This window comes from Sipha flava, unplaced genomic scaffold (assembly GCF_003268045.1).
Source record: "Sipha flava isolate LNK unplaced genomic scaffold, YSA_version1 107_pilon_pilon, whole genome shotgun sequence".
NCBI lineage: Eukaryota > Metazoa > Arthropoda > Insecta > Hemiptera > Aphididae > Sipha > Sipha flava.
Genome location: NW_020271724.1, coordinates 1,628,589 through 1,700,677, shown reverse-complemented (window position 1 = coordinate 1,700,677; position 72,089 = coordinate 1,628,589). Strand labels below are relative to the sequence as shown.

Below are 72,089 nucleotides of genomic sequence, written 5' to 3'. Positions count from 1 at the left end.
CAAGATATTTGTGTTATTTTTTAATTTCCAGTTTATTATTGTATACGAGTTTTAAAATTGGTTGTAGAATTGAGTCTATACTTGTATTGATTTGTACTTTTTTATGATTTAGCTAATTCATAATAAACAATATTTGTATTTGAACTTAATTGTTGGTGTATAATATTATGTTAAAAATAATAATTTTTAATCAATATTATATTTTAAGGCTTATTTATTTATATTTTAGTGCATATAAATTACCTAGATTACACATGAAATATGATTTTGTATTACGATTGTAATTATATACTATTATTTTGTTGTTGTAGGATTACCTGATGAAGATGCCGATTCCTCAGGACTAGAAAATCGTTCACTTTGAATATTAAATTAAGAAATATGGTAAAATAATTGCTATGTACATGAAATTTTTACTTATGTTTATAGTACTAAATGAAAAAAAATTAAGGTAAAGGACTTGCTAACAATTTTCTACTGAATTTCTTGTCCTTAATTTTTATACTGTTGCTATGTTGTTATTATTATTTATAGTATTTCTTATAACTATTTTTTAGTATTGTGAGAAAAACTTAAATGTGTATGTGTAAATTTTAAAAGATGTAACTATGTGTTATTTTTTATGAATTCATTTTTTTACCATAAAAACAGTATTATTTATGTTTTGATTTAATTGTGAAGTAAGAAGAATTTTATATTTTAAAATTAGCTGCCAAGCTAAATTCTTATATTGGTTAAACGTGAATGAATTAACAAGTAAAACAAAATACATCTTTTAGAATATTTATTATTGCTATTACAATTTTGTTATTAGCAACTATAAACACATGTTACTGGAAAATCTCAAGCTCTGGTAGTAGATATTTTAGTAAATATTAATTTACAAATATTGTGAAGGCCTTAAGATATATGTATAAAATTTACTGTAGTCTGAGTATTATATTTTAAATTTTTTGCTACTTCAGCATATAAAAAACAAAAAAAAAAATGAACTTTTTAAACTTCTTTAATTATCAGTTGTTTTTTAAATTTGTTCTCATGTTGAAAAATATATTGGTTCCTCTGTTCAAGTTTTAGAATTATCTGAAATTAAGTGATGTAACATTCCTAATTTTAATAAAGTAATAAAATAGTTCATTACGGATTTAAAAAAATAATTATTATTGTTATTGTAAAAAATTTTCTTTTTCAAGTTTTTTGAAGCATCAAAAATTACATTTCCTTTTCTTAAACATTATGCTTTTCACTAAATTTCTATGTCAATGGAAAACTTAAAAAAAAATTATATGTCACACCTAAGAAATGCTTGTATACTTAGTTCAAAAACTTGCTCAAAGCAGTTAAATCTTGTCAATATTCTAATCCAGCGGTTCTGAACTTTTTTATTTCTGCTCATCAAAAAATACATACTTTATTTTATATCTACAGGGAGAGATTTCCTTTGCCATCTATGCATTTTCTATTATCTGTTGAGTGACTACTCCTAAACTATTTGTATATTTTAAAAATCATAATTTTGCTTTATAACAACATTTATTGTACCATTTGAATTCAATAATGGTTTTATTTATTTTATGGAATTTTTTAAATGTTAACTTATTTTCCAAAGAATGTGATATTATTGATATCAAAAATTAATTTTTAATTTGTTTTATTGTTCTACATTTTTTTTCATATACACTGGCCAAATGAACAAAAAATAAAATAAAATTTATACAGGCCCATAGATCCATTATCAATTATAGTAATTCAGTAATAACAAATTTGTATTAAACTCAATTTGTTTATAATGTTTCTTTTGACTGTACTTAAATGGAATATATAAATTATAAGTGATATTTAAGTCTGTTAATATTTATTAACCTAATTGAATTCCATTAAAACATAATTATAATATATATGAGTTATGAAAAATATATAATGTATAATAAAGATTGCTGAAAGATAATCAAGTCTTATGTCTAATATTATTTAACTTTAACATTTTTTTTTTTTTTTATATATATATATATATAAATATATAATGATGAAACTAGTGTATTAACATAATACATTTAAATATTTATGTATTTTAACAACAAAGAAAGTAATTCAAATAAAAAGCATAATAATATTTTTAGTCTAAATACAATTTTCATAAAGTTTGAAGTGAATTAGAGCAAGGGTTTTGTACAGGTTCTACAAGATCTGGATGATGTTTTTTAATATGTCTCTGTAAGAATGTATTGATGACAAATCTGTCATCACATATTTCACATTTATAAGGTCTATCTCCTGTATGCCATCTAGTATGTATGCGCAAAGAAGTTTTTTGAGTGAATCCTTTTGAACATAAGTCACATTTGAATGGTCGTTCACCAGTGTGTATTCTCTTGTGTTCAACTAAATACTTGCTAACTGTAAACGCTTTGCCACACATTTCACATACATGGTTTTTCTCACCAGTGTGTATGCGTACATGGAGTTTTAGATGGTGGGCTGAACTCAGTAGTTTGTTACAATATGAACACTCATATTTAAGACCCAAATGTGATTGTATGTGTCGCCGATAACTGCCTATGCGTCTGAATGCTTTACCACAAGTTTCACACTGATAGCTAACCGACTCTGAAGAAGTTGTGTGCACTTTCATATGGCTGTACAAATTGGTTTTGGATGTGCACAGTTTACTACAACGATCACATTGGTAAGGTTCGGCTCCATGGTTTTTAATTTCATGAGTGGCTAACTCGTCTTTATTAAAAAAGCCAGCTTGGCATGTGTCACAAAACACACTATACACTTTTTTATGTCTGTTTTCATGATATTGCATTCGGCTTTTATATGGAGTACGATAGTCACATGTATCACACGAATAGGTAACACTAGGATGTTCTTCTTTTTTGTGTTTTTGGCGTGCACACATAGTATCAAAAGTCTTATCACAACAATTGCATTTATATGCCGTATGTGGATGGGCATAATTTTTATGCTCTTTTAATGCATGTTTCGTGTTAAAAGATTCTTCACATTTAGTGCACTTGAAAAGTTTCATTCTAATTTTACGGATTTTAGTCCTATCTGGCTTTTGATCAATTTCAATTGTGCTATTTAAAACAAAAATTCAAAATAGTTGATAAGTGAAGAATTAAAAAATTAGAAAGTTCTCAACATGAAAATTATATATAAATACTATACAAAATAGACTTAAACTTACGAATCTAATTTAACTGAGTCTTTTGTTTCAATTTCAGATTGATTGCCTTCAGACCAACTTTCAGGTTCATTATATTCGGATTTGTATTCCGTATTTTGCTCATCATAATTAATAGTGACTACTGGTTCAAAACTACTGGAAGCCTGTCGATAAAAATGTATTCATTATTGTAATAAATATATAAAATTATTTTAAATGATATAGCATATTAATAATAAGACAACTTTAACTATTAAACAACAGAACATATCAAAAATATTACTGTCTCTAGTCAACCCTCAAATTATTGAATTGAAAAAATGTAAAACTTAAAGTCTATTGAAAATATAATTTATTAATTGTGTTTAAATTAATGTTCAAACTAGATGTTAGTAAATAAGTAAATAATTAATGAAGATAAGCAAAATGAGATATTTACACAATTACTGTTTAAGTAATTAATGATTTTAACTAAATTATAAGTTTAAATCAAACTAGAGCCAAATAAAGTTAAAGAAAATTTCTTATTATTGTGATAATTGATTAATCAAAATAAATGGATATGGTATTGGTTTGTCAAAGTTGTTCTTGTGAACTGTGCAATAATGTAATAATAATTTTAAGTCATAGACATTGTTGTTGCTGTGTATGGAATGGGAGAATATTATTGTCTTCATATTGTGGAGGTGTAACACGAACACTTAAGATCTTGAAAAATACCTTTTATGATATAACAGTACCAAGACATGTAACGCATATTAGCCATAAATCATTTAGTACAGTCACTTACCATGTTCTGCGGTGCGTCCACCAACTGATCCAGTTGTTTCTGGCATTCGAGCGCGTTGAGGTAGTACGTGTGAAATTCGTTGACGGTGTCCCTGCACTTGACGCACACGTGTTTGGGCAGCTGGTCGTCGCGCGATATGCGGACCTGCAGGCATTGCGCGATTTTGTCGACCAGTTCATCGAATACGTCGATGGGCCAGTCGGCCACGGCCAGGCAGAGTCGGCATACTTTCGTCAGTTCCATGTCGTGGTTGTCGTTGTCGGTCACGATGACATTGACCGTCGCCGCCGCCTTTGACACTACCAGTGATCACAGTCAACAGGGAGGGATCGTTGTGCCCGGAGGAGGACGCAACGTTGTCAGCAGCTGCAGCGGTCGTGGTCGTCGCCAGTCGAGCCGGCCCATACGCATCTCGAACCGCAGCGGTACGCGTATTTTTACCCCGTCGTGTTGTTTACAGGACGACGGCGGCCGACCGTCCAATTGCACTGATAAGAGCATCTCACCGCCTGATAACGAAGCTCACCGTTCCGCTCACTGGACCGCCGGTCACCGCCATACCATACTACGTGCACAGATCGAGCCATCAGTCACAGATGTACAGGGTTTTTTCCTCCATGATCGACCATCCATGATGTACCGAACGGAAAACATCTCGTACCGCAGTATAGATTAAACTATTACATTTTATACTGGTTTACCGGTACAACGGAGTCACACTTTGTTAGACATTCATAGGAGGTCGACAGTTCTTATAACTGATTTACCTTTGTGATGACATTAAAAAAATCTATTAATTTTTAATGTTTCTAAATTTATATTTTTGAAGGTTACTAACACACCACTCACTATCAATTAATTTGAGCGTCAGAACTCATGGTTGGAAAAACGCTTTCATCCTCTAAACTGTTGCCGGATTTACATACAGGGCCGTGGAAAGAAATCAAGGGCCCCAGGGACAAAATAATCCAGGCACTTCTCACACGAGGTATTAAACTTGACACTGACATCCAGTGTCAACTTTTAAAATTTGTATACCAAAGATAATGTAATTGCAGTCATGGTTATTCCACAGAATAAATGAAAATAATTATTTACAGCCTATGGGTCTTTCGTTATTTGTTTACGTTTTAGATCAATATTGTCAATTCATGCGCCGAACGTCATTCGTTCCATACGTTAATATTTCACTCATTCTTAAATGTTCTGTAATTTATCGACCTAGCTATCAAATGTCACAAACTTTATATCGTTGTACGCGTAAAAAAATTTCCAATAGTACTTGACCCATATCAGAGTGGGTAAACGCCAAATATTCTTATTGACTCAAAAAAACGGGTAAATATAATTATATATTATACACTATAATTAAATATAAAGTAGGTACTGTCGTACCGATAAAAGTCACCGGACGCCCCGACCATAGGTCGGCGGTCGTTAGTCATTATGTTCGTCGTTGCGTCGCATCGCGGCGTCTTATCTTCTAATTAGCATAATGAGTTCGCCCAAATCAAATATGAATTTTATCGAGAAAACAAAACAACCAACAAATATACCTTCTACTCGTAATCGAAATAACACTCTATCAATTCGAACGCAAAGTACATCAAGCGATGTTTTCGATTCGTCTTTAAACACGGACGAAAATAATGTCAAAACACAAAAATCAAAAACGCACTCTCTCTTCACCTAAAGCCGATGAACATGAATCAAAAAAAAATAAACCAATGTTCGTAACTGCAAATAGATACAGCCCTTTAGCCACAAATGATAACGTAGAGAATATCAGCACGCTCTCACCACCAATAAATAATACTGATGACATCAATGATGCTCAAACTCCTAAAATCAAACTACCACCTCCGATATTCGTCCGAGATTTGCTTGATTTTGCAGACTTTCGCAACACATTAATTGAATTAATAGGCTCGGAAAACTTTACATTTAAATCATCCACCAACGTCATAAAAATCCTAACAGCAAACCCTGATTCGTACCGAAAAATAATACACCTCTTAAAAGAGAAAGATGCGCAATACCATACATATCAACCACATGAGGAAAAATCGTTCCGCATAGTTATACGTAACCTACATCCTTCAACTCCTATTGAAGATATTGGAACTGCCATAGAAGATATGGGTTTCTCAGTTCGTCAAGTTGTCAACGTCCTTCAAAAAATAACAAAAATTAAACTGTCCATGTTCTTCGTTGATTTAGTTCCAGCAGTAATCAATACAGAATTATTTCACGTCACTTCATTGCTTCACACAAAAGTCAAAATTGAAGAGCCTCATAAACGCAAAGACATTATTCAATGCTTGAACTGCCAAGACTACGGCCACTCAAGAAAACACTGTTCATATTCTCCAAGATGTGTTCGTTGTGGTGACAACCACCCCTCTACTTCCTGTACTAAATCCACCACCACGCCCGCCAAATGTGCCCTGTGTAAGAGTGACCATCCGGCCAACTACAAAGGTTGTAAAATATACAAAGATTTTCAACAACTCCGGAAACCTGCCACAAATAATCATGGTAACTATCAAAATAATAAAAATGTTGTAAATAATATAAATATTACTAAAAATACTAATTGTGAAGCCACCCAACAGCCAACTGTCAATGATTATACACCTCCAAAACGTTCTCTGACCTACGCACAGGCTACTCATAATAATAACTCTGATCCAACTTCTAATAATCAAATTAACGATAACACGCTTTCAAACTTTCTTAATGAATTTAAAGCACTAATCAATCCTTTACTTTCTCTCCTCACTACAGTTCTCGACCGTCTTCTTGCACAAAATGTCAAGTAACTCAAATAATTCATTCACTTCCCAATCATTGGTTATTCTCATGTGGAACGCTAATGGTTTAACAAATCACAGAAACGAACTTATAATGACGCTAAATGATAAAAGAATAGACATAGCACTAATCTCAGAAACACATTTCACAACTAACACCAATTTTTCAATACCAGGTTACAAAATAATTAATTCATGCCACCCGGACAACACCTCACACGCTGGTGCCGCGATTCTCATTAAATCTTCACTTCTATTTACTCCCTGTTCAAATATACAGGAAAACTTTTTACAAGCTGCCATTTTAACAATAAAATTAAATCACACTCCAATCACTATTGCAGCAACTTACTGCTCACCCAAACACAAAATTACGCCACTACAATATGAACATTTTTTTAATTCTTTAGGTCACTATTTTGTAGTCTGCGGCGACCTAAATGCCAAAAAGCAATCCTGGGGCTGCCACACTTCTAACCCTAAAGGACGTACTTTATTCCAAATAGTTAATCAAAAAAAATATTCCATACTAGCTCCCCCTGACCCAACTTACTGGCCAACGTCTATAAATAAACGCCCAGATATCTTAGATATATTTGTAGTTAATATCCCTACTAGATTACAAAACGTCATAAATAATTGCTTAGATCTATGCTCAGACCATACTTCGGTTGTTCTTTCTCTGGATGCACAACCTTCTCCCCGGCCCCGTCAAGCTTGCCTTACGGATGGTATTACGGACTGGATTAAATTCCGCGAAATAATTGACCAAAACATCGACCTAAAAACTAGTCTTAAATGCCCAAATGAACTAGAAAACGCTGTTCAACATTTTACGAGTATAATTCAAACAGCTGCTTGGAGTTCTACTATTAAAAAACTGGGGAATGCCCAAAACTCCCCCCCAGTTCCTACTCATATCCGTGAACTAATCGCTAAAAAACGACGTGCCAGATCTATCTGGCAACGTACCCGTCTCCCATCTGATAAAAATGCGTTCAACAATCTTGCTTCCTTACTCAAACGTACTTTAAAACAATTAAGAAATGAGAATTTCGATTCTTGGGTTTCTTCGCTTACGTCGCAAAATGGTTCTCTCTGGAGGGCAACTCGAAACTGTTTGAAACAAAAACCCACAAATTCCCCCCTAAAAAGTCAAGATAATACTTGGTGCAAAACTGTTGCTGAAAAATCTGAACGTTTCCGCTCCCATTTGATTGAAGTCTTCCAACCTCACCACGACATTGTTAATAATACATTTGAAAATTATATTGCGAACTCCCTCACAACAGCATTTCCACTTTATCGTGCACCTAAACCTGTTTCGCCTGGTGAAATTCAATATTACCTCAAACTATTCCGCCTCAAAAAATCTCCCGGTCTGGACTTGATTACCGCAGAAGTAGCTCTACAGTTACCGAAAAAAGCTATAATACACCTTGCGCATATATTAAACGCTATCATAAGACTTTCCCATTTTCCGCTTCAATGGAAAACCTCAGTCATCATCTTAATTCTAAAGCCAGGCAAACCCCCCGATACTCCGTCCTCATATCGACCCATAAGTCTCCTACCACTCTTCGGTAAAATTTGTGAAAAATTAGTTTTAAAACGTATTTCTCCTTTCTTAAATGATGTATCAGTTATACCACAGACCCAATTCGGTTTTCGTGAACGTCACTCAACCATTCACCAAATACACAGACTGACTGACTCCATATCTAATTCCCTAGAAAAAAAAGAATACTGTTCAGCAGCCCTATTTGATGTATCCCAAGCGTTTGATAAAGTGTGGCATCCTGGTCTCTTGTACAAATTAAAAAAAATTTGACCTCTACCCTACTACCTATTTTATAAATCTTATCTTGAAGACCGTTACTTTGTGACCAAAATTGGATCAGAAATGTCATCCTTGGCTCGAATTTCCGCCGGGGTCCCCCAAGGAGCCGTCTCATCCCCCACTCTTTACAATCTGTATTCAGCTGATCAACCGACAACCCCTTACACCTCAGTTGCAGATTTTGCCGACGACAAAATTATTTACTCCTCACACAAAGACCCAACAATTGCTGGCATGAATCTACAAAACCACCTAAACCTTATGTCTTCCTGGTATGACAAATGGAAAATAAAAATAAATCATGAAAAATCTACTCATCTAACCTTTACATTGAATCGTGGAACCGTACCACCTATAAACCTAAATAACCTAATCATTCCAAAATCCTCTAGCGCCCGTTATCTGGGCCTATTTCTAGATCAACGATTAACCTGGGCAGACCACATAAAAAAGAAAAAAATCCTCCTGAACTCTAGAAGGAAATCACTACAATTCTTACTCGGAAAACACTCTAAACTTAATATAAAAACAAAATTACTCTTATATAAAACTCTATTAATGCCCATTTGGACGTACGGTATTCAACTATGGGGCGTAGCCAAAAAATCAAACACAAATAAAATTCAAACCTTTCAATCTACAACCCTCCGTATAATCACGAATGCCCCTTTTTATGTTTCTAATCACACCCTTCATACAGACTTAAATATTAATACAATAGAAGAAACTGCCAAAATTCTTTATAAACGTTTCCGCTCCCGACTGATGAACCACTCCAATCCACTTATTTCCGCTCTAGGTTCCGACACCATTCCTGGTAATCCTCCTCGTCGATTGAATAGAAAGTGGTGCAGAGACTTAAATACCAATTAAAAAAATATATATAGGTAAAAAATTAACCTAATCATATTAGAAAGTGTCGCCATTGGGTGGCTGCTTCTATCACGTACCAATGTCAAGCTATAGTATATATTCCGCATGCATACTTATTGTAATAACTAATTTACAGATTGTACACCTTATAATAAAAGTTAAAAAAAAAAAAAAGTTCAATATTGTAGTATTCACTTTATTGTAGAATTGTTATAACTATACTGCATACGCTATAATTATTTGGGTAGGCTATTTGCACGATTCATGTTGGTGATCCATAAATAGCTCGACACCGTGTTCAAGATGTAGTAAACTTGATCAGGCTCCGGGCTTTTTTTGAAGCCCTGACCCCTGGGCTACAGCTCCAGCTGCTTCCCCTCTCGTCGGGCCTGTTTACGTATAAGCTACACAAGTTATAACTTAGAGCCCCTATTGTCTTGGAGGCCTTTAAAAAAAAATGTCCAAATGTGCATTTGTCATTATCCATATAATAAATATAATCGTTATACCACTATGGGGCGTCTGTCCAATACCCAAAGAAAAAAAATGATTCACACAAAATAAATCAACATGGAGAATTATTTCGTGTATTGAATATTATTATTATGAGGTAGTAACTTGGAAATTTATATTATGTTTCACTTAGGAGCGTACCCAGGATCTTTTATGGTGGGGGGGGGGGTCCAAAATTTTTATTTTATCTGTTCTTTAATTATAATTATAGTTTAACTCAATACCAAAAAATGACTGTTAATATACTATAGTTTGGTTTATACATTATAGATATATTATATAATCTATAAACTTTGTATATTGAAGACAATGGGAAATTAAAATACACTATATACTATTTAACCGTTGAGTATGTAGAAATTTCAATGGGACGGTCTGGACCCGAACACCCCCCTGGGTACACTCTTGGTTTCATTATATTGTTATAGATGTGTTAAGTGATAATGTGTATCAGAACCTTATAGTTATACATTTATTTTCGTAGTGTTCATCAATGATTGTTTTCATTTGATTCGTTTTTATCCTCCTTAAGACTCCTTATTTCCCAAGGCTGGACATTAACGAGTTAAAAAGTTAAAGTTAATTTAATTTAAACTGTTTAACTTAACTAGTTACTTTTGAATTTTTGTTAACTTAACTATTAACTTATTAAATTTATTTCTTAATTAACGTGAAATTAACGAATTAACATTTCATTTTAAGAAATAAGTTAATTTATTTTGTTTTTAATTTTTTTATATTTCACCATTTCAGTCTATTTAGTTTTTATGTAAAAAATATTTACCGTAAATTATTGAAAATAAAATATTTTATATTTTTCCAATCACTCTGTACTCTAAAGGAACACCCTATATACATATATCAGAAAATATTTTCTAATAAAAGGTTTTATGTTATAAATTAATAAAGTATATCTATATGAATAAATGTATGTGTTAAAATATTATCCAACTATTACAACTTATTATATTTTCATTTCTTATATAATTTTAAGTTAGTTTGTATATAATGGGTATAAACATTGATTTTGGATACTATCCATAATCAATGGTATAAACTATAAATATATAATTATTAAATTATATAAATTTAAGCTACTAAACTGATTTTAATATATTAGTATATTACTAAGTATTAATTACTTAAATAATTAAGTATCTATTTAATAAAATATTTTGTGATTATTAAACAATCAGCAATACTAACAATACTCTATTACATACGCACACACACATAAATAATATGAATTCATTATTTTCAGCCTTTATTGTATTAATTATTATTTATAACTTATTACTTATAAAGTTATAAGATAAGTCACTATTGTTCTTTTTTTAAAAATGAAAACTTCAATGAAATACAATACACTATATGGAAATACTGTATTTTTATAAAGTATAATTAATACTACAGTTAGTATAAACAAGTTATAAAAAGCTTAAAAAAATGTGTATTAACTTTTAACTTAACTGATTTAACCTATAAAAAAATTAACTTTTAATTTTTAATTTTTTGTTATTGGTGCAAATTAACTTAATTTAACTGAGTTAAAAAAAATCATTAACTTGCCCAACCTTGCTATTTCCGTCTATGCATATATCTGCACTTATAAAGGGCCCCATATTTCAAATAGCTTAAGGTTTTATTAAGTCTAAATCCGGCCCTGGTTGTACACTACATGTAGCTAGTTGATATTGTGTTAATATTGTGGGAATACCTTGTATCGTAAAACAATAGTGGAGTAATGTACCGGTCAACTTATGCATTTCTATTGTTTGGTAAAATATTGAAAACATTTATTACTTTTCCAACGAATAAATTGTGTTTTTATTTAATTTTTTAATATTTAGTATTTAGATCTGTGCTGAAAAAAAAAACCAGAAAGTGTCATCGATGGGTGTCTTCTTTCATCAAATGTTTCCATGTTAAGAAATTGTAACTCTTATCAAATATACGAGTACTTATTGTGTTTAGTCTGATACAAATTGTGTATTGCGTGTTAAAAAAAAAAAAAAACGATCTGTGCGGCAACCGTTGGTGATGGATGCATGTTATTTAGCTCGTATCTCGTTTACATATTGAAAACAAAGTAATAAAATGTAATGTATTAAATTTATTTTATTTTATAATTAAAATATTACTACTTAAACCAGGGACTGGTACCTTTTGGTTTTTTCGGTTATGGTTCCGGTTCCGGTACTCAATTTTTTTATTTAAAGGTTCAGGTTCTGGTTCTGGTTTTTGAAAAATTCAAAATAAGGCCGTGTTCTCACCAAAAGCAACTGATGACGGCAACGCAATCGCGACATGTATTATTATTAAATTGACGTGTTCTCACAGGTCGCAACAGGACTGAAAAACAACTCAATTGTTTGAAAACTATTCTTGAGCAACTCGACATGTCAGTCTCTTTATCTAGTTGCTAGTGTGAATAGTTCGATTTTGTGAATATTTTCAATTATTTGATTATTACCTACTTTGTTTGGTTTATAATCAATTTATTCAATGTCATATTTTGTTAATAATTTATTTAAAATGACATTTTCTAGTAAGTAAAATGTTGTCAAAAAATCAAAAACGTTTAATTAATTAATTAATACCTCAAATACATAAATGCTACAACCATATCCTCATCGGATGAAGACATTTTGATAACTGAATATGCATTGAAGTTTCATATTAAATTTTTTGATGAGAACAACTGGGCAACTCAACTACAACTAAACTCGAATCTCAATCGCGTTGCCGTCATCAGTTGCTTTTGGTGAGAACACGGCCTAAGGGTTAGGGTTAGGGTTCTGGTTTAATAGGGTTCCAAAAGTTATTTTTTAAAAAAAAATGTTTATAGTATGACGTGTTTAATTTTTTGATAGGTACCTATGTATAAAATAGTTGTACATGTGTTTCCAATCAGCAATATCGATAATACCATCATTGTCTAACCATTATTGTCTACGAATTAGGTAGGTATACAAAATATATACAATAACCATTCACAAGTCAATGCAAATAATCCTTAAATTGTCAAGGTATTATATAATATACCATAATTATAAACAGAGTAGGTAGTACGGTACAAAAATACCAATTCATTTATGAATGAATAAATGTATACCTGAAAATAATATATACATTCCTATACACAAATAATAATGTTTATTGTTTATGCCCTAAACTCTGAGCAATAGATATGGCATATAATATTTATGAAAATACATGTAATTCGAATAACATTCATTAACTCTATTGCTATATCGCAATCAATGCTGGCTTAAGTTAAAAGCAAGCAATGAAAGACACATAAGTCGAGGCATCATTTTCAAAATCGTGATTCATACATTAATTTTACTAATATCAATAAATAAGAAAACAATTTTTCAAAATGTATCATTTAAAACCACTTGTATAATATAAGAACTCAATCACGTCATATTCACAAGAAATATAAATACAACAATAATTCAATAAACAGAAATACTATTATTAGATTCAGAGCCGTTTTCATAATACCACGTATTACCACGAAGCTTTACATCACCACCAGTATGGCCATACGTCGATCGATGCTTATCAATGGGTATTCCCTACTTTTATTGTAATATATTATAAAAGTAAGAATTAAACTAAAAATTCAATATTTTAAGAATAAATGAAATGGATAGTTTTTATGAAACCCGATATTTTTCATTTTAAGTATAGGTTCCGGTTCGATTCCGGTTATTTCAAAATTTAAAAATTCGGTTCCGATAACTTACAACATTAAAATTAATATGTGCTGCTTTAGATTTCCTTACATGATTCATTATTTATATATATATTATCTTTAGCCTATTTATATCGGTCCAGTTACGTAATTAGACGGCGGTGGTGGGAAAGAGTTGTAAATATAAAAAAAAATATTACATTTCTGTGGTATGATGGCAAAAGCTGATATGTCATTTTTTGTTGTTTTTGGATTATCATATAAATAGTTGATAAATATCATGTTTCAAATGGTAGCAAAGTATGATATGTCTTTTATGTGTTAAGGTTATTTATTACAATTATAAAAAAATTAATGCATTTCATACCAAATTTTATTTTTTATTCTATTCTAAACCTTTAAACTCGTTTTTCCGAATGTTTAAAAAATCTACATATCAGCTTCTGCCATCAGAATTACCATAGATTTATACATTTATATTTTTAAAGAAGTAGACTTTATATTAAAAAATTTAAACGAATTGGTACATCATAAATAAACCTGTATACTATACAGTGTATAGTGTACCGATAACAATTAATTCCTAATAATACACTAATCGTCCGAGAGAAACTTTAACGTAGTTTACACGATGCTAGTTTACTAACGACTAGTGAAACACCATACTATCTTACTATCTCACTAGTAAATAGTAAAATAATTATTTCATATACATGATATTCAAATACTAGTAGTTACTAGTAGTATAAGTACCACTAGTACCAGTAGTCAGTACCACATATAGCCTCATGATTGGTCATCGTGAAGTACCAAGAAATTGGAAAATATCATCATTGTTCCACTTCGCTTTAAAATGACTCATTATGAATTTGTTAATAATAATATATTTAAAAAGAAAATTAACAGAAACAATAAATAATTAAAAATTATTATAATATCTGAATAATAACTGAATAATGAATATTCGGTATCGTTTTTAATGTTTTCACACACACTGTCGGGGAAATACAAGCTACTAGTACAAAATAAACAACTAGTGCCCTATTACGTGGTACTATTTTTACTCGTATCAGATAAAAAAGCGCGCTAGTTTGCTAGTAAAGTTTATATATTTCAACTTAACTCGCAAACTAGTTTGCTATTAAAATAGTTTGCTAGTTTACTAGCACACTTAACTAGAAAATGCTATTTTACTATCATATAGTGAACTAGCTTACTAGTTGCTAGTAAATCAGCATCGTGTAAACTACGCTTTAATGTCTATTATAAAATAAGGCCAAAATGAAAACCTGTAAAATTAATTATATTTAGTACTTGTTCGAGATGTGCTTAAAACTTGAAAGTATATTTAGTATACCCGTGAATTTTCAAAATAATTTTGAAAGTATACGACGTCTTATAGGCCATTGAGGCTTTTTACGCTTTAACCAAGTCTCTCCATACCAGTGTCGCATTTAGACATTTTGCGCCCCGGCGCAAATAAAAAAATTAGCGTCCCTCTAAGGGGTCTACCCACGGAAAATATAGGAGATAGATCCTCATGAACTTTTAAGTATTTTAAAATCAATGCTATTTTTGTGTAGTAGGCATGCCGCACGCGATAACATAATACGCCGTATTATTATAAATAACTTATATTTATTGATATTATCACAACAAATTTGGGAACTAATATTAGGTATAATTTAATATTCTGAACCGCTGATAGCTATATTCCAAACAGTATAATACATTAACATTAATTTATGATATTGTTTTTAAAAACAAAAAAATAATAATAATTTCAAAATAATTTTAATAGTTCAATAATTCACAAGTGAGCAAATTTCCGACCACAAAATGTTGGGGCCTTCAAAAAACTGACGCCCGGAGCAGTTGTAGCCAGTGCCCCTCCCCTAAATGCGGCGCTGCTCCATACATTCTGATCTATCGCATCCTCTAATTGCCTTGATTCATCGGTATGTAAAATATTTTTCTTCACTCTGTGATAATTATTCCTTTTTATAGTACTAGATAGATCGACAATGGATTAGATAACCATGCGTTATTTAAACACAACAAAGGTAGAACTCGTCGTTAAATCGCTGGGAGTCAAATTTTCGAAGTCGGCTCTCTACAGGATAATCCCCTTTCTCTTAAGCACGTCATTGATTGCAGTATTTATATTGTATAATTAATGGTACCTATTATATTTACTGAAAACACTGATCAGTGACCTTATTGAACACTGCAGTTTGTAGTTATACTCGTTTTTACGTGGGAAACTGAACATTTATTTCAAAATATTTCTGTTTACCCATTTTAAATTGTATAACGTAATTTTGGGAGAATATATTTATAATTTCGTGCTTGTCAGTGTTTTATTAAATATTGTTATTACATTGGTTAGCTATGTACAATATGAGTATAATAAAGTGTGTATAACATTTAAAATAAGTACATTGAATAAACATGGACAACTAAATTTGATGTAAGAACCATCAACCAAAGATTTCGAAACAAAAATAATTCTTTAGTGGAATATAATATTATGAAGCAATAATTCACTAAAAAATTATTTATATAATTGATGATCGCATTACTGCGGAAGTAGCCAGATCCCTTCCAACTAGAGCTATCGTTCATATCACTCACATATTTAATGCTTCACTTAGACTTTCTTATTTTCCTCTACTTTGGAAATTCTCCACTATAATCTTGTTCCCTAAACCAAATAAACCGCCGGACATTCCATCGTCACATCGACCAATTAGCCTTCTCCCATTTTTCGCTAAAATACTTGAACGATTAATTCTGAAACGTATTATACCTATCATTACTCAAAAGAATATCCTTCCAAATACTCAATTCGGCTTTCGGGCGTCTCACTCAACCACACACCAAGTGCACAGAGTCGTAGATGCTATTTCGTATTCCCTGGAAAAAAAACTTTATTGCAACTGTGTGTTCCTAGACATCGCACAAGCCTTCGATAGGGTGTGGCACGATGGCCTTTTATATAAACTTAAGAAATTCCTTCCACCCACTTACTATTTACTTATCAAATCCTATCTAACGGATCGATTTTTTCAAGTTCGCCACGGTTCCGCTCTATCTGATCTAGCTTCTATAAATGCTGGTGTGCCTCAAGGTGGAATCCTATCTCCAATTCTCTATAACATCTTTGCATCTGATCAACCTATTACCCCCAACACATCTGTAGCTGACTTTGCTGATGACAAAGCACTAATATCCATTAACAAAAATCCAATCTTAGCGTCAATAAATCTTCAAACTCACCTTAATGCTATGGAAAAATGGTTTACAAAATGGCGGTTTAAAGTTAACCAGAATAAATCCGTCCACACAACCTTTACCCTAAGACATACTCCTTGTCCTGGTGTTGTCCTATATGGAATTCCAATTCCCTACTCTCCAAAAATCAAATACCTCGGCCTTACGTTAGACCAAAGATTAACGTGGGCTCATCATATCAGAACCAAAAGATTAGCATTGAATCATCGTCTTCGATTACTTAAACCATTATTATCCAATGATAATCACACCTCTCTTAGAACTAAACTGTTTATATATAAAACACTATTGAAACCACTTTGGACCTACGGCCTTCAGCTTTGGGGCAATGCGAAAAAGACAAATATTTTGAAAATCCAAACCTTTCAAAATATCGTGCTTAGAAAACTAACGAATGCTCCACCTTATGTGTCAAATCATACACTACACACCGACTTGAAACTTAATAAAATAAATGATGAAGCTAAAATCTTTTACAAAAGATTCTATTACCGTCTAAATAATCACCCTAATCAATTAATAAAAAACTTGGCCACTCCCACAATACCTGGAAATCCTCCGAGACGTCTGAAGCGTAAGTGGTCTAGAGATCTCTTAAATTAAATAAATTATATATTATATATTAAATTAAATTAAAAATAATTAAAAAAAAAAAAAAAAAAATAAATAAATAAAAATAAATAATTATCAAGTTAGTAGATAGTGCTATCAATGGGTGGCTTCTTTCAATAAAACCTCATGATATGTTAACCTTTATCATATTTTCTTATTGTGTCTAGTATGGATACAGATTGTTAATTACTTTTGAATATTAAAAATAAATATAAAATATAATTGATGGTTGTTTTTTTAATTTAAAATATAATATATAGTAAACGGAAAACCCAAGCAGTAGTAAAATAATCAGAATCTAATACATAATCATATTAACAATTAAATTGAAATATTTATTGAAACCATATATTTAGGTACATCGACATTATCTTAAAAAATTTTGTATACCCCTATGAATGAGTTTTTACCAACAACATTGCAAACTATGATAATTCATATATGTTTATATGTCATTATTAGCATAATCATATGTACACACAATTATGCGAGCATTGTAATAATATGTTAATTGAAGTCATTGTATGAACAATCACATAATTGATAAACTTTTCATAGTAGGGTTGCCATACTTCTTGGTTAGGCCGGGAGAGTACCGATTTTGAGTATGGTGTCCTGGTATCCTGATAATGTATGTAATGGGACAACCAATTATTTCGGAATAAGACTTCAATAATGTACTTATGTTTGTATTTTATTAAAATCCAAGTTGAAAAACATAATACTGTTATGATAAAATAAAAAGTTGAATAATTCACTGACGAAATTGTGTAATTCGATTTGTATCAACGAAAAGCTTTTTTTTTGTATAATTTAAATGTTTGATAACTATTTCAAAGAACAAAGTGAAAAATGGCATTATATATCAATTGAAGATCGTTGATTAGGTTAGCTTAAAATATTATAATGTGTGTTGTAATAATTGTATAATCAAAAAAATCAATAAAAGTTATGTCAATAGGGAAACGAAAAAAAAAAGTCCCTGTATTTACTAAATAAAATATGATAACCCTATTATATAGTACCTATTTTATAAATGAATAAATATAATTAAATATATTAGTAAGTATATTAGTAGGTAATCAATGGCATAAGGTACCTAATTTATATTTGTGCTCGGTATTTACACAAATTATGACAAATTAAATATTTTTTTGGGTTATTGTTTTTTGTACTTAACTTATATTGTTTTGTAATACTTTTGACAAATTATATTTTTTATTATTTTCGTAAGTATGAAAAAGTAAAGAATTATATTTTACAAAGAAAAAGTTTGTGCATGAACAAATATTGTTGTAATATTTTGACTTCTTAGTAAATTATAAGACTGCACTTATTGTATTATTCTATCAGCTGTACACGATAAGTTATCATATTCTTTAACTTTTAATTTGTTTTTGGATTTCGTTGGCCTGTTCATCTGAAAATTATTGGAAAAAAAAATATAATTTTAAAATTAAATTTTTCAACTTTTTTTTTATAACACGATTGTGGATAAATGATAAATAATAAATTGTATTAAAATTGTAAAATGTTGAGGTAAGATAAATTTATATGATTTTAATAATTATTTAAAGAAGCTTTTAATTTTTTAAGATTTTTAACAGGTATTTAAAATTCGTAAATACTTAAAAATACTTTATTTTAAGACTAATTACAATATAAATAATTTATAATCATATAACCTATAAATAAATATAAAAATAATTAATATTATTTGTAGAAACCAAGTGTAAATCGTGGTTTAATTATGTTAAATCATTATTCGGTAGTACTTTATATCTTATATTATGCTATAATTATTAATAAAATTATGTCTTAATCAACTGATAGATTTATTGATATTGATAATATTCAAAATATGCTTATTGTAAATTATAAATACATAAATTATAAGAGGTAATATGAAAATAACCTTTAATTAAGTACATCATTCTGATAAATATTTTTTTTAGATATAAAATAATTTGTACATTAAGTTAGTAAGTTAAATATATATATATATTCAATAAATGGTAAATGTTGTATTAACAAAACAGTGTTCAATAGAAGTTATTGATGATCAGCCCAAGTGACATGTCTTGGTTGAAAGTCAGAGTTTAAAGTCACGCGATCGTTAATGGATTTCTGATTTGAACGTCGAAAAAATGACCAACAACCCATTACAATCATTGTCTGCATAGTGAGTAGAACTATAACGATTGCTAATCCAGTCGGCCAAGTGATGCACCATTCATTGTTACGAATCACTGTATAAAAAAAATTAGAGCTTTAAAACAGTACATTTAATTTATTCAATACCAGTTAAAAGTAATTAGATACTAAAACCTAATAAATATATTGAATATCATTTGAAGTCCGAAATATTTAAAATACTATAATATAAATAATAAAAAAATGTGAAAAGTTCAAAATACTAAAATATTGGAAATTTTATTACTGACTTTACTATAGCCAGATGCTAAAATCATACATATATATGACTATAAAAAAAAGTTATTAGAACTACTGAATACACTAGAATCATTCGTAATATCATATTTATTGCATTTTAAATTTAAAACTGATTTTTTGTCATATATAGTAAAAACTTAATGTATAATTATAAATAAACTTAACAAATACTGCCTTTCCGAGTTATGTATTAAGCGGAATCTAGATTTCTATTAAATTCATATAATGGAGTAAAAATGTTCACTCATGGACTGTTAAACAGAAGAGAGAAAATATGTCCAACGACCGATGATTAAGTTTATGCCCATGTATCGAATTTCTTGAGAAATTTTCTACACATTTCTATTAATATAATTGTTAAAGCGTAAAAATTAAATTAAGAATTAATACATGATAAAAATAATATAATTAGAGTGCTTTAGCTTCATGTTAGCTAAATTAAAATTAAAATTTGAATCAAACCTGGAATTTCTAATCTTCTTGATGACCTTTCATTATTATTATTATTACTACTGCTAAGTTGACTTTGACTAGCTATAATTTCTTCTTGTTCTTCGAGGGACCGTACTACAATTGCTAGCTGTAATGGAACTTCCTTTGTATTGGTTTTTGTTGGGGGTACATCGCGTTTTCTTCGACCATAAGACACTTGTCCGTTTCCGCAATCACTCTGTACAAAAAAGTAAAAAAAAAATATTAAGAAATTTGAAAGTGAAATATAAGTTCAGTGTAGAATATTGACTAATTGTACTTACTAGTTTACACGCCTGGTCACAAAACATCATCATGAGACTAAACCGAAGTACAGGTGACGAGGGAAAGCGGAATGCTCTGAATCGGGCAACCATTGAGTTCGGTGGTGATAATCTCAAAACTGGGAATGTTGATGGTTCTGGAGGACATCCTCTCCAGTCTAAAAGCAATAAGGAGTCGAGACCATCTCCAGAACTAGCAACTAAGTGACCCGCTCTCAAATGCGTTGCATCTAAAATAGTTTAATTGTGAAAACATTACCTAGTATATAATATAAAGTTCATAGCTCTCAGTTTCTCACTGTAAGGTTGGTTTACGTCAATCCGAAGTTCTAGTTCATCGCCAAGTTTTACTTCCGATACCTGTTTTATGTTTCGTCCCACTTCCAAAATTCGCATCTTGGCCACTTGATTTGCCGAACCAACTAAGCCATTTGGGTCATATCCACCATCGTTATATATTGTGTTGTGAATGCTAAAGTAAATATTCACTTAAAGTTTAAAAATTTACAACGCATTGGTCTATCGATTGTTTTTAAATCTCATCATAACTACATACCTTGGTTCTGCAACACCGAACGTGGCATCCAATGTGATGTTTTGTGGCTTAGATCCTAAGAATGAATTTTTAGGACTAGAACCAACAGCACATGACACTTTTGTAACTCTATCGCCAACAGTTTGTATTATTGGATGGTGTTGAACTACGACAACTGCCGTGGCTAATTTTCTGTTGGTGTTAGCTGATTTAGCCACCACTACGTCACAATAGTTGCGTTGCATATGATTTTCTACGATTGGTAGAGTTATTGTGGTGATATCAGTATGACGACCATTAACACCACATTCTTCTGGTCTTCCTAATACAAATATTCGACCTTTGAAACCTGGGGATCTCAATGACACCAGCATAGAGTCATCGCTACACGAAACGCTTACTGAAATTCAATTTTTGTACACAAGTATTATAATAAATTTATTTGCTTTGAAAAATTAAAAACACTACAGGCAGTAAATAGTTTAATGCCACGACTGTTATTCTTAGACAAATGGAAAAATTGAAAACAGTTATATATTTAAATTGTATATTAATGTAATATTATAAGGATTGTCAACGCTCATAACTTAAGCCAATAGAAAAAATTAATTTCGAGCATAAAAGTTAATGTCTTACAGTCAATGCAAGTAATTCTTTCCATATAAGTGGAACAAAGTGATGGAATTAATGGACCAGCTGTGCTTGTATCATCTCCGTGTAGAAGACAAAGAGTTCCTCCAAACCCATCTGTAGGACATTTAAAAGTATAGCCTCTACAACTAAAATATTGTTCAGTTTCACATCTTTCTTTGCACTACATAACACAATATATTAAACGACCATTAGCCATTTTTATTGATGAACCTATATAATTTAAAAACTTCTCACTTGTTCAATATTAATGTTTTCTACTTGTAAATCCACTTGTTGTAATGTTCTATCGTAAACAGGTTCATGCCAGCATGAATTTATTTGATTTGCAACTAGAAATATAAATATAATGAAATATAATAACCATTAAATGTTTCAAATTATATTTTAAAACCTGGTAACGTAGTAGCACATTCGTTTTCCAAGTACTCCACTTGATTCTGACTTGGATTGAATGCTGTAGGTTTACTTCTGCGAGTTTCAGAATTTAAGGAACACATCTTAGTTTTTCGATAGTAATTGGCCGATTTACAATTGTTTTGGTCAATACATAATTGGGCACATCGCCATTTATCGCCGATATTAGGTAAGACGGAAAATTGATAGCCAGTGATTTCATAGTCCATAGAGACCTCAATCGGCCATGCTCTTCGACTACAAGATTCTGGAACTAAGATAAACGTTTTGTACTTGTTAATATTGACGTGCAGTATAGCTTTATAAAGTCTAGATGAAGATACGGACCTCGAAGACAAGCTTTTCTAAAGAAGTTCACATTGGGTGTATCGACTATATTATCAGTGGAGCTTCCCATATTAGGAACACGATAACATGACGTTGATGTGTAGTCAATTACAAAGCCAACACAATCTACCGATTTTCTACATCTATAATTAAAAAGCATTTGCTTATTGTAAAATAAATAAAAAAGAAAAAAAAATCGTATAACCTGTTGTAACATTCAGCTGTAATTGCAACTCCAGGAGTACTAGCATATAATAAAATTGGCTGTACTACAGATCTTGGAGCCGCATTACCATATTTAACGTAAGTTACAGGGACGCCATCAGGACAATCTTGGCCTAAAATATGTAGAATAAATGTTCATTTAATATCATTAAAGCAACACTATCAAACGATTATAATTATTTATTAGAATAAATTATTGTTGTATTTGTTCAGTAAGATTTTTTTATTTAAATCTAGAAATTAAATTAGAGTAATATGATTTGAGTAAATTTAAATTTAAAACTGTTTTCAAAAGAAGTCTAAGTAGTATAATTAATGCATTTTCGATATAAATATAATATATTTTGATAATTTATTAATTTGTTAGGTGACTTTGAATCTAAAAGATTGTGGTAGTCATATACACATTTATATTTTAATATAAAAGTTACATTTGTCAATCAAAGCGATAAAAACACAGAATTTTAGATATTAAATTAATACAAAAAAAAAAATATTAGCTAAAATGATAGAAATGGATGTAGTCAATGTTATACGAACATTTTTTTTTCAAAAACGCATATTATATAAAATTAAAAAGCGTTAAATAATTTCGTACTAAAGTTTTTAAAGAAATAATACTTATAATAATACCTTAATATTTCGTTTACTTTTGGTTAATATCCGTGATATACGTATTAGGTATATTATTATGTATACTACTAAGGTTAATAGAGTAATTTATTAATTATAGTACTTTATTTTTGAAGATAAAAATAATTTCTGCATAAGAATTAAATCAGTCCAAACAGAATTATAAAGTTTGACGCTGGAACTCAAAAAGTATTTATAAATATACTTGACATTTTCTTAAAATTTGTATTTCTTAAATTATTTTTTTATAAAATTATATGTTAAAACTGCAAGGTTAATATTTATCTACTTTATAATTTTCATAATAGATTCAAGGTTTACTGAAACGAAAACAACATCAATAGCTAGATAATTTCCTCATCATATCCCCAATGAGTATGTTACTGTGTATTTAGGTATCGCTAGATAAAAAATAATAATCATGCATTACCAACGAAAATGATCCGCGTTGATCTTGATCGTAGATTAAAATATATATTATTTAAATTATTACATTTTAGTTTTTATTATTTATTTATTAACTTTATAAAATGACAGATTTTATTACAAGACAAGAAATGGCTGATTCATATGCTTTGTTTTAATATAAAATTAATATTCATATTATACTACGATGAGGTTGCTTAATATTTATGTGACTACGAATTATATGAGTAGTATATATGACATAATCGTAAAATTGTATAAATAATTTCAACAACAATCGAGTTGTACAAACTATTAAATATACCATGAAAATATAATGTATAAAACGTAGGTAGCAATCGAAGCTGAGTACATGGGTGTGATCCAGAAGTTCGTCTGTGTTAAGATAATAGGCACTGTAACACTAATTTAATAACGAGACAACATCAAAAACTTATTATCAATACCAAAACTGCCAAGACATGTAAATTTAAAAAAAGTTTAGCTTGAAGAATAATATTACATTACTTTTTTTAAAGTAAAATTTTTACAATTAATTAAATTCCATTTTGTTGAAGTTGAAAAAAATACTGAAAGTAAATCGAATGCATGTATGACTTAACAATGTATTTTTTTAGCGTATGGTATACCTAAATACTTTGGAGGTCATCCTAATTGAGTATTATTTTCACGTTGTATATTGTATAATATAGGTGGTTTCAAGTCAAAACAATGAGTCTATGTATTATAAAATACCGTGTGTCATGATCAATTATATTTTATAAATGATAAGCTCCCGCTGATCGTGGCTCTTTATATTCAGATTGGAAATTAAACGAATTGATTCTTTAATGATTTGTTTGTACAGCATATTAATTATGTACGAGTATTTGTATAGTTGTTGTTTATAGTTTCAATAGTAAGTGCATTTATTTTGCTAGTATTAATATTTTATTAATATTTATGCAATTAATGGAATAGGTAATCGAATCGTATTTATATATTAAGATTTTAGATTAAGCTCTAAGAATATAGTATAAAATATTAGTTATTAATTAGTAATAAGTTTGCTTATGTTCACAGAATCAAAGAAACTTTATGAAATTGTGAGTGAAATAAGTTAAAATTCCTGAGAAACTTTATATTAATAAAGTTTTCGAGTTTTTTCATGTGACATAAATATAAAAATAATGTATTATCAGTAGAATTAATAACTAAAATTAACAGGAAATAAAAAAAAATCTCATATCAAAATTTAAATAAAATAATTTAAAAATCTATGTTCTAGTAAATCTGGTCATTAATAGTAATCGTGATGTTACCTACTAAATTTTATGTTTTACATAAACATAACGTGTGAACACTGAATATGTATTACTTATTACTAGTTATAAGTACAACGACATTTATACATTTACTTAGTACTATTGGTAAAATGCATTCGTGTCAAACTATAATATTTATTCATATACATTTATTTTTTTAAAAATACCTATGTTTAATTTATAACTATTAGAAAAAATGAATGTATACAACACACAGATTACTGAAACATTATCATCTAAATTAGAATTATATATATATATATATATGGTATATTAGTTTATTAAATAAATAATATGAAGTCAAAGATTGTCGTAGTGAGATATATAAAATGTCACATAAATCATGAAAACAAATAGAAAGAGTAAATATTTTTAATGACTTTTTTGAAGTTCATAAAGAAAAAGAAAACATCATGAATTTACATCATTCATAATAATATCATCATGGCTTGATAATAAATGTAGGTATGTGCTGGTAATGACTGTTACTACCTACTATCAAATGGACAATAATTTTGGGCTATCGAACGATTGAGAACACTTAAAATTAACAAAGAACAAACCGCTGACCCAAAAAAAACTCAAAATACGATACGATTGAGAACAATTTATGTGCAACGTTGTCATAGTTCGCTAGATCATTTATTTGGTTTTTGAAAAATTCAGTATACATACAATAAATATTCTTGAAAAAAAGTCATAAACTAATAATTATAATCATATACAAATAAGCGCCTAATAATACGTTATATATAATATGAATAAAAAATTAATATCTCCACGAGAAATCAATATATTTAAACGCAGTTTTTTTCACAATACTTAGTATGGAAATTCTGATTGAATGGCATAAAATTCAAAAATTCAAAAAAAATTTTTTATGCATTTAAGAATTTTTAATTTTTAAGATAGCCATTTTCTTGAGCATATTTTTTAAAACAGTTTAAAAAAAAAAAAAAAAAAAATTAAAATCGAATAAAAATTGACCAAGTTAGAGCAAGTTATGTTTTTGAATAATTATAACAAAAAAATGAATTGTTTCACATTTCAATAATCCAGTGTTTTGGCCACCTAGGTCACCCGACTTAACACCAATGGATTTCTTTTGTATGGGGTTATTTGAAAAATCTTGTGTACCCGTCGTGTTCATTACCTGATCTCCGTGACAAAATTGAATAAAATATTTAAAATATTTTACCTGAGACATTAGAAAATGTTAAAAACGCTTGGGTCCAAAAACTTCAACTCTATGTTACAAATAATGGAGCTCACTTCGAATATTTATAAAAAAAAAATGTAATGTATTATTTTCGTTTTTATGTAATAAAATCATTTTTTTTTCTATTAACAATCAAGTTTAAAAGTATTATATGAATTTTAATTTTAATATTTTCTAAAAGTTCCACTAATAATTTGATATTTACAAATTGCCATAAAAAATCAGCGTTTTAATCGAGATTGATTAAATCAAGCAAATCGTGATTTTTTAGGTAACAACTATTATTATAATTATTCAAAAACATAACTTGCTCTAACTTGGTCAATTTTTATTCAATTTAAATTTTTTTTTTGAACTGTTTTAAAAAATATGCTCAAGAAAATGGCTATCTTAAAAATTGAAAATTTTTTAATGCATAAAAATTTTTTTTTGAATTTTTGAATTTTATGCCATTCAATCAGAATTTCTATACTAAGTATTGTAAAAAAACCGCGTTTAAATAAATTGATTTTCCGTGGAGATATCAAGAGTGATACGGGACTTATGGAATATACTGTATGTATAAAAAAATTGTAAAATATGTGGTACTTATAAAATTATGAAATACACATGTATAAAAATGAAATAATTATAAAAAATTAATATAAAAATTATAAAATATGTAGAACTTATAAAAATATCTAATACGAATAGACGAATAGTTTGTGCGACGACTGCAAAGCCTAACCGTTATTTTCTCGTATATGGTATCTAAGTTACTATTAATATCCAGCTAATCCGTTAAAATTCCGATAAATATCAACAGATTATTGTACTCATATTATCGATCGATTGCATTTGGTAACGTTGAAAAAAAAAAAAACTCAAGCGTTCTCAATCGTGTTACCCAAAATAACGTTCTTAATTGTATTTTACCGTAATTTTGAACGTTTAAATTTTCTAGAGTCACTATTATAAAAGTTATGTTCATTTATAAGATACAAACACGGAAAGAATATTGAAAAAATTTTATTTGTTAATTAATTAATTAATAAATGTTATTTATTTTTATTATCAAGTTAATATTTATAGTTTATAATAGAAAATAATACCTTTTTTATTTTGGTACTTTTGCCTTTTCTTCTATAGTTCTTATAATATACATTTTTAGCTTTAAATCTATTTTAATAATACAATAAATTAGATTTAATCTAATTTACATTAGATTAAAATCTACATATCTTCACACAGCACTTTTATTAGCATAATTATATAATTTTTAAACCATCATAGAGATGTATGAATTCGAAAAAGAAAAAATTGTTTTTACCTAACAATAATATTAAAAATTTCAAAGTTAGTATCGTGAAAAATTGGTGTAGATAGAGAATATGCATGGAAATTATTACTGAAACGTAATTGAAGTCAAGTCGACCGCAATGGAAGTAGACGGTTCTATTTAGGGTTACCATATTTTACTTGGCAAAAACTAAGACAAATTTTTTTTTTCATTTTTTTCCTGTTGACATAACTTTTATTGATTTTTTTATTATACAATTATTACGATACACATTATAATATTTTAAGCTAATCTAACCAACGTTCTTCGAGTGATATATTATACCATTATACCATTCTTCACTTTTATCTTTGAAAAAGTTATCAAGCGTTTTAAATTATTCAAAAAAATTGTTTTCGTCGATACAAATCGAATTAGACGATTTCGTTAGTGAATCATTCAACTTTTTATTTTATCATAACAATATTATTATGTTTTTTTCAATTTGGAGTTTAATAAAATACAAACATAGGTACATTATTAAAGTCTATTGGCTCTCCCTTACATACATCCTATTACATACCAGAACACCATTCTCAAAATGGGTACTCCTCGGCCCAACTGGGACGTATAGCAGTTCTAGTACTATTAGATTTTGTATGGAAGTCTTATGTACTCGAAATTAAACTTAGAAGACTATATTAAAAGACGATTTGGAGACAACCTAATAAACGGGTTGATATATAAAAAAAAAAACATCCTTCTTTGGATCTAAGATTTAACGGCAAACCCTTGCGATATCGTGACGGTGAATGGGTACCAAATATTAGGGGAATTGTTCTCCCGGTCGGGGTTGTGACGTTTTGGTGCAACTCTGGTATATCCTGTGGCTGTAGACGAACGGAACCAGGAGCCGCGCAGCTGCCGTTTCTCCGACCAATTATCCTGGAACTTATCATGCACGTGATTTTCTCCTGCTCCGTCCCCTGCGTTTGGTTTAATCATTGGACTTGGAAAGTCGTAAGATCGGAGACTCGATCTTAGTCGAAGTAATATTAATGTTAAGCCGCGGGTCGAAAAACAGATTAACTAAATAACTTAACTATAACCATGACTAACGATGTGGGTAGACGACCGCAACCTTACGCAAACATGTAATTTTCGGCGGCCCCGAGTCCCTGCTTGAATAGCGTTTCGCAGGTGCCCGTGCGGAACTTTCGGCGAACACTCGTACTTACCGTGGGCCGATCGCCGGAGGACGGCCAACGCGGCCGCGACCAAGTGGAACGCGATCAGCGGCGTCCCGGGGGTTTTCATTGCGGCGCGCGACTGTCCGCGGTGGTCGTCCAGTGGCCGTCAGCGACCGTCACTGGCTTCCGCTGGTGCTGCTGCTGCTGCGATAAAGCGCACGGCGAAATAGCAACGACGGATCGGCGCGTGACCGTGGTGCTCGGCAACAGTAACGACGGCCCGACGTGCGTGGTCGATGTGGACGGTGTTGCGCGCGTGTCGTGGATCGTTTGAGCGTATCACGCGCGCGTCGATCGACGATCGTTCCAAGTTCGAGCCCGCGGTGAGCGCGCGCGCCGGTGATGACAGCGACCGCGTGTCCCCCCACGTACAGTGCCAGTGCGACCTTGCGCGAGGTGGTCGCCGTCGGTTTTGACGTCACCGCCCGATACACCCGATGTGCATTGTTGTCGTTACAGCGTCTAATTGTCGTTCATCACGAGTCGGATAGGATTTTTGTTTTCGCTGTTCCGCAGCGGGTAGGGCCGTCGCCGCGGCTGCAGTAAGCGATCTTGAAAATCATCAATCGACAAACGGCGCCGCGTGAAGCCGACCACCGCGGTCCCCGCTCCTCCGGTCGTTTCCTCGTCGGTGTTGTGCCGATGACGCACGCTCTAGTAGGGTCCGGTACACGCTTTGGTCGCCGGCCTTTCGTCCCGGACGTCCCGAAAAGCGCGTAAACGTCCCGAGAGCCCAGCAAAACCCAACTGACACCGTCGCCGTCGACGTCCGAAGACTTTGCGGTCACGACCGTAGTCCGTCACGTCCGTTCGTTTGGCTTATCGTCCGAATATCCGAGCACGTAGTTACAAAACAGCACCACTCGTTTCCCGAGGTCAGGCGGCTGATTTGTTCTCACACGATTCGCCTCTCGTGGACCGTCAAATATATTATCATTATTATTACCTGGCCTCCGGATTAAATAGTCATTTTATCGTCAACGAATCAGCGCTCATGCCGACGACCGTGCGGAGCAAAAAAGTAGTGCCGGTAATTAATTCGTAAACAAAAATGTTAACACGTCTTATTGAGCGGGGGCGTACACAGGGTAGTCGTTCCCTCCCTATGGATTTTATTTTTCTTCAAATGTTTGTTATTTGTTATTGATATCATTCTGGGAAAATACATAAAAGTACACTGTAAGATCGTGTATAAAAGTTTTCTCCTCCACTATAAAAGGGTCTAAGGACGCCACTGGTCGCGGGAGGAAGCCTGTATTCAAACAATGACAGTATAAACAGTTTTACCATAAATTATGTCCTTCGACGTGTAACTAAATTGGCCTGATTGATATACAACCTGTAGGGGATAAAAATATTACGGACCGAAAATCCAACGTTGTCGTTAAAGATATTAATGGCAGATAAATATTATAATCGACTTGTAGGAGTACGGCCACAGTTTTTGTTGTTTGCAAAATAACGTAAATACATGTGCCAGATATGTCGTCGGTTTTCTGTTAACATTTTAATGTGTTCTTACTTTTATACACTTTTTTTTATTACTATATCTTTTTCCGAGTGGAGTAAGGTCTTACTCGTAAAATTTATTAATTGCAAAATATTTATTTCTTCTTCTTTCTTTCTGCGTGATTTATTTGCTTCCAAATTTCCAAATAATTTTTAAAATATTTGTTTATGGCGATTAAAAAGTAAGGAGTACACAAACAGCATCTTAAATAATAGAGAATTTATTAAATAATTTATAAATAATAGACTATTTTATTTTAGTTTTTTTTAATGGTACATAATATTAAAAATATTATTTAATTATTTTAATGCACTTTTATTTTATTTTTAACTTTTTCTTGTCCGATGTATAGTTTAAAAAAAGTTTCTTTTTGTAAACTTCTATTTTTTATGTTAAAATAAATAAGAATTTATGTTTTAATTTGTTACTTATGTACATTTTACAATTTACAAGATAAATAATTTTATGAACTTATTAAACCAAAGTTTAATGTTACTTAGGTAACTCAAATAATAACTATTAAATATTTTACCTTCATACATTTAATAATCTTCATATATTTATATTTTAATATATCATACAAAGTTACATCAGTTTTTGGAATTATATACCCCAATGTTTGGGCCGCTATTTCAGCGGGAAATTTTAAATCTTCGAAACTGTTACCAGTTCATATAAACCGAAGAGTAATTATCAGACGTTCTGTAAGAGATATGGAATGGCAAAAAATATTTCTAACAAACCGAAAAATTAAGGGATGTTTCATTACTGTAGGAAAGTTGACAGTTTTGAACAGAAAGCTACAAATCGAGTCGTTATATTTCAAGGAGGCGGGATAATTTGGCAGATCAGGAATGATAGTGTATACGTAGAATATGTTTAGTACTGACAGTTAAAATCTGCCGATCATATTGGTGGAATGAGAATGTCATCCCAAATCTGACAGTTAAATTTTTCGTGTATGGAATATTAATATCGTATAAACTTAACAGAGGTCGGAAAGCAATTTCTATTGGAGTCCGAAAAATAAAAATAATAAATAAACGAGGTTTGGAGAAAATATTATATTTTATTATAGTTATTTACTATATTTATAACTAAAATATATTTAAGAATAAATTACACTATCAATTAATAGGTAGTCTTAATACGAGTTCGATAAATCAAATAAAATATTATTATTATTATTATTTTTATTTTTTAATAAATAATGAAAATAATTTAATAACTTAATAATTAATAGTAAGGTTATATTATGTTGACGGTCCGTAGTTATCTGTCGATTCGGATTTGGACCGTGGTCACCAGTTGCAGAATCGTTGATAAATCGTATTGCTTATACTTCGATGATCAAGTAACACAAAATTATTCGTTTTTAATATTATTTCAGTAAATCATTATTTTTAAATGAGATTTTTGTTGAGCTTACAAACCACGGTAATGTATTGCACGTGTAATGGAACGCAACTATTGGTGTGAGCATTTACTTTAATTTGATTTGGTAATATCAAGTGAACTTTTTTTTTCATAGGGTATTGTCTGAATGTCAAAAGATTAAGTAAAAAAAAATTGAAAAACTGATGAGTTAAAAACAATTAAAATCCAAAAAAATCTAAAAATATTCACGGAAATGTAAAAGTTTTAAAATATGTATACATTTTAAAAGCGTAATTCGATACGCAGAGTTATTAGTTGCTGGTCATGAACTGCACACAAAAACAAATAAATGAAACTATACATTTTTGTGACTAATAAATAAAAATATGCAAATGCACGGAATTATCTGTGCTATAGCCATCACCATCATTAGCAGTGTCTCAGCAGATCAATCGGTTAAACAACGTAAAAGCGAAAACCATCGGTTTAGGTGTTTAACGGGACGAACATACGAATACGACGGTGATGAACCAACATCGTAACAAATAAGGAATGCTGGCGATAACCCGAACGAAAAACTTGTTCAATATCTCGTCTTTCGCCTATCGGAAACGTAATGATGCAAATGGTCAACATTCGACTCCACCGATGCTACACTATCAATCGTACACCGCGTTCAAGTCGAAAACCCGTGCGCGGTAGGAGCATGCGGCGTATCGCTCTCGCTCGGCACACGAACGAGCGGACGCAGTAGCGGCTCGTAGTTAACGTACTGGGGAGACTTAAATTATTTAACATATATTCCATACAACAACGAACAAGAAAAACCCTTTTATTGGAAAATTAATCGTACTTAATACTTTATTTAATATTTAGTTAATATTTTTAACTTTTAGTTTAATTGTACATTTGTTCATAAACTAATTCGATTCTGGAATTTTTTTTAACTGCGAACAACGGCCCGATGGTACGGAAATAATTGTCGTGAACCCAATTTCAATAACGTCTACAATACGCGGATTATTCTCGCCGTCCAACAAGCCAGACCATTACGTGTTACGATTGAACCTGTCGGACATCAGTTTCAACGGAACGGCGACCGTCGTCGAAATGACTAAAATATTGTTTCCATCGAAATAACCGTTTATAGGTCTTATGTTTTGTGGCTTTAAATTTATAATGACAAATATAGAAAACGCTAACACAAATTTTCAATAAAAATAAAAATATTTCTACACATTTTCAAATAGTATTTAGTAGCTGTTTTTTTTAAGGGGAGACGCAGTCTCAAAGTCTCCCCCGACGAGCAGACGCGTCGGATAAAGCGCGGGCACGACGTGAGATGCGCGCCGGAGACGCGGTTATTCCCAACGTTATGCGTGTACTGCGGACGCAGTAACTAACAATGGAGCACGCCCCCCCCCACCCCCGGTACATGTACGTGCACCGCGACACGGCGCACGCGATGCACAGTGCACACATACGCCACGTAACGACTACACAATGCCTTATTTAAATATTACACTTTTTGTTTTAGAACTACACGCGCATGCGCGCGCGAACACGTCGTGATGGATACGTTGTGTACGCGTCGAACGTTCAAAGGAGGACGTACGTGTGCTTTACAAATGTATTACACGAAAGTGAAACCGTCCTGGGGCATTATGCATGCCGTATTCACACGGAGACATAACGTTTAAAACGGCCGGTTACGCAAGATCGTTAACCTTCGGTATGTTTTTTTTATTATCCGTTTATTTGTTTTGTTTTTGTTTTTTTTTAACAAACGAGAGAAAATCGACTGCCTAATCAACCCGTGCTTTTACGACGGCTACGCACGGCACCCGGCATACCCGCGCACCGTCGCCACCACCGCCGCCGAGGCTGTGCGCAAACACCACGATACCGCGTTTCAGTTTTTCGCACGCGGTGCGGGTTTCGGCGCCTAAAAAAAATTCAACAAAATGTATTTAAAAACAATTACATTACGTGTACATAAATATTTTATTTTACTTCATACATTATTAATGAATAAAAAAATTGTTCTTTATTGATATACTGAATCACGAGAGCGTTCTTCCGGTTTTCAAATAGCAATGCCCTCCTGTTGTCCGCCAATAAGTTTTTGTAGATAGAACAGCTCCTTTCTACATCTATTGAAGTTATAGGCGATTATTTTAAATACGTCAAATCACTCGTTTTAAGATCATCCGTAAATTCGTTTTGTGTACCTTTTTTTCCATTTAAAATATATTCCAAAAATGAACGTAACTTAGAATTATCGAGCTTACTTAACGGAATATTACACGAAAGAAAGACACGAGTTAAATCTAAAAATTATTCTGACCTGTTTATGTGACTTAATGTATCGGCAATAAAACTTTGGGACATATTTTTTTTTTTTGTTCTGCAATTTGTTCTCTTCGTTGTACTCCATTTATATGTTTGTCTCTTAGTTTATGTTGTTGAATGGTAAAAAGTTTTTCAGCAGCAACTTTTACATTGCGTACCTTAAACCAACGCTAATCCGTCGGTAGAAAAAATCTATAATCTAAAATCTTTAATTTTAAATTCAAAAACAGCAAAAATGACTTAAAAACCCCTAAAATGCCCTAAAAAATGAGAAAAATTACCTTTAAATCAAAAATTGTTAAAATATGCAAAATTAAATTTCTTATTCTAATTTAAAAATACCTAAAACAAATTTGTAACAAAATGAGTATCGTGCAAAAAGCTTCAGAAAAAAATACAAAGTTTATCGAAATCCTAGCCCTAATAATAACTGTGTGTTTCCAAAATAAAACGCCCAGTCGCATTTCTCACTCACTAAGCGAACCAATTAAGATCGATCATAGATTAGCGCATTCTCGATTGGGCTTATGTCTTGGACTCATCAAAGGAAAATTATGCCAAATATAAATAGGCATGACGTCCCCGCAATTAGTCTTCACTATTCACACTTATTTTTACATGTTTATAATTAATGCTTTCAGTTTTTTTGCTTTATTACTTATCCGTCAAACATAATCGCTATTCCTTCGACTGTGAGCAACTGCGTTGATTATCGATTTGCAATCGACTCGTGTTACCGTGAACGATTTCAAAACATGCACTATTCTTTCTTCTGAGATTTCATATTTATTTATAATAATTAGTTTATCACGTATATGATTATTTTTACATTGTTCTAGTTTTCTTTGATGAATACGTGATTGGCTATCTTGTTAATGAAAGTACGATGGATTCAAATTGGCACGTAAAGTCTGTATTACAACTGCATATGTACAGATGTATATGTATATGTACAAAATAAAAAAGTATCCTTTTTACAGCCTTTTGGGCATTATAAACTATTCGATCAGCGAGCTTTTAAACGACTATCAACGCGAATCACACATGTGAGTTTCTATTCTTGTTTTTTATCATTGTCCCTAGAATTTATGTTATTATTTTAGTATAATAGTACGGTCATTATGGGGTCGCAAAACGAGATGTTAATAAAACCAAACCGATTGCATATTGGAAATGAATATGTTGAACAGGATTCATCAGCGGCTTTTATTCATACTGCTGCCACCGATATTGCTTCTCTTTCGCATTTACATCCCTGTGGAAAAAAAACACGTGTGTCAAACGAGTATGTACAAGTTAACAAGGCCGTAAGGGGGGGGGGGGGTCCAGGGGATCCCCCGAAATTTTCAAACTAGAAAAATTTTAGCGGTGAATATAGTTTATTAACTATAAATTGTATTAAATAATAATGTTAGACCCCCCGAAATTTTTTTCCAGTTACGGCCTTGCAAGTTAGTACGTGTCTTGGTACGTACATAGAATCGTTTTAAGGTGGACATGATTTAAATATTAAGCACAGCAATATAGGTTACAGAAGGAGTTCAAGTTACACGAGTATTGAAAAAATGCGTATTTCTTTAATTCGACTTAAATAGTTGTCACGAAAAAAAAAACGTAAATAAATTTGATTTGGAAGAAGTTATAAAATTGTTTGCATAAAAATGATAATGCTAATTTCTTTTTTTTAAATATTTATTTTGTTTAACATGTTATGTTTCCAGTATTCACTAAATACTTTGTTTGAATGTTTTAAATGTGATAAATTAGAAATATACCTCCAATATATTTGCAAGCAATTTTATCGTATATTTAAAAAAAATTAAATTGGAAAAACTGATTTATTTCATCAGTTGTAGGTGTTGTTTTTACTATTAAATTATCAATACATTATAAAATTATTAGTTCACTAGTTTACCACATTCGGTGAGCATAAAATACGATTTAATGTATGGATATTGCGTGTATGTTACAAAATCATTTAGTTAATATTGTATTGAAATACTTGTATGAAATTTATATCTGTTATGGGTCATAAAAACTCGATTTGGAGTATTAAACCCGTTGAGGATATGAACACAAAAAGCACCAACTTTTAAAACGAAATAATAAATTAACGGTGGCGAGTAAATGATGACAATTCTTGTAGGTACTATAATTTATCATAATGTTCGGACAATATTAATCAATTTAATGCGTTAGTCATATCCATTTGTAAAGCTATATCTACCCGAAATAAAATACGTACCTAATGTCAGATAAACCACAACTGATTGTTTAAAAAAATTGAATTATTTATGTCGGTTATTTATTCAATAAAGTTTAACAACGTATGGTTTAACGAGAACTATGTAGTATAGCGTTACATTTTATCTCGATTTTTTTTTGACAATACAAATTATAAATAATTTATAAGACGATATTAAAATATAATTTTTATAGCGTAGCTGAACTGTTAAACATTTGTAAAATTGTAAAACGAACATATTTAAGATCATCATGTTTTGTATATATTATATGAAGTCACTACAGTCACAATAGGTTTTGTCCGATTACATTTGAAAAGGAGTGATAACATATTATGTATGATTTAATATTTAAATTAAATGTAAGCACCAACGCAATGCAGTAATTTTTAAAGTGCACCAGTTGAATGCAATAAAAAGGTAATATTAAATAAGCTTTCACATATCAGCGATTGAAAAATTTACATTCATATAAAATAAAATAAATTCGTATAAAATAAAACACAGAATATACGATGAATATATGGTACATTGTACATATATAAAAAATATAATCATAAATGGCTGTATTCCTCAATCTCCCAAGCAAAGTAATTCATATTTTCTAAAAATCATCATACCCTCCATTAGCCCTGATTAGCTAAAAGCATAAAAAAGGAAAGGACATCCCTCAGTATTATGCTGAATAAAAAAAGTCAAGGTAAACCGTAAATTGTTTATATTTATCATTTTTTCTAAACAATTTTTCTATATTTGGTTGGAATCTTGCTTTAGCAGGTATTGTATTATTTTTCATATAGATCAAATATTTGCATAAATCCCAATTTTTTACTATTATACCACCGAATAGGGACTTATGTAGCTTTTTTATTTAAAATTTGGAAAAAAATCAAAGCACAATGATTTCCAAATAAGAGTATAAACTTTAACGTTTTATAGTACCTAAATTTCAAAAACATCTATTCTTTACTTGCTATCAATCCTTTAAGCATAATTACAAATCTTCTGTAAATTAACTTTATCGATTATTGATTTATAGTCGATTCACGTTACTACAAGGGGTCTCTCTCAGAACTATCATTCATTCTAAGATTTATCAATTAGCTTATTACATTTAAAATTATCTATACACTATTTTAGTCTTTTTTGACGAGTGATTGGATTTTTCGATAGCGAAAGTATAACGGATTAACGTCGACACAGAAAGTCAGTTAAGTAGTTATAACGTGTATCAGATCCATTATAGAAGAACAAAGAAACATAGAGGGATGCGACGATCATCTACCAAATATAATTATTGGCTATTAGACCGATAAAAGATAAGTGCATTTAAAGATAGTACATACGGCAGAGAATTTCTCTTTGGTAGTCGCACAACATACGGAAAAGCAGAAGGTACGGGTAGCTACGGATCTAATGTACCTAACAAACTTAATTCATATCTAATAATATCTAATATACCTAGTTTCATAGCCATTATTGTAACCAAACATATCACACGCATTATACCCTTTTTAAAACTCATTAGAACGTCATAAACTACTTGACCCGCAAACGTATGAAACTGCCATCGCCAATAACCGCACATGTGCGAAACTGCTCTTGTTGTTCGACACGTACATGTCCTCTTGATCAGTTATCGACGTTAGATTTTCCGTTACTCTAAATAGCGCTCAACGTGAGGGTTGAACCCATTGACTACGAGATCAAAAGCCTCTTGCTCTGCCGACGCAACGGAATATTCAAACGTATCGATCCATTGGAATTTCAAAATTTTAAACGAGCCTATACACATCGGCAAGTGTCAATGTTATTAGAATTAATATTTTTATGAATTGAAATGATAAATGAAACAAAGATCGTTGGATCGAAACGAAGAACAATGGAAATCATTTTACATCTATTGTTATTTTTAGTTTCGATATTTTGTTTAAAAAATAGTTTTGTGAAACTACGTGTTCCTATACATTTGTTATTTTCTTTCAAAGTTTATAATGGTTTGGTTCAATGTAATTAAAATTTCTAAATTTACCAATGAAAGAGTGTATACTTAATTTTATCTACTGTTATACTCGTATAATTGAAAACAGATTTTCTAATTTTGTTCTTTTTGAAATTTGGATTTTTGTGTATCTATTGGATTTATCATGTAGGTATATAATGTATATCAATATAATTTATATACATAAGCTTAACATATTATATAATTAAATTACGATATATACTCGTACTGTTATAATATTGTAAAACATAACATTAGTGACTCATATGTATATTAGTATTAGTAATTAGTAAATTAAATTAATTTTAACTATATATCTTTTGACATTTAATATAATAACAACTATATCAAAAAATAAATCACTATCTAAAACGGCATCAATAAACTATCGGATAGTTACATTATCATTATTTAATAAACACATTTCATTTATATCAAAATCACCTCCATATTCCTCATTGATGTCGGCTAACATCACACAAAATAATCAAACAAATGTCAAAAGATAACACCATAAATATTACATTATTAGTATTAGGACATTTTCTGAAATTGTAAAAGCATTATAATAATCATCAATAAATGACGGTAAGAAGAGTAATCTTGTCAATACTCCAAAGGGCATAAATAGGCCTGTCTCGCCAGCAAGAGCGTCGTTCGGTTACTGGTCACCATACGAAGAGGATCGACACGTTTTCATTGTACGCCTGTGGAGTATTGACGAGATTTGTCAATCGTATCTGAATTTTAAATATTTCTAAGTGCGTTTAATTATTTTAAAATATTTGTCAACTCAAGATCTATATGTTGTACGAGAAGTAAAATAAAGGTAAGAATTTAAGAAATTCACTTTTAGAACTCTTAAAGTTCATCCCATATTTAACCCTTTTTCTGTATTACTACAATACTGTGGTTATACAGTTATAATATATTTTTTTGAGCTCAAAATTCTGAAATTTATTGAAAAATAACAGTATTTTAATATTAACCATAAATTATTTTATTCTAATGATCGAAACTGTAATTTTATATACAAATAGTTCGAATTTTTTCGCTTTCTCTTCGGAGTCGAATTATAGTAACTCGACCGTGTGTATATTTTGGAAAAGTATATTTATTTTGAGAGTATACGACTAAATAATAAATATTGTTGAACAGTAAATAATAACAAAACAAAAATATTTACTGATTTATTTGTAATTAAACAATGGACCGTAGAAATGTATTCTTGTGTTTTATTATTTTTATTTGGAAGGAACAAATTCATTTCTGAAAAAAAACAAATAGAATAAGCTTTTATTATTATACACTTATTGAAACCTATATTTAAAAGGAATATTTTGGTATTTAACAACAACAGTCCTCTACTGTAAATAAATATTAATAGCAAATATGCATTAAATTAATTTATTTTACTAAGCTGAATGCTAAATATTAGTTCATATCAATCTAATAATGCTTATGACAAGAATAAAATTATTAAAAATTACAATAATTTGTTTTTACAATTATTTTATTTGAATCGTATCGATATATTAATACTATTGAATTATATTAAATCAATAAGTCATTGTTTCTGTCATTATTTGTGTTTGCAATGTTACTTAGTTGTGAAATTTAAATATTTTTCAAAAATATTTAGTTGTTTGTTTGCTTTTGGTTTTTTTTTTTTTTTTAATTAACCAGTATGCTAGAAATAGTATATAGAATATATTCTAAGAATTTCTGATGTTGAACGATAAATTAAAAGTAGATATTCTGTTAAATTTTTAATGTGCTCTGTAAAAATATTAAAAAATTCAAAATTCGATAGGAATCTTTAATAATATTTGTGTGTCTCTAAAGAGGTTACAACACCCCGAAGAGGTAAACACTCCGTCCTAACCGTTACTAGTAACCCGTAGGAGCTGTCCGAGTGTGTCCGGCATGTACCTCCTCACAATGAATAGGAACTAACCTAACCTTTAGGATACTGGGCACGGGTTCGGTTGCTCGATTTTTGGACTCCTGTCTACTTCTCCATTGACACCGTTAGCCCCGTCGAATCCAACCTCAGGTGAACTTGGCATGGGAGGTCAGCACGTGGAACGTTCGTGACTTAGGCCACCCGACCGGGTTTGGTAAATTGAGTACCATTTTATTAATTTTAGGTAAACTGAGTCCCAACCTAAAAAAAAAAAAAGGTAAATTGAGTCCCTTGTATAAAAATTAAAGCGGTAATTTGAAATATGATGAAATTCTGTTTTTTTTTTAACACACTTTTAATTACATTAACATAATTGTATAATACGTATATTAAACTTACATTTATCAGTTATCACATATCACATCCAGCGTTGTTGTAGATAGTTAGGTACTTATAAAAATATGAAGCAAAATAGAATAATATTTAACGATGCAATGATAAGATACACTTATCTATCGTATTCAGTGAATTTATAATTATACCAACGATTTTTTTTTTTCAGCTTTTATAACCCATTCAGGGTTTTCGCTGCTTCCACAACTTCTTGCCATTTCTATCTATTTTCACTTCCTGCTAGTTCTGTTTCTGGTGCGATCTTTGTTAGGTCTGACTTAATAGTGTCCATCCATCTATGTCTAGGACGGCCTTTGGGTCTTCTACCATTGATTTTGCCCGTCAGAACTTGCTTGCATATGCCATTCTCTCTCCATAAGTGCCCAGCCCATTCGAGTCTCTTGCTTCTAATGAATACTTTTATATTTAGTTTTTCAAATAGCTGGTATATTTCCCCATTTGTTCTTATTCGATAATCTCCATTTTCGTAGATAGGACCATAGATTCTGCGGAGTATTTTCCTTTCGAATATTAGCAGTTTCTCTTCGTCTCCTTTTGTCACCGACCACCTTTCGCAACCATACGCAAGGACTGGGCGTAAGTAGCTCAGGTATAGGTTGATCTTTGATCTTTTAGATAGGAGTTTAGATTTAAATAGTTTCACTAATGCAAAAAAACCTTTATTGACTGCTGAGATTCTTAATTTTATTTTATTATGCATATTGTTGTTCTTATTTATGTTGGTACCTAAGTATTTGAAATCGTTTACCGCTTGAAAAGTGTACTCCCCGACATTTAGATCAGCTACCAACTCATTTTCTCTGCTAACGACCATATATTTTGTTTTGTCTTGGTTAACTTTAAGGCCCATACATTTGGCAGCTTTAAGTAGATCGTCAGTTTTTGTGGTTACCTCAACGCATGTATTACCCATTACCACGATGTCATCCGCGTAAGCAAGTATAGAGTATTCCCCTAATACTTCCATGTCTTGATATGCTGGCACTGTCCTTACCATTTTTTCAAGAGCTAAATTAAAAAGTAAAGGTGACAAAGCATCGCCTTGCCTCAAGCCCGTGTTCACATCAAAACTTTCAGATAGTTGATTTCGGAATTTGACTTTACACGCGGTGTTAGAATTACATTCTTTTATTAATTGGATTAATTTTGAAGGTATTTCAAATTCTTCTAAGGTTCTCCATAATTTGTTTCTATTGATGCTGTCATAAGCTTGGCTAAAGTCAACAAAACATAAATGCACTTTTTTTCCAAATTCATAATATTTTTCTAATGCTTGTCTAATTGTAAATATATGGTCAGTGGTAGATTTCTCTTTTATGAATCCAGTTTGATATTTTCCTATTATGTCTTCGGAGTATATTTCCAGTCTGTGTAATATTGCGGTGGATAAAATTTTATTGCAGGTATTTAATAGCGCTATCCCTCAATAGTTTTTTGTATCCATCGTATCCCTTTTCTTATATATTGGGCAAATTATTGCCGTTTTCCAATCCTGAGGGATTTGTTCTTTTTTCTAGATTTCTTTGATTAGAGTGAATATTTCCGAAAACATTTATGGAGTCGAAATTTCAATTAGTTCAGCATTTATGTTGTCTTCACCAGGGGCCTTGTTGTTCTTTAGCATTTTTATGATTAGTTTAATCTCTTCTACATCTGGTTCAGTGATTTCTGGTTGTACTGTATAGCGAAGTGGATGGACCTCTTTCGGAACGTCATTGTTTTGATTTATATTTAAGAGATCTTTAAAGTAAATTCGAAACTTCTTTACAATATTCACTTCATCCGTAATAAGGTATCCACAATCATCTTTCAGCATAGTGAGTTGAGCATTGAAACCTTTCTTTATAGAATTACATTTTTGAAGAATCTTCTAGGGTTTAGCCTGTGTTTCTCAATACTACTTACAAATTCTGTTTCAGCCTTTCTCTTTTCTCTTCTAATAATTTTATTAGCTCGATTTCTAAGTGTTAAAAATTCTTCTTGGTTTTCTGGTGTTGGATTCTGTATAGCTTTGCTTCAGGCTTCGCTTCTTTTTTTGATTGCATCCTTGCAATTTATTAGTTATCTGGATTATATTATGCCGTGCTCCAAGTTTATAAAGGGTTCGTATATTCCATGTTCCGAATCTCAAGACTCCAGGTTTGCCGGGCCATGTTCCATTTCTTTTATCCAAGTTAATCATAGGGTTCCGAGGCTTGTTATTGTGAAGTTTCTTAACATATGTTTTATTACGATTTGGGGTTGTCAGCCCCACGATCAACCTTCATGCCTTGAAGGAAGAGCTCGGGGCCCCGGGTTTGCTAAGCCCGTAGTACTGATTAAAGCACCCCCCTGGGGGGGATATCAACTATTATATTTATAATTTATATACATTTAAATAAATTTAATACATTAAATATTTCAGACAGATCTCAATTTGCCACTTTAACTGTTATACGAGGGACTCAGTTTACCCCTTCAAATTTTATACGTGGTACTCAGTTTACCAATTTCAATATTATTATTGCAACTCAGTTTACCTATTTTAAAAAAAGATAAATTCGTTTGGGACTCAATTTATCTGCACCCCGCTTGAAGTATCATCCATGTTGTTAAGTGTCATCGATGGGACATGGCAGGTCTTATTCTAACGGTCAGTACGACCCAAATCGGGTAGTAAGAAAAATCAAAAGGGCAGTTGACTTAATGAATATGGGCACCTTACAAAAATATAATTTTCCTTATAGAATGATTGAATTTTAACTGAGTATTTGAAATATGTGTAATTTATAAACACAACCTAGTACCTATTCGTAATAAGTAATAATTTTATAAATTTACAATCTTTGCTACTTCGATGATTGATTAATTTATGAAATTTAAATTTAAACAGTGGTATACGTATAACGTAAAAGATCCGTATTTTTTAAAATATTTTATCACGCAATCGTCAAAATTCTAAAACATCAATATTTTTTTTTTTTTTATTTTTTTTTATTTTACAATTTGAAATACACAATCTATACAACGTAGCACAATAAGTATATATGATATTATAATAGTAACATGATTATTTTGAATTAAGAAATCACCTATTGGTGACCCTTGGCTGGGAATAACGCTGTCTAGAGTCTAGAACTTCATTTATTTTTTTTTTAAATTTTTTTTTTATAAAAGTCACGGCACCAGTTCTTTTTTAGACGATGCCGGGGGTTTCCCGGTATGTTTTGAGTATAGAGGCTCTTTATCAATGGATTTTGGTGGGTTTGTAGGCGATTATGAAAGCGTTTGTAGAAATCTACAGCTTCTTCTGTCACAGTTTTCATTGTAAGGTCTTTATGTAAGGTATAATTGGACACAAAAGGTGGAGCATTTGTAATTTTTCTAAGAGCAATATTCTGGAACTGTTGGATTTTGTTAGTATTAGATACTTTAGCAGTACCCCACAATTGTAGACCGTAGGTCCACATTGGTTTTAATAGTGTTTTATACATAAGAACTTTAACTTTTAGTTTAGAGTGTTTATTATTTGTAAGCAAGGGACGTAGACTGCGGAATCGGGCATTTAAGGCAAGTCTTTTGATACGGATGTGGGCGTTCCAAGTAAGGCGTTTATCCAAATTGAGTCCTAGGTATCTAACTGTGTTAGACATTTGAATCGGAACATTATTTAAAGAGACATTTAGACAGAAGGAGTGACATAAAGTGAAAGTTGTATGTACTGAATTATTTGGATTTGGTTTAATTCGCCATTTCGTGTACCATTCTGACAATAAATTCAGATAAATTTGAAGGTTCCAAGATGCAATTTGGAGGTTTTTGTCAATTGAGATTATAGCTTTGTCATCCGCGTAATCGGCTACTATAGTATTTTGAGAGACAGGCTGGTCTGATGTGTATATATTGAATAAAATGGGTGAGAGGATTCCACCTTGAGGGACACCAGCGAAAATGTTTTCAATTCTCGAGACAGAAGATCCAAACCGGATTTGGAAATGGCGGTTAGTTAGATAAGACTTAAGCAGTAAGTATAAGGAGGGGGAAAGAAATTTTTTTAATTTGAAGAGATGGCCTACATACCAAACTCTATCAAACGCTTGGCTTATATCGAGAAATGCACAAGTGCAGTAATATTTTTTTCCAGAGAAAATGAGATGGCGTCAACTAATCTGTGTAATTGATGTATTGTGCTATGCGCCAAGCGAAAGCCAAATTGAGAGTTTGGTAGGATTTTATTCGTGACGATATAGGGTAAAAGCCTTTTGAGTATTAGTCTTTCTAATACTTTTGCTAGAAATGGCAATAGGCTTATTGGTCTATATGATGAAGGTAAGTCCAGTGGTTTGTCAGGTTTGGGAATTAAAATTATATTGGAGAATTTCCATAGGAGTGGAAAGTATGATAGACGTAAAATTGAATTAAATAAATGGGTTAGGAATAGGATAGCTATTTTCGGTAGGCACCTATCGACTTCAGCGGTAATTAAGTCGAAGCTGGGTGATTTTTTAAGAGAATACTTTTGTATTGTAGATTTAATTTCGTTTGGTGTAAAACTTTTTTCGGGAAGATAAAGAGGCATGGGAGAGTCAAGATACTAAGTTATTTTTGCGCTGAGAATCGGGTTAAAGATATCAGGGTGTGGCTTAAATATTTCAGATAGGTGTTGACGGAAAACTTCGATTTTTTCTTCATCAGTTATAGCAATAGTAGTGTCATTTTTTGTTAAGTGTGGTAAGCTAGCCTTACACCGTAGAAGTTTATTTGTTTTTTTCCACAGGCTGCCGTCTGAGGAGGATATATTTGATAATTTTTGTTCTAGGATATCTGATTTATATTTTGAAAGATATTTTTTAAGCGAGTTGGCTAGTTTATTGTATATTACTTTATGAGAAGGTAGGCGAGAGGTTTGATACCGTGCTCTGGCTTTCCTTTTTTCAGCTATTAGCGAGCGTATGTGTTGTTGGAGAAAAGGGTTTTCGGGAGTCCGAGAAATATTTGAACTTGACTGTGACTCTCAAGCCGCTGTTTGGATGATAGAAGTGAATTTATCCACTGCATTTTCAATATCGTTATATGTTTTTAATTTGAAATTTAGATTTATCTCTTTTTCTACTAGGTTTTGGAATTTGATACGGTCTGTTAGCGGAGAGAAAAGTTTAGGAGATGTCATTTTAACTGTTGGAGAAGCACTGACCGTTACTAGAACTGATGAATGGTCAGAATTTAGATCTAAGATATTTTCCGGGGTGCAGTTTAAATTACTTGGCACTTTACTAACAAATATGTCTAGTATATCAGGTTTTTTACGTATAAAAGATGGCCAGTATATGGGACCCGGTGGAGCCAATACCCTGTATTTTTTAGCATTGGTAAAATTGTGGAGTACGTTACCACTCGGGTTGGTTGCGCGACACCCCCAGCTTTGGTGTTTCGCGTTTATGTCGCCACCAAGTATGAAATTGGAGTTAATTGTTGAGAAGTAGTCGTGAAATTGAGGAATTGAGATGTTGTGTCTCGGAGGACAGTAGATTGAGGTTATAGTGATCGGTATGTTATTTAGCTTAATTGAGACAGCACAAGATTGTAAATAATCACAGGTAAAGTTTGGTAGTGGTGATAAAGACAGGGTTGATTTTATGATGATGGCAACACCACCATGAGCCGTGTTGTCTAGTTGATTCGACTTGTAGGTAATACAACCTAGGATATGTACCTGGGAATATTTGGTTAGGTTAGTGTGTCTCGGTTATTAACGCAATATCGATACGTTTTTCGTATAGAACAGTTTGTATTTCGTTGACGTGGTTTTTTAAACCATTTGCATTAAAAAGGAGAATGATAAGAGACGTTTTTGTGGGCGAGTTATTTATCATTTTTATTATTTAAAAGTGATGAAATAACTTGTGTTAAGAGGGCAATTAAGGGATTAATTAGTGATTTAAAGTTGTCAAAAAAATCTGACATCATTTTGTTAATGTCTTACGTTGAATAAGGATGATTGCTGTGACCTGAATTAGTTGTTTCGTTATATGTAGTTTGGGCATATGTTTTAGGAGGAAAGTGGGTGTTGGAATTATTATTTGTCGATAATGGATTATTTTCTTTTACATTGAAATTATTATTATTAGAATGATTTAAGTTAACATTATCATGAAGAAATTTACTTTTGTTGTTGGGCTTGTTTCGTCGTTGGAGTTCCTTGAAGACATTGCATCCTCGGTAGTTGGCAGAGCGGCTGCTCGAGCACAGGGCACATTTGGCTGGGTTTTCCCTTGGTTTGATGCAGTCTGAAGTTAGATGTGAATTTCCACATTGGACGCAGCGAGGAGGGTATCCGCAGTATGAACGAGTGTATCCATAATCTTGGCAATTTTGACATTGAGATATTGTTCTTGGCTTATACGGCTCCTCAACTTTGATTTTCGTATATAGAAGTGAAGTTAATTGGAAAATTTCCAGTGACTTTTCAGATTTTTCTAAGTCCACAAAGAATAAGGGTAGGGGAAGTTTAGTTGTTTTATGTAAAACATTGGTCACTTGTTTAACAACAAATGATAATTCAGTTAATTCATTTTTAATTTCATTGACATCAGTGGAAGGGTGAATATTTCTAATTACTACTCTGGTCGGTTTATCTAGTGTTAGCTGATATGTATGAAATTGGGCATTGCCATTTTTAAGATAATTAACTAGTAATCTGTATGCCTCTGGAGTTGCAGTTTGGATTTTTAATTTATCCATAGAAGATTTGCAGAAAAATTTATCTTTGCCAATAAGTACGCTTATTTCATTACAAAGATCTTTAAACTCTAATACACCTCTGACGAAAATTGGAAGTGGAGGTTTAATTAGTTCGTCCGGGATAACTTCGTTAGATATAGCTGCTTGTGGCGTAGTAGCGACAACTTCGTCATCATTTTGGGATAGAACTTCAAAACGATTGGTAGTTATGAATAGTGGTTTTTTTGGTTTTTTTGTTTTTCGGTAGTGTTGGTGATTTCATACTTGCACTTGATGACGTAGAGATATTTTTTTTATTTTGGTTTTTATTATTTTTAATTTTCCAGTCATTATCTAGGTCATTCATTAAACTTGAATTGGCCGCTAATGCGTTTTTACCTTTCTTATTGATAAGATGGATAGGGGTAACGGTTTTATTTTGGACATCATTATTGTTAGACATTTAATGAAATAGTCGATATCGGTAATAACCTGTAGGCTTGACCTTCAGATAAGAACGATTTGCAATTGCCGCCAACGGCGTTGTAATTTATTTAATAAAATAAAATTAACTATTTCGCGTTCACTCGTTCACTTTATTTAGTTAAACTAAGACAAGTGGATGTTATTTAATATTTTAACTAAGACATTGTTGTGTAGAAACAAACGCGAAGAGAAGAAAAAATAAATATATAATAATATGATAATAAAATGATGAAAGTACGAACGAGCGCTCCACCGTGTGTGTACATCGAACGACGACACGGAACTGAAAATATCAATATACAATTTATTTTGGGAGGGTTTAAGTATTATAATCCAGATAAATTTCATAAAACAAACTTTAAGTGTATTTGAGCAGTAGGTTAGCCCCACCATCTACCATGTTAATACGGGATCCAACCAGCTGCCATCAAAGTTCGGATATTCACCATTATGGCATTTGGCCACGGGATAGGGCAAGTGATCCGAGTCGAGCGTGAGACGCGACAGGCCGCCCGGGCCACGTAAAAACGGTAATATGCTCATTTACAAATAAATACAGTTTACAGGGTAATCAAATACCCGTATATTTATAGAAATACATATAATTACAATCACATTATAATATTTAGGGGTTCATAACAACTGAGACCCGAATTCGAGGGATGGTCGCACCTCAAACCCACAAGCTTTCATCGACGAATTCGAAGTAAATTATGATCGCCAAAAGGCCTCGTGGCAGCAGAAGCCGCTGCCCCGTGTAACCTTTGAAACAAGTTTGCTGTTCGGGGAGACGTATTAAATATATTCATCTTCCCCTCGCCACAAGAGAGTATTTAAATACTGTTATTCACAATCGGCGGACCCACTCTAGTCGCAAGAATCAGTGCAAAGCAGCGGCTAGGGAGATAAAATGAACAATAGTAATATCAAATTTTTAAATAAATTGAATCACATAAGTTTGCGTGCACTCTTGAATATAATATTTATTAATTTTTTTAATTTTTTAATTGCTTTTTTTTTGTCATTAGAAATTAACCATTTGAATATTTATTTTTTAAATTAAAGTTTTTTAAATTTTCAATATTTACAGAGCATTGTTATATCCACGATGTTATGTACATGAGAGTTTTGAATTTTCACTAAAATCTATAAAACATATGTATTAAATATCTATCTAATTTACAAGGAGACACAAGCCTTGGTATTGAAGTTTTTATGGGGGTTTAAATTTGTTATGAAAAAAAGGGGGATACAATTTTGAATACCCTCGTTAATTAATTATTTTTGGGCATTCGGGTTCGTGACAGCTTTGTGTAAATAAAATAAAAAATAAATATTCATTGTGGCGGGATATTTGTTCTTTTGTTACAAGTAAAGATAATGATTTGAATTAAAAACAAAATTTGGTGTATTGTATTATGTAAATCATTGAACATCGAACATTATATTATATTTAATGTGTTATAAATTTAAATTTATATTATAATTTAATATGTTAATATTTAAATGGTATAGATTAATTACCATTAAATACCATTTAACATTTTAATATCCACCCATACTGGATATTGAAGAGTTATTGCCAAAGTCTCAACAATTCATATCGATTTTATAATTTATTACGAACCGAAAATTCAAAAATTTACAGCAGTATTATAGGTACTCGAGGTATATTTAAATTTTTAAGAATCTTAGTGTAAAGAGAAATGTATAAGATATAATATAAGTTGTATAAGGTTTAAGAATGAAGTTAGTGTAGTTAAACATGAATAAATTTTCAAATAGTACCTAATTAGATTGAAAATTGGATTCAACAATATTTCCTAGGGGTGTTTTATTTTTATTTTGTTGTTTTGGTTAAATAAAATGATAAATAAATACAAATATTTCTAATTTTTATCAATTTGTATTGTAATCATATGAACTTTTAAGTTTGATGCATAAATTAATAAACAATCATTTAAATTAATAATGGTATGGTTTTATAAATAGTTTTTTTTTTTTTTTTTTTTGTGAATTAAATAGGTAAACTAAATAGGTAGGTTTTTGATTTTTGTGTTTTCGGACATTTTCATTATGAGAATACGGAATATTTATTATTGAGAGAGTACTTGAGTTGTACATAAGGTGACCAAATATTTTTCTAGTAAAAACGGGGGAAAAAAATAAAAAAAATGAAGTACTACCATGGTTTTAAGGAACAAAAAAATGTAATTAATCAATTACACTTATTAATAAGTATTTCATTTTTATTATAAACACCTTTCTTTATATATATATATATATATATATATATATATATATGTATTTGCACTGTTATTGCGGTGTTTATATGTATAATGTATATTTTATTATTGCAGTTATCTGTTCCGATTAATCACATGCAGTCCTCAGTTCTACCGTTCGCCGTCGTCACTTGTCACCGTCCACCATGAAGTAACACGGTGTATTCACGTCACATGCACACATGCTAGTTAAATATAATAGAAACAATAATTCATCAAATAATTAGAATGACCATGGTTATATTTTAATACTTTTTGAAAATGGGACATTTTATTTTCCCGATGGTTTCGTGGTAGACAACAGGACTGTTTCGTTTAAAACAGAACGTGTCACCTCGGTTATACAGTAAAATCACGATAGCTCAAATAAAATATGGTCACTTTAAATGCGTTGCAACACAATTTACATAATATACCTTTTACACAAATTAATATGACCCACTCAAAGTTTGAATTTTATCTCATTCTTTACCAGTGTTCTGTTCGAAAACACATAATGTAAATTAAAATTTGGTCAATTTTTTTTATGCTTTTTACTTTAGGTTAGAAATTATACATTAGACATATGCGAATTACCCGTTTAGTCAAAATTTGTGGTTCAAAAATTATATAATAAATTATATTATATTATATTATATTTTTAAACTTATTAATAAAATACTAATGATTGATTTAAAAAAATAAATGTACTATTTAATTTTAGTAAGAAAACACGGGCTGCTTTTCTGGGTTAAACCTACTCATTATTTGAAAAAAAAACCATAAAAACCTGGACTGTTTTTCTAGATAAAATAAAAATTCACTCTTATTTTCTTTTTAATTTTTGTTCAATTTCAAAAAAATTTACCTTGTAGGTGTTATTTATTTTTCTACTTAAAGTATTATACAGATTTGAAAATAATTTAATAAATATTTTTTTAATTAGGTTGGTACAAAAATATAAAATGGAAAAAATTACATACCAATGGTCAAGAGAAATGTTAACAATCTTTTATTTTTAATAAGATGTTAGCATTGATTAAATATATATTTAATTAATGATATAAGGTAACTTTCTTGTAAATGCTTAATAAATAATCCAAACAAAATAACAAATATCAATGCATCAATTCTGACTTTTTTTGAATGGGTTTTCCAGAAAAAACCAGATTAAACCACCCATTTATACTTTTAAATAAAACCACTGGGTTCTTTGATGGATTTTTTCTGAAAACACCTGATAAAACCACCCATTATTACTTTTACATTAAAACTCACTGAGTTTTTGGATTTATTTGAAAAATTTGAAAAACCCTACGGGTTTGGGTTTTATATACCCCGGATTGTAGCCAACCCTGATCTAAAGCGGACTACACACGTGTAGTTAAAACTGTACGATTCGATTGTACAGTTTTATCTGTACACATAAATCGTTTTACATTTCAGCATACACACATTCAGTTAAAACTGAGTGATTTTACAGTACAATTAGAATAAATCGTGGAGTAATAGTCGATTAACATGACGAAGACAAATGACGCTCTTGCGATTCTCGGATTAATGTGTGTTTTAAAAAATAAAAGACGTAAAAAACGTAACTTATGGTGTAAACAATGGTTGTTAAAAAAAAGTGAATATTCACATACAAATTTGATCAACGAATTGAGAATTACTCTAAAAGATTATTATTTACTTGAGGATGAATGAAGATAATTATTTGCACTTAATTTCTTTAGTTAGGTTAATTTTGCATAAGCAGCATCTTTTTTGCTTCGATCATGATAATCTTTTTGCTTAATTTTCTATAGACACGATTCTGAACAATACATTTCAATAAATTCTTCCGTCAACTCACGTATTTTTGTTGCCATAATTTAAATGGCGAGCAGGGGCGGAGTGGGAACAAAATTCAGGCCAGGAAATTTAAATTTATCCAGGCCACCTACAATTTACCAAATAAATCACCAAAAAAATTTTTCTTCCTACGCTCGAATGATACATTTCTATTTACTTATTTCAATAGAATTATAAAAATACATTTCATTTTATTTATAATAATATTTATACTTTCAATATAATAAAACTATAAAAGTATTTCAATCACTATTTTGCTATTTCGTTTAACTTATAATATGTTATATTAATATACCACTAATACAGAAAAAATTTAATTAGAATAGCTGAAACTTGAAATAAACACAATATTAATAATAATTTTATATGTATATATATATATATATATATATATATTGTGTTTTAATGGTCCAGGTGTAGTCATTAGTAACAAATGTAATTATAATAAAGAAACATATAAATTATAATTTATAATAAAAATAATAAATTATTAAAAATTATATAAGAAATATTTATATATTTATAACAATAATTTAGATAGAAGCTTAAGATTTTTCACCAATTGCATTTATTATAGTATTGTTATCTATTTCCATCAGTATTGTATTCTTAATTGCCATCAGCATAAAATACTCAAGTCTTCAAGGTTGAAAATGACCTTTCACAAGCCATTAGAGTAACAGGGAGGGTTAAAACGTATTAATATGCTATAGTTAATGTAGGGTAAGTATTTGCAAATAAATTATATTTAACTAATAAAATGTAACAACATATTACACAATTTTTACAAGACTTATTACAAAGCTTCATAACATCCATAATCTCTAGGTCTTCATTTTTTAGGTCTGTTCATTATAGTCCTCATCAACAGATTTTTTATACAAAATTAAAAGTTCACGCGTTAAATACGATTTACTAAGAACATAATATTACAATTTAAGGTTAACAATTTGTTTTTTTATATAATATAAAATAATTTCAAAATCTATTCTAAAATTCCTAACCTATCAATTCATCTTGTGTATCCCACTCAACTCCACTATTAGCTCTTTTTTAAATTAAAAATGATCCCTACCATATATAGAACATTTTACATGTTACAGTGATAAGTAGGGGCTTCACCCCACACTGAATACTAACTCTATCAAACTTTTATAAAAAAAAAACCTTTATACGAAAAATTGACAAACTGCGAGCGACTAACAGATGATTTCACGTAATAAAATAACATATCTTTCTATAAAATATTTCAAATATATGTTTCTAAACATGAATCCTCGTTTTCATCACTGAATAAGAAGCTATACGATGTTTCTGGTCAACTGCGGGACTTAGGTGCTCGTACTTCAGTGCTCGAAAATAGAGTAACCCTACTAGAAAATCAATTATCTAGTACTAACGCTTCTAACTCTCCCGCAGACGAGACTGTAATATCTGAAGTTATAGTTCGACAGGCAAGATCACGTAATTTAATTATTTTTAATGCTGCTGAGACTGACGGAAATAATGAAGATGACTTATCGCTAATTAAATTTGTCTTACATTCTATTACTCCTAATATTGCTCCAGCATTAGTCTCTAGACTAGGCCAAAAATCAAATAAACCTCGACCACTTAAAGTTACTTTACATGAGCCATCCGATGTCTTTATCGTTCTCAAAAATAAATACAAACTACGCACGTCTACTATCTATAGTTCCATCCGTATATCTCCAGATCGTACTATTATGCAACGTAATCAACTTCGTAATATCTTAGTGAAGCTCGAGGAACGCAAAGCAGCCGGGGAATCCAACTTAGTGATGAAATTTGTCAAAGGTGTTCCAACCATTTCAAAAAACTAACAAACGGGCCAATTCACAATAACTTATTTCTCTACTATCAAAATGTTCGTGGACTCAATACCAAATTAAACGTTTTAATGCGTAATTGTATATTTATCTGACTATGATTTTATCGGCTTATCTGAAACTTGGTTATCTCCAAATATCAATACGTCTGAACTAGGTTTATCTGGTTATAGTACTTACCGTTGCGATCGTAATCAGATTACTAGCAACCGTTCTAGAGGTGGGGGTATTCTCCTCTCAATTAATAATAAATTTCATTCTCGTTTATTACCTGTACCTACCAGCCCAGTTGAACACATATTTGCCATTATTAAAACAAACAATAATTATATTATAATAGGTAATGTTTATTTTCTACCTCACACTGATATCGTAACTTACAATGCACACTTTGATATCATTAATAATTTACTTTTAAGTTTTCCGTTTGTAAAAAACGTATTATTGGTTGGTGACTACAATTTACCTAAACTTCAATGGTACGCTACCTCTAATGGATTTTTTCCTAATATACTGAACTTAAATAATTTAGAATCAGAATTCTTATCAAAATTATCTTTCCTAAATCTTTCTCAATTTAATAATGTTCATAACAGCATTGGTTCATTATTAGACTTAGTTCTCTCTGATTTAAATAATTTATCTGTAAATAAATCAGTAAATCCTCTTATCCCTTGTGATATTTATCATCCGGGCTTATTAATTTCTATCCCCATAGTTATAAGTGAACCAATCGAATATAATTTATGTATGTATAATTTTTTTAAATGTAATTACGCTGATATAACTTTTAGCTTAGCATCGATAGACTGGAACAAACTATTTAAATATCTTAGTATTAATGAAGCTGTCGACTTGTTATATTCTATTATTTATGATATCATTGATATATTTGTACCTAAAATAATTAAACGGCAGTGTCACTACCCTCCATGGTATGGTAAAAAATTAAAAGAAACAATTTTTAAAAAAAAAATTGCCCATAAAATGTTTAAGAGTTCTGGTTTGGTGAGTGATTACAATTCTTTTTCTAATCTTCGTGGGAGATGTAAGTTTCTCTCGAAAAAAGATTATCAAAATTATATAATTCAAATTCAAACTAATTTAAAAATCTGTCCTAATAAATTTTGGAAATTCATAAACAGTAAACGCAAAAATAACTTTTTACCAAATTGTATGCATTTATATTCAGATGAATTTAATACTAGTAATGACATTATTAATGCTTTTGCTAATTACTTCTCTAGTGTTTATGAAAACTATGATTATGTTAATGACGTTAATATTAATTTAAAGCATCAAATTCCATCTCCAGTTCTTTCTTCTTCGCTCCACTCATGTTCAATTGATTTAATTGAGGTATTTGATTCATTAGGCTCCTTAAGTTCTAACTCTAGTCCTGGTCTCAATTTTATTCCTAACATTTTCCTAAGGAACTATAAATTTGTGATTTCCTTTCAGTTACATTACTTATTCAATTTATCACTCTCTCTCGGCATTTTTCCTGATTATTGGAAAACTAGTTTTATTCGACCAATTCCAAAGTCTTCTTCTGATTTATCAAATATTGCAAACTACCGTCCAATATCCCTGCTTTCTCTTATACCTAAATTATTTGAATCGATAGTAGCAAATAAGATTTTGCCTGTTTTGAATCATGTAATAATTGATGATCAACATGGTTTTCGACGAAAAAAAAGAACAATTACTAACTTACTTAACTTTCGAAATTTTGTATCTGACGCCCTTTCTCGTGGATCAAATGTTGACGTCATATACACCGACTTAGCTAAGGCATTCGATAAAATTAACCATCAAATCCTGTTTTCAAAATTGAAACAAATTGGTATTTGCGGCTTTTTTTTATCCTGGATTATCTCCTTTATTGAAAATCGTCAGCAAATCGTAGTTTACAAAGAATTCTTTTCTATTCCAATAGGTGTTACATCGGGAGTTCCAAAAGGGTCCCATTTAGCGCCAATACTATTCCTTATTTTTATTAATGACATTCTATTTCAAAATTGCTCTAAATTAATGTTTGCCGATGATATAAAGATTTTCCGTACAGTTAATAATCAAAGTGAAGCTGATTTACTTCAGCTTGATTTAAATTATCTCTATGAGTGGTTTACTTACAATAATTTTACTCTTAATATTAATAAATGCCAATTAATGACATTTTCCAGAGTTCGAGTAGTTTCTTTTTTTGATTATAATCTCAATGGTGAACCATTACTTCGGACTTTTGGGCCAATTAAAGACCTTGGTATTTATTTTGATCCCAAACTCAAATTTGACTGTCATATTACGAACATAGTTAACAGGTCAAATAAAATCCTTGGTTTTATCTATCGTAATTGTGCTGATTTCGATGATTCACTTACTTTGAAGTCAGTATATTGCAGCTTGGTTCGATCTATTTGTGATAATATGGTCTCCATACCAATCGGGTCATAAACATAAAATTGAAGAAATTCAACACAAGTTCTTACGTTTCCTCTCGCATAAATGTTCAATAATTAGAGAACCCCATTCTTCTTACAATCCACTATTAACGTTTCTTAACATCGAAACACTTGAACAACGTCGTTTGCGATTAGAATTGTATTTTGCCTATAAACTCCTTACAGGACTTATTGACTGTCCTGAGTTTCTATGTCGTTTCTCCTTCCACACCCCATATCGCAACTCCCGATCTAAAAACACTTTTTACCTCAACACCGAAGTAACTAATTACGCAAGCAATAATCCTCACAATAGAATTATGAAAACTATAAATAAATTAAATATCGATATGTTCATTTCACCAAACTTTAACTCATTTAAATTTTATTGTAATTTATTTCTTATTAATTCATAGCTTTAAGTATATATATTAATTTATATTGTACATTCATTGATTTTTTTTCTCTCTGTATCTCTCCTTATTGCTTTTTGTTTATAATTATTAACCAGTAATGAACGATTGTTATTATTATTATTATGTATGTAATTGGGCTTTGCCCGTTTAAAACTTTAATAAATAAATAAATAAATAAATAAATAAATATAGATTATTTTAAATCCCTTCGACAAAGTAAATTATGTTGTATTTCTCAATTGGACATATTTTTCAAGTTAACTGCACATTTTATATTTCCTAATACACAATTAGTGTCTTACTGCACCTTACAATAAAGCCTACTACACAGTAAATACTTATACATTTTATAAATAATTATAAATATATTTATGGTACACAATATTGTTTCCTAAGCACTTATAGTTAAATCTAGAAAAATACTAGGCCTCAAAATTATATAAATTAAAAATAATCAATCCACTTATTTTCAGAATTTGGATCTCCGACTAACAATTGACTATCTTTGCTATTGGTCACCTCAGTAGGTGTACTTTTGCGAAAAAATGAATCTAATCGATTAAATTTTTCAGCACATTTTTCAAGTAATTTCTTGTTTTTTTCACGATCTCTGTCTGCCCCTTCTTTCCTTTTTTATCCATCATTTAATATTACCGTATGACTAATAATTAAAAACTTAAATTTTCATTAAAAAGCTCAGTATAAAAACGCGAAAAACGTGGTTGAAAAACACACTTATCACCAGTGCACAAACATTAATAAGTATAACACTTGGCAATCATAATCTTAACCATAACATATCTGCATGCGAAGTTTGAGTTTATTACAGATATTATTTATAAAAATAACATTAATCAATGCGACCAATATTATAAAATGATTTATTATTTAGATGTAATATTAGATATTATCCGATCAAAACAATTATATATCGGCGTATTATTATATTCGTCGCCACTCTAAAGATATACAACTTTCAGGTTTCAACAGGCGTCTAATCAGTAATTTATAATTTCTCAGTAATTAGTTCTGCCGGATTGTATTCTAGACTTGAGATAATACCTACACTTCTCAGTATTCGGATATTTAATTATAAAAATAACCAATTGACGTGTCATCGATTTTGATTTTATTTAATATTTATATTTAAGTAATATTTTGTAATTTTATATCTGACGGCCTATACTTTATCATATTCATACGGGACTATTAAAATGTAACACAATTTTATTAATAATTTACCAAGTACGATAGTTTCGTAGTTTCAAAGTTTTAATACAAAAATATTGTTGACGCATTTTCTAATTTTGTAAATAAAATTTAATATAAAATTACCAGGCCATAATATGGTCATAATATGGTCCAGGCCATCTGAAAATTTCCCAATTCCATACCGGCCACTCCGCCCCTGATGGCGAGGATAATAAATAATAGTATAAAATACGTCGTTATTCAATTTTTAAAATTACGAATTGACTTTGCCGTTTGGCTGTAATGAAATTAAAACTGTACAGTGTGCAGTTTGGCTACACACGGATCGCCTTATTTGTGCAGTTTAATTGTCGCAGTTTTATCAATTGGTACTTTCAATTTATTTCTGATCAACTGCATAGTTATAAAAATTATGTCGTATTAGCCTACACACGTAAGAATTCTCTGTATAGTCGAATCGTACAGTTTTAACTGCACGTGTGTAGCCTACTTTAAGCATAAAATATAAATTCTAGAGAAATGAATTTATTACCTGTGTGTATGATATATGTATATATACATATATGTATGGTAAATAATCTTTAAATACATATATCTTAAATATTAATACATTACCATTAATATATTAATGTATATTATTCTATATAAATTACTTCCACTGTTATATGGATATAATGCATAATTTTACAGTTTTGATAACTAATTTATAAAATTGTAAAAACTACTTAAAGATGAACATTTATAGGTTTAACCAATTTTGTTCATTTTGGTTATTGTGGTGGACATTTTTTAAGGAATATGATAATTTTAATAAAAATAAATTATACAAACCCTAGTGGAATATGATATTTTAAGTATAATTTTGAATGTAAATTATTCTTTTACATGTATTTCATGAAAAGCAGATAAATACATTTTTTTTAAAAGATATTTGTCATTGACATACATTTAATTGTTTTAACACTCTCCTTGTAGATATTAATAATTTAGCTACATAGTACAACTTGTATTGACCATATATATGTTATATCGTTATATATTGTTTGTTATTCAGAAAGAGAATATTTTTAATGACTAGCAAAAAACAGTGAAATTATTATCCCTTTTATTATACATATAATACAGTCAGGAGTAAAAAAAAAATATTAAATATTATTTTTGAGTGAATTTATACTTATTTATTTGACAATATTCATTTATTTGAAAATATTATTTGTATAATTTTTTATCATAATATACACATATATTTTAAATTATTATTAGTAGCCAATATTTGTATTATTTACATTTATTAATGCAATTTATATTCCTATATATACATTTTAATTTAACTTATTTTTACTGTCTAATGTCCAATATTCATATATTTTAACAGTTTTATCGAAAAATAATTGAATTTTAAAATTTATTTTCTTGTTATTTCCTTATCGTTGGAAAATGATAAAAAATACTTTATAAATAATTTATTTTTATTGCTTATAAACTGGCTATCTTAAATAATACTTAGCCAGTTTATATCTTAAATAATTCTTTATTATTATTAATAAAACATTAAAAACAATAAACAAAAGAATAGTAAAAAAAGTAAATGTTTTTATTTCCCCCTTAAAAATTATTAAGTTCATAATATTTATCAGGAACAAACAAATGTATGAGAAAAATTATTTGATATAGAGTTATATCAAAATAAATTATTAGATAAGTGTTGATAAGTATATGTGCACGTGAAAACCTGTCATTTATAAATTAAAATTAGCTTAACTTATTATTATAATCTCAGTTTTTAGTTGGTTAAATTTTAATTTTAAAATATTTATCTTTTTTAAACTATCAAAGTTTTAGAGTGCATGTTCATTATGATCACATTATTTGTATCGATCATTTTTGTCACGGACTGTCCTTCGATTTAATACTATAATTTAGTTTTTTATTTGCTTATAATCAATACATTATTCAACCAATCCATCAATGTATATGAATGCATCAGAGAATGAAAATATACTCTCATCACATCACGTAGAGAGTCATTAAACTTTGACTCATGATTTAGATGTTGCTTTATGATTTATTTAAATTTAATAAACTTAAATAAAAAAAAAAAAGTGCATAAATTGATATATTACAGAACGATATTTTTGTTTACGGATACCAATCAAGAGCAGACGCACTCTCAAAATTGAACACATTTATTAGCTGCCCGCTAGAAATACGCTCATTTAAATTTGTAGGTTACATTGGTAATTTTTTTATATTTTTTTTTTAATAAGAATTTCAATAATACTATAATTATTAGTATATCATTGGTAATTTTTGGATACGGTTAAAGTTTTTTGGTTTGTAGGGTAAAAAAGTTGGGTAAGGGAAAAGTGGTAATTTTTTTTCTCTTGGTGGTCGGGATGACCCATAACGAAACCATTGGTGACTGTGTTTTTAGAATTAGTCACATTATCCCACTCGGACATAACGTCACCTGAAAACTCTTTTATGCCGGATACTAATGGCTATTAAAAACTAATAACAGTCATCATCCATAGAAAAAAGTAGAAATAAAATCACAAACATTCTTATTTCTCAAACAATTCGGATCCACCTTGATGGATATTAATATATTATAATGTGAATAAGATACGATTGAATTTTCAAGTTTCATGATGTACTCCATTATTCCAAAAGTACCTCACCTATTATACGCTACGAGGGTTTATTGAAAATGTTGCGGTTGAGCCTCATGTTGAAGCTGTACCATTGATGGTGTGTTAATATTTAGCATTCTCTCTAAACTGAAGTTTCTATAGTCTGAATCCCTCAGAAAGCGACTGTAGTCATAATATTTTTAAATCAAATCAAACTATATATAAGAATAGGTATATTAATGTTGATTTGATTTTGAGGATAAGAAACTGAATATAGTAAAAAAAAAAATCATCACAGCATATTTCCTTCGAGGTCTATTTTAAAATATAAACCGTATAAGTACTTGCATAACGGTTCATCACCCTATAGATATCTCATACAATACTAAATTATTATTCTTTGATCAGACAAATGAACAGTGTTTATTAACTTCGTCGATTACTTAATAATTATTCAAACAAACGGAACCACGATCAATGGCGGACAGATATGTACGAGGAACAAAAATTGTAGGAAGGGACGAAAATCATACATTTTAGATTGAAGCCTATTTCGTCTATTAAGAAGTGCACATTATGACGAAAACATAATTTTTTCATAGATATTATTAATTGTTAATAGTGAATCAGAATAACAATTGGTTATGGTGTTATATAAAAAGTCAAATTATAGCAGTTGTACATAGGTCATTTAGAATATACTGGCCCCATGGTTAACTTTTTGTAATAACAGATTAAATCAAATCATTAGGTATCTAGAATAAATATCAATTAAAATCTTATATCAAAAATATTTTTTATTTATTCGAAAATTATTCATAAATAATAATACGTGTTATTATAATAATAGTAATTTTGCCTTGTTGTTTTATTTTTAACCCCCTTCTCAACTGTCTTTTTTATTTGCTCTAATTACTACTGCGCTGGATTATATAATTTATTTGAACGTGATAATTAATATACTTATATAAATGACTACTATATTTTTATTATTTGCTTAATCAAGTTAATTTTGTTATAAGCAATTTTGTTTAAATATATAATGAAATTAATAGTTTCCTATATCATAACCGTAGAAATGTTCCTATTACCGCACACTCATCAATAATAATTAAAGTTTAAACTTTTTGAATTAATTATAGGTCTAAGCTTCAATATAATATAAGCCATATACGCTATACCGATATTTGATTTTAGGGATCTATGTTAATTCAAAATTAAATTAATAAATTGAGTACCAATTAAATTTATTTTGGTAATTTAAGTATATCATAATTTACCATTAACTATTTTAATAAAATTATTGTGGATTAGTCAAAGTGAAGATTTTTAGTTTAACAATAATTATCGTTTTCTTTCATTTGATGTTACTTACTAATAATATTTTGAATGACATTTTTTCTTTATTTATTATTTTTACGGATTATACATATTCTAAAATTTTTATTTATGTTATAATAAATGATAATTGTTATTATAAATATAACGTATATGATGTTGAAATTCTTCCAAATCGATATAAATGCATATACATTTAGTTTTTTTTAGATATTCAGGTCATACACAAGAATAATTTTTACAAGAATAATGAAATTCATCAAAGTGGAATTTCAAATATAAAGAAGTAATAATTGTAATTATAATTACGATAATATACGAGTATAAATTAATTTGTATAAAAATGAATTGTGAATATGTATGTTACGTATAAGTTGACACATTTGTGCAGGTATGATTAATAATATTAGTGTAAGTAGGTGGATACTTATTTATCTAGGACGAAATGAAAATGTATTTGTATTAACTATACACATGGTTATTGTGTATACTGCTTGTCTCCATGTTTACATGTGGGTCGTTTATGGTATTTTATAGAGGTGATAGGAATTTTGTTAGTTAAACATTAGAAACCAACAAGTGTACAAAAACGGTTAATTAGAAGATGGTACATTTAGTCTTTATATATGATCTAGATTTAATAATAAAAATTATAAGAATCACTTTATATTTATTTGTACTAACAAATTTTTAATTGATTAACAATATTATTATTTCTAAATTCCGAATTCTGTTTTTCTCAGAATCTAAAATTAAATTAAACAACGGATAGTGTCACTATTGAGTGGCTTCTTCTATCACGCTGTATCATATTATTTCTAGCCTATCACATATTGTTAATGTGTCCCGGGCACATATTTTATACATCTTATAAAAATAAAAATAAAGTATTATAACTTTTAGATTCTAAGTGAAACAAGAAATGTATTTTTAATTACTTTTATTATTTTAGACTTCAAAGTCCAATAGTATTTTTCCACATTTTTAATAAATCTAAAATATTGTTTCTTCAATTTGAACAGTGTTTTATTTTAATTGCCAATGTATCTTAATTAGGGTGGACTTAATTATACAAATTTGTTTCATTATAAAAATTAATAATTTCATTATTATATTCCGAATTTGGTTCAATATCTAGGTTAGAATTGAGCGGTACGCTGAGATTGGTAGGATCGTTGATGTAATGGTGGCATTCTGTTATTATGTGTTTAATTGTATCTATAGGGTAATAAAAACCATTACAAAAGTTTTTCATAATATCAAGAAGTCATTTCTCGTTATGCATTTATTTTGTTTATTCAATTTATTTTCGGTTATTCTATGATAAAGTTTTTGATTTTCAACAATTTTGACTTTTAATTTTTTAAATATTAATTTTTGTTACATTAATAGTTTTGAAATTAAAGAGCCAGATTATTTTCTATATTTTTTCAAATTATTTTAAATTTTACTTATTTGAGGTGTATATTAAAACATAGAACTATGTAGTTTAAGTCCTCTAGAACAACAAATGATTACATATAAGTTATTAAATAATTATAAAATAAAAAAAAAAATTACTGTGATTATTTTATCGAATATTATTTTGTCAAAATTAACTGAATTTTTGAAAAAACAATAAAAATCATCATTAACTGTCATGAATTTGATCTTTTGTATGCCGGGGGTTTTGTATTTTTTTTGCAATACTTATAATCATAAAAGAATTACGAATATAAAATTTGTATCTTGAACATAATAATTATGTTAACGATGTACAATAAAAATTATTGTTTGTAGGTATAGACAAATATGAATTGTTATTAACATTTTAGTCGATTAATAATTTTAAAATTAAAAAGTACCTCACTGATGCGATACAGAACGTAGAAAGTTGCCAGGCTAATGTAATGGAAGCAAATTGGAGTTTTTTAAAATAAATGTTTATAATTTACAACTTAAGTTTATAAATCTTATAATTATAATTTTTTTATTAATTAAATATTGTACCAGTTTTAAAATCGAAATTTTATTTGGCAATAAATCAATCTAATTTTATCCGCAATCATTTCATCGGTGATCAATTGTTCATGATCAGTTCATCTAGATCCCTATAAGTTATTGTTCTGTAATGAGACTATGATTTATTGCTAAGCACTATCTTGTTAAACTATTCAAATATATATTATTAGTTGGTATAACAATATATATTGTATCTCAGAATGAGATTAAATTGAATTAATCAATATGTGTAGGGTTAAGGAACATTTATTTTTTAATTAGTAAACTGCACTTATGAATATTAATTCGTTTTCTAATGTTTTAGTTTAAAGTTGTATTCTATTAATCACATGGAAAATTTAAATACCATAGAATAAACATGTCATAAATATAAATATAGTTTTTGAAATACAACATATTGTTTAATATAAATAATTATTAAGCCCATGACCTGGTATATGATTGAGATAAAACCACTTGTATATTTTATGTCAAAAAAATTATGTGTATGAAATATTTTTATTTCGTTCGAAAATATTTTTTTTTTTTATTAATCTAAACAATTTTAAAATCGTTTTGTGTGGGGAAGTAAAAGTTAGGAGTAAAATATTAAGTGTTGTATTCTTTTTTTTTAATGGCAAATATCAGAAGTGAAATTATGCAAGTGACAAGTGAAAACCTGCAATATGCGATTTTACTAGAAAGAGTAATACTAATTGACCGTATTTAGTTTTATATAGGTAACAAAATATTCTGTAGTTTTATTTGTAGTAATTTAATCTTTACAATTTAACTTTTACTGCTATAGTAATTCAAATAATGCAGGTTAAGGGGAAATAAATGTTTGTTCTTATTTAATATAGATGACAAAATTATAAGGTTGCTATACTATATTTTAAATTTAACAACTATGTAGTATATTATGTTATTTTTGAATACGTTATTGTGTTCAAGAATAATTATATGTTCTTCCGGAAATCATGTAATATTTGGTGTTGATATCGTACTAATTTAACAATACTTATAATTTAATACATGAATATTAATACATGTGAAAACCTTGAAATATAAGGACAAACTTTGTAAAGGTGTGTCAGCTTAGAGGTGTGAATTTGACGGTTTGTTAAAATTTCTTTAAAATTCGTCATCGGTGTATTAAACTCTTTGATTAAAATATTGAATTGATATTTGAAGTAAATGGTAATTCTAAAAGTAAATATTCGTATTAAATATTAATTAAATGGTTGGTGTTGGGATAAGTAAATTAATAATAAACACAAATATATACATTTAAGATATTATATAGCCAATTTACGTAATATAAATATACTATTGTGGGGCTTAGGAAAACAAAAAAATTAATTAATTTAATAATCAGAAATGTTTCGCTATATATGAAGAGAGACAGGTTCTTATATATACTGTATATTTATTACACTTATATTTTATCATATAATCTTCATGAATATAAATAATGCGATTTACTTATAAGTTTTTTTGAATCGATTTATTTTATATTAATTTTATCCGTAAAACGATTCATTACAATTTTCACGAAATTAATTACATAATAAGAAAAAAAATTGTAATGTATGTAGCTACCTTATGTTTATTTATTTAATTAAAATAAACAGACTTTCACTTCGTGTCTACATCTTCCAATTTTGTCGGATAAAAATATAAATAAGTAAAGCATTACTATTTGCCAATCATAAAAGTGACCTTTGTATTATAATCTGATATATTTGAAAAAAATTTTTTTGTGTTAGTTGACAGTGTTCTTTTAGTTATGAATAATACAGGATATTGTAAACACCGTAGTACTTCATCGAGTGGGAGATATATATATATAACATGTCAGCATAATGATGAGAAATAGATCCCATAAATTTAGATACTTTGTATATCAGCTATAATATGTTTATGCATATTATGTGTATTATTATACAGAAATCGATATTTATATTATTATGAACGGAGATTTGTTAGTCGATTTTGCGAATAAAGTTTTACATAAACCGTCATTATCTATCTATACTAAATCCCGTACAGGTTTCCCAATATTGAGTTGATATTAAAGGTGTATTTTATTAAGTAAAATAAGTAGAGAATATAAATTATTTAATTGGCGACAGAAATATATATTTAATGCGTTCTCAGTTGAAAACTAATCTTGTATAAAATGATCATATATTATTCACACAAAAGTCTTATAATTTATAAAAGCATTAGATAAATGGTTTTAATATTTGTATAAAACTTGATGCTAATATTTATCAATTATAGTAAAAAAAAACTTATATTGAACTTAACTTATTTTAAACTTTTATTGACATCTTGTGTAATGAGTTTCAATTTAAAACTTGCACAAAAAGGAAGGATGCTGTTATTGTTTCTAAAAGATCTATTATTTCTATATTCTATCAGACAAGTAGTATGTATAGGTCAACTTTATAATTAAGAAACTACTTCTTTATGATAAATTGTAAAGTTAAATTATATAATAATTAGCAAACCAATTATTAGATTGAAGACTTCAGAAAAAAAAGAAGATACAATAACACTATTAACGTATCATAATATTTACTAAAATAATATGTCGGGTAAAATAATTAATTTTTAGTAATTTTTTTTTTGCGTGAAACTTTTATTTTAATTTCATTAAAATGATTAACTTTTAGTACTTTTTATGCACATAATTAAATAAGATATGCATTTTTGTATTTCATTTTGTCAGAATATTCTATAGGTACCAAAATATTGGTATGAGATTGAGAAGAATAGGTGAATAGGAAAATATAGATATATAACTGTAATAGGGTCCTGTGCAAATAATAAATATCGCACTTCTGATAAACGCATTCTCTTATATTTTTCAAATATCTATTGTGAACATTTTCGATAGCTGTATTCTTATACAAGTATTTTATATGAATGGTTTAAAATAGATAAAAAGTTTAAATAGTTTTAAACGTGTACAACTTGTTCATAAAACGAAGATATTAAAAATCCATCGAATAAAAATACTGAAAACGTTTCATTCTCCACAATTTATAATGATATTGAATACTCGATAGGGTGGCAAACTTAAAATTTATCACAGTCTTGCACTTTTATCCAATAAAACCACCCATCGATACCACATTCCGCACGTGTGCGCTCCTGACATGCAATTATTACCTCCTCATAACCCGCCGCCGCGGATATTTTAAAAATTGTTAAAAAATGAGGTTTGAATTGTATAAAAAACAAAAAATACTGCAAGGTGGTCACTCCTTGAACACTCAATTCTCGAGTGACAGATGGAGAAAATAAATACAACGGTGGTACCTGATTGAACACGGTTGTTATTTGGTTGTTATACAAAAATAAATATTTTGTACAAAGTTATTAGATTTTCACTAGCACGTATACTATGAAGACTATTAATAGGCAACTAACATATTAGTCGAAAAAGATTTAGCTATCGATCGATGGGTACACATGGAAGTTGAAAATATTTGGGATAGATATGTAGGAAATCAGGATTTTAATTTTGTTTATTTATTTATTTTACTTGTTAATTGCAATTTATTGCAATCGACAACGATTACAATAAATTGTGATTAACTGTTATGTGTAGTATGTACCAACGTTATAAATAAGACTTGATCACCGTCTGTTATGTTGTCTTGTGCTTGTGTTTTTTCAAAAATAGTGTGTATTTTAGAAATTTTACTATTTTTATGATGGAAAGTAAAGAAATAGAAATTATTTTTTTCAAAAGAGGCAAAGAGATGATAAATGTTGGAACTTTCAAAAATAGGTTTAAGGTATTGTAAAAATTGTAAAATCGGTGATGTACAAAAAACATTTTTCGTTTGTTAGACTGTACTATTATTATTATAGTGCATGATACAATGTGGACCATATTTATGCTTTTTTTAAACTCATTATTTTTACGCGTTAATTATTAAATTCGAATACGATTAATTATAAATAAATAACTCAATTCGTTTTGTAGAGAATATTTTAATATTCCATGTGACGTAGGGCGGTAATGTTTTTGTATATTTAGACGGTTTTTATTACGCATAGGAGAGGTACGTGTTGTTTTATGATGTATCACAAATCGCTGCGTGTTAACCGAATGGTGCGAACAGTTATGGACCACGATTACCGTGATAACGATGTCGACGCGTGGTAATTGACTGGATTGGAGAAATAGAGGAACGAGCTTGTTGAAACTTCTTAAACATTTGCCGAACACGATCCGTAATAAAATGAAAACAAACAACAACGGAGTACGTTCTGTTTACCATATTATGGTAGCATTCAAAAAACATCAATTTAATTTAATTTAATCCGATGAGCATGAACAATTCAAACATACGATTAGTGAATAATTCCTATCTCGAGATGAAGATATAATATAATCGATCGTGTGAAATCTTATACGGAAACGAAATGTGGAAGGTTCACATTAATTAAAATAATTAATTGAAATACGGAACAGATCCACAAAGAGGTCGTTTCGTCATCCCGTTAATATATTATCCCGTTCTCATGGTTTTGACAATGTGAGCCGATGAAGTGAGAATTTATCACAATGCCTGTTCAAAGGACATCGTTCCTGCACTCATGTTTTTTTTTTATCTTTTTACACTTTCAACACTATTTCTATTGTTAATAAATAAGTCGATGTGGTTAAAAGCGATTGGTTCTATAATATTCCGTGTTGTATCATATGCTAAATGTTTTATATAGTCTAATTTTCCGTATACATTTTTGTTTAATATAATGTCTATATAATAATGTAATGAATAATGATTTGGTTCATCGTAACAATATTGATTAATTCTCCGATTCCCTATAAAATTCATCGTTTACATGATTTGTTGTGATGCTTTTTGTTTTTGCTATTAACCGTAATAAAATCTGGTTCCATTTTTACTTAGTCACATCTGAAATAGACAAAATATCCAGGATTCCAAAAAATTAAATCAAAAATGTGGATAAATGTATGACCAACAATAATATAAACTTTATAATAGATATTCCAGTGATTGGAAATAAAAAAATATTTTGAATATGATTAAAAATATTAAACAAAAATTACCTCAGGTTTTAAGCTAATTAGCTACATACTTTTTTTCAAATCTCTTCTATGTAACTGACATTTTTACATGTCCCTAAAATTTTGTCCTAAAGCACTGGCCTTTCATCTACTTTAACTATGAATGTTTTTTCTGTTTTATTTAAACAAAATTTATAATAATTCCAGGAACTACGGGAACACACGAAAGATTTTTTTCGTATAAAATAATAGGATTCGGTGTGTAGCATAGGTACCTATAACCCATAGATTATATTCATTGGGATCGGGTATATTGTGTTTTTAATATATTGCGAAGATAAAATTAATTTCAAATAGCAATAAATGATTGGATTCGAGTAAATCGACGCATTCAATTAAAAGCAATTTTACATCGACATGTCGACCGACGACACAATTTTTAACATATCGTATCCAGTGTGCGAATCCGTATATAGTTATCTAGAATTCATTAAGAGTACGTCGTTGCAACGGACGCAGACGTATTTAGTGTGGGAATGCCTTAATTCCAAACATTTTTCGAAAGTCGTCTATATAGCTAACCTAATCTGGTATTAGTTAAGCCATATGCTAGTGTGTAAAAGCATTCGTTTTTCAATGTTTTCAAATACTTTTTAACAACTAATTAGTCACTATTGTTTGAGATGTAGGAAATAGCCATTCCTTTGGCATTCTTTACATCCGCATTAAGTTTACTCGTATAGGCAAATTTTAATAAATTATAAATATTGACTACTCCCCGATTCAATTATTGTAAAATGTAAAATCATTTAACATTTCCAATGATTCATAATGAAAAGCCTTAATGACCCATAAAATCATTAAAAAAAAAAAAATCCCATATTAAACTCACAAATACTAATTTTTTTCACAAATAAATACTGCTTAGGCATTTAAATGGTTTTTAGGAAAGTTAAAAAACTGCACAAAGGATATTTGTTATACAATCGATGAACGAACAATTCACTTCCATTGATGGTTGTATGATATTAATCTTGCGCAACACTAAGTAATTGAAATTGGAATTTATATTTTTAGAAAATATCATGATTCATATTATAGTTCTTACCCTATGCCCTGTCGAGAATTTCTAAGCCCAATATAAAACTTGATACCTTGGCATATCGTGTAACGCGAATCAATTTACATAAGTGACATAATTTTCTTTGCTCATTTACTCTGTTTTATTTTTCCACAATATTACTTCCAGTACTTTATTCCATTCTTGTTTATTTTTGTAATTTCCATTATTTTATTTTTTTATTGAGAAATTTCCATTTTATATTGGTTTCACTTTTTAATAATAATAACGCTCAACAATAATATTCCATTTTATATATACATATTTCTTTCAGTATATCAGCAGATTATTGTATTTCGGTAACTTAATTTGATTCTATGTTTAGTGGTACTATATAATTTAGTTTAATTCAATTTATTTTCATTTTATATTAGTTCACTACTTTACATACATACTATACATACTATACATACTTTACAATCTAACTCTTTGTATTGTTATCTGAGTTACGTTTTTACTTTGATTAATTTGAAAAATTTGAATGCGTTTAATGTATATTACTGGGACATATTTGAACCATAGAACTATTTATATTTAATACACGTTGTTTACATAGGCGTGCGCACGGGTGAAGCAAAAGGTTCATGTGCTGCATCTGCCACATTTTTTAGGACGATTGATTGGTCTGTGGACCGGTCCGGCCAATTCATTATTTAATAATTTAATATAAATTATAAGTAAATAAAATTGATGTGAACCAATAAGTAATTATTTTTAAAGTAGAGTGTAGATAAAGCTATCAGTTTTATGTTATTGTGATAGTTGTAGTGGTTATCAGTGTTATTACTGTTAGCAAGTTAGCTCTAACCTAACCGGCGCATTGGCCGCTTTCGCTGGAAAATCCTACGTACGTTCTAAAAATAACTCAGTAATCGATTGAATAATCTCAATAATCAGAATATCGAATTTCTATTTGATAAGTGATAATTAGAGACCGGATTTTCATGCAGTAAAAATCAAAAAAATGTGCAGTTAATAACTTAAAAATTGCAAAAATATGCAGTTAAGTGCCTAAATCGTGCAAAAATGTATTTTTTTTCTAAAATGGCTTAATACTTTCCAAAATTTTGTAAACATTCAAAGTACATTGATTTAAACGCTTGAATTATACTTTATTTATCCAGTTTTTTACACTATTACAGGATTAGCAAAAAATTAATGAGTAACTAATAATTAAAAGATTAATATAAATATACACATATATAAAAAAAACCATACCAACAGAGTTAAACTATTTAATTTTAATTTTAACTATTATACATACATAAAAAAATTTATTTTTTTATTGAATTAAAATTTACAATGTTATATATTTCAAAATTGTGTGCAGAAAAATCGTACCTTCTATCACTCAATATGTCTTTTAATTTGGAAAATGTTCGTTCTACTTCAACAGAAGTGATAGGACTCATTTTGTAGCAAGCGACGATTGCAGGCTGTTATTTAAAATTTATATTTTTCGTACCATTTATGCAATCGTTGTATTTTTTAATGAGAGCGTAACCTGTGTTTTTTTTCCACAACGGAGTTAAATTTGTGAGCCATAATTTGTCCTTTCTCGTTATTTATTTTTTTAAGACTTTCTCCTATAGTTTCAAATATTTCAATTTGTTTATTGAGGGATACATTTCGGGTTTCTAACTGGGTTAACGCCTGGGGAAAAGTTGACAAATGTGATTTTATGAAAGTCAAATCAGAAATTATTGACGCCGAAGTTATGATTCTCTTCAATTTTTTGATAGTCTGTACGTCTTCATCCAATGCATTAATAAACATTTTAAATTTATTAAAATTTTCCGCATAAAATAAAGCTGCTTCCAACCATGTTCCCCACCTTGTGATCACAGGCTCCGGTGGTAGTTCACA

General features: G+C 29.8%; 5 protein-coding genes and 1 long non-coding RNA gene across 8 annotated transcripts in view; 4 read left to right on the top strand and 2 right to left on the bottom strand.

Moving 5' to 3' along the window:
* Positions 1 to 471, top strand: part of LOC112685816 (ubiquitin carboxyl-terminal hydrolase 15-like) — a 6,655-nt gene extending 6,184 nt beyond the window's left edge. The window contains exon 11 of the mRNA XM_025557838.1: positions 310 to 471. Within this exon, the coding sequence (XP_025413623.1) occupies positions 310 to 364 (55 nt within the window). The 3' untranslated portion in view covers positions 365 to 471. The remainder of the gene's footprint in view (positions 1 to 309) is intronic.
* Positions 472 to 2,108: 1,637 nt separating this feature from the next.
* LOC112685967 (zinc finger protein 664-like) lies at positions 2,109 to 4,460 on the bottom strand. The gene is made up of 3 exons (XM_025558045.1): positions 3,966 to 4,460; positions 3,197 to 3,339; positions 2,109 to 3,086 (listed from the first exon to the last, which is right to left on the bottom strand). The coding sequence occupies exons 1-3, from the start codon at positions 4,206 to 4,208 to the stop codon at positions 2,135 to 2,137; spliced, it is 1,338 nt and encodes a 445-aa protein (XP_025413830.1). The 5' UTR covers positions 4,209 to 4,460; the 3' UTR covers positions 2,109 to 2,134.
* Positions 4,461 to 19,516: 15,056 nt separating this feature from the next.
* On the bottom strand, positions 19,517 to 29,438 carry LOC112685958. Its single transcript, XM_025558034.1, has 11 exons — positions 29,056 to 29,438; positions 22,958 to 23,090; positions 22,753 to 22,895; positions 22,403 to 22,678; positions 22,246 to 22,340; positions 21,994 to 22,171; positions 21,379 to 21,757; positions 21,122 to 21,294; positions 20,823 to 21,052; positions 20,530 to 20,737; positions 19,517 to 19,862 (listed from the first exon to the last, which is right to left on the bottom strand). Exons 1-11 carry the CDS (start codon positions 29,132 to 29,134, stop codon positions 19,666 to 19,668), a joined length of 2,091 nt encoding a protein of 696 aa, XP_025413819.1. The 5' UTR covers positions 29,135 to 29,438; the 3' UTR covers positions 19,517 to 19,665.
* Positions 29,439 to 33,461: 4,023 nt separating this feature from the next.
* Positions 33,462 to 38,423, top strand: LOC112685897. Of its 3 annotated transcripts, XM_025557938.1 has the most exons (5): positions 33,462 to 33,686; positions 35,146 to 35,215; positions 35,287 to 35,352; positions 35,418 to 35,591; positions 35,834 to 35,936. In XM_025557938.1, exons 1-5 carry the CDS (start codon positions 33,623 to 33,625, stop codon positions 35,865 to 35,867), a joined length of 408 nt encoding a protein of 135 aa, XP_025413723.1. In that variant the 5' UTR covers positions 33,462 to 33,622; the 3' UTR covers positions 35,868 to 35,936. The 3 variants fall into 3 exon arrangements, 2 of the variants coding, with proteins under 2 accessions (XP_025413723.1, XP_025413732.1); XM_025557947.1 differs by lacking the exon at positions 35,834 to 35,936 and having other exon boundaries at positions 35,410 to 35,634; XR_003148847.1 differs by lacking the exons at positions 35,287 to 35,352; positions 35,418 to 35,591; positions 35,834 to 35,936 and adding an exon at positions 38,220 to 38,423 and having other exon boundaries at positions 35,146 to 35,271.
* Positions 38,424 to 48,097: 9,674 nt separating this feature from the next.
* Positions 48,098 to 50,844, top strand: LOC112686198. Its single transcript, XR_003148871.1, has 3 exons — positions 48,098 to 48,586; positions 48,686 to 48,976; positions 50,417 to 50,844. It is a non-coding gene; the product is annotated as an uncharacterized LOC112686198 (long non-coding RNA).
* A 2,586-nt stretch (positions 50,845 to 53,430) lies between these two features.
* LOC112685698 lies at positions 53,431 to 54,018 on the top strand (the record flags this gene model as incomplete). The annotated part of the gene is made up of 1 exon (XM_025557644.1): positions 53,431 to 54,018. A coding segment is annotated over one exon (588 nt), but the record flags the coding sequence as incomplete, so codon positions are not given.
* Between the last annotated feature and the right edge of the window lie 18,071 nt (positions 54,019 to 72,089).

Excerpts from the sequence above, each read along its gene's own strand:
- LOC112685967 (XM_025558045.1), bottom strand. The coding sequence starts at position 4,208 with ATGGAACTGACGAAAGTATGCCGACTCTGCCTGGCCGTGGCCGACTGG. Across the intron at positions 3,340-3,965 it reads TGGACGCACCGCAGAACATG|GCTTCCAGTAGTTTTGAACC; the intron begins GTAAGTGACTGT and ends TTTTATCGACAG. Across the intron at positions 3,087-3,196 it reads GACTCAGTTAAATTAGATTC|CACAATTGAAATTGATCAAA; the intron begins GTAAGTTTAAGT and ends TGTTTTAAATAG.
- LOC112685958 (XM_025558034.1), bottom strand. The coding sequence starts at position 29,134 with ATGAAAACCCCCGGGACGCCGCTGATCGCGTTCCACTTGGTCGCGGCC. Across the intron at positions 23,091-29,055 it reads CCTCCGGCGATCGGCCCACG|GCCAAGATTGTCCTGATGGC; the intron begins GTAAGTACGAGT and ends TACATATTTTAG. Across the intron at positions 22,172-22,245 it reads AAAACATTAATATTGAACAA|TGCAAAGAAAGATGTGAAAC; the intron begins GTGAGAAGTTTT and ends TGTGTTATGTAG.
- LOC112685897 (XM_025557938.1), top strand. The coding sequence starts at position 33,623 with ATGCCGTATTCACACGGAGACATAACGTTTAAAACGGCCGGTTACGCA. Across the intron at positions 33,687-35,145 it reads CGCAAGATCGTTAACCTTCG|TTTTCTTTGATGAATACGTG; the intron begins GTATGTTTTTTT and ends ACATTGTTCTAG. Across the intron at positions 35,216-35,286 it reads GATTCAAATTGGCACGTAAA|CCTTTTGGGCATTATAAACT; the intron begins GTCTGTATTACA and ends TCCTTTTTACAG.